The sequence below is a fragment of the Atractosteus spatula genome, chromosome 24, assembly GCF_055471065.1.
Source record: "Atractosteus spatula isolate fAtrSpa1 chromosome 24, fAtrSpa1.hap1, whole genome shotgun sequence".
In the NCBI taxonomy this organism is placed as follows: Eukaryota; Metazoa; Chordata; class Actinopteri; order Semionotiformes; family Lepisosteidae; genus Atractosteus; species Atractosteus spatula.
Window position 1 is genome coordinate 2,451,770 of NC_142729.1, and position 71,519 is coordinate 2,523,288.

The 71,519-nt window shown below is 42.1% G+C and overlaps 1 protein-coding gene, 1 long non-coding RNA gene and 1 gene segment (V, D, J or C); 2 read left to right on the forward strand and 1 right to left on the reverse strand.

The window, feature by feature from the left end:
- The first annotated feature begins 350 nt into the window (after nucleotides 1-350).
- Nucleotides 351-4,972, forward strand: LOC148815772 (uncharacterized). Its single transcript, XM_088904794.1, has 4 exons — nucleotides 351-1,826; nucleotides 2,180-2,232; nucleotides 2,498-2,572; nucleotides 4,403-4,972. The coding sequence occupies exons 1-4, from the start codon at nucleotides 1,670-1,672 to the stop codon at nucleotides 4,535-4,537; spliced, it is 420 nt and encodes a 139-aa protein (XP_088760920.1). The 5' UTR covers nucleotides 351-1,669; the 3' UTR covers nucleotides 4,538-4,972.
- A 16,952-nt stretch (nucleotides 4,973-21,924) lies between these two features.
- LOC148815773 (Ig kappa-b4 chain C region-like) lies at nucleotides 21,925-26,550 on the reverse strand. The segment is given in 2 exon segments: nucleotides 21,925-22,474; nucleotides 25,878-26,550. Coding segments are annotated over 2 exon segments (507 nt in total).
- Nucleotides 26,551-43,116: 16,566 nt separating this feature from the next.
- Nucleotides 43,117-43,944, forward strand: LOC148815774 (uncharacterized). The gene is made up of 2 exons (XR_016086052.1): nucleotides 43,117-43,208; nucleotides 43,299-43,944. It is a non-coding gene; the product is annotated as an uncharacterized LOC148815774 (long non-coding RNA).
- The last annotated feature ends 27,575 nt before the right edge of the window (nucleotides 43,945-71,519 follow it).

Here is a 71,519-nt window from a genome sequence, read left to right on the forward strand (position 1 = left end):
GAAACTACTGTTTGCTCACTATGAATTCAGCTTTCTTTGTGTCATTGCAGTTTATGAAATTGCAACGTGCTCAGTGCATTGCAGTGCTGCCCAATGCACTATACAATCCTTGATTTAAGTTTAACTACATATTCCTTTTAACTGCTTCCACACATTTCTAAACAATGTTAATGATGTGTCAACATAAACACCAAAGTCTCTAATAAGTAACTTCTTCAAGCTCACTGTTCATGTTAATTGCACACTGTACCTCATTACTTCTAATACTGGGTATCTGAGATCTAAGAGTTTCACTGTCTGTAAAAGTTACTGATGTGATTTTGCTCTTGTGTCTTTGTGCTACTGTGAAGCTTTAGCATTGTCTCTTCCCAGTCAGTCTCTCCTGCACTAGAGTGTCATGGTTTCACTTGTCACGTGTTTGGTCTACAGGGAGTAGTGCAAGTTGCTCTATATACACTGGTGGAGTAGCTGTGCTACAGTAGATTCAAGCAGTGATGTAAAAGAGATTACTCAACCCACCTGCTGTGGCTCATATGATCATATTTTCAGTAGCTATTTGATATACTGTAAGCAACTCGTGTCCAATTCTTGAAGAAAGCCAGGATATTATTCTTTATGGCATGGCAATAAATGCTTTTTCAAAGCCCCCACAACCTTAGATAGTGTCCCGGTATTTTTGGTATACTGTACATTTGTCCTTTTTTCTGTTTTGATTGAACACAGGACTGCCAAATCCTTGGGTATGTCTATGTCTCTCTATTATGTTTTTGTCACTGTTTCTATGGTTTCACATTGTTTGAAAATCAAATTTGTTTTCTTATTGTGTCAGAACCTAAATCACTGACAAAGATCAGGAAGAGCAACATGGATGCCTGTCAGCCACCTTTGCTAACATCAGCCCTGCCTGTTACCAAGTTCTCAAAATAATGTGCAAACATTACTATGAACTCCTGTGATTTGAGCATATTGAGAAGTAACGTCTGTATGTATTTGAATTAACAGAGTACTGAACAAGGAATCAAATGTAAAAATAAACACATATTTACAGAAACTCCAAACACACACATTGCATCAGTTAGAGACCACCAGCCAGTGTTTCCCAGTGGAGTTCAGGTACCAGCCTGAATTACTCCTATGTCCTGGCTGATCCTGTATCCCTGCCTGTCTGGATTTTCCTAGTTGCCTGTTTCCCTGATTTGGCTGTCCTGACCCCCTGGACTCCTATCAGGGAATCCATCATTTGCTCTAGTCTCCTCCACTGCTCCAGCCTACTGAGTCCTGCAGACTGTGGGTTTGGTGTGGCTGCTGCACGCTGTCAGCGCTCACACTCCTGTTCCCCTGGTGCTCACGTCACACTGGATTCATCCCACAGAGGGTGTGGCACTTCTGATCCCCCTGGTGTGTGAGCTGGCAGTGAGGTCTGCTGCTGTGTTAGACTCACAGTCCTACTGTGGTGCTCATACGAGCCTGGGGTCTGGCAGCTCAGTCCCATGCTCTGGAGTTCAATGGAGCTACCAGCCCTGGTGGTCCTCCCTGTTCTCACCCACCTCCAATCCAGCCTGTACCCATCCCTGTGTCCAGCACTCTGTCCAGGCTCCACTCCTGCTCTGTGTCTATCCCTGTGTCCAGTTTTCTCAGCCACCTCCACTCCTGACCTGTGTCCAGCTATATGTCTAGCCCGTACACCAGCCCTTTTTCCAGGATCCACTCCAGCCCTGTGTCCAGCTTCCACTCCAACCCTGTGTCCAGCCCTATGTCAGCCTTGTCTCCATCCTACTCGCCCACCTGCACCCTGTGTTCAGCTCTGTGTCCAGCCTGCAGTCCAGGTATGTTCCCTGCCAGCCCGCTCCTCACCCTTTGGACTCAGCCTGTCGGCTTCTCTACCTTCCTCTTGGACACCCCATTCAGCCCTGCCCTGTCTCTGATTCTCCTCCTGTATCCATCCCTGTGAATCAGAGTCCATGCTGGAGTGCACTGGCCACTACCCTGGGTCTGTAACGCCTCCTTTCCCACGTGCATCATCCTGGGTGACACAGCATAACACAGATACTTTTATTAACAGGTTAAATACTTGTAAAGATTTGCAAATTCTGCATCCAGTTATTTTAGAGACATCTACAGATAACTGGAATTACTGCTGATGCTACTCAACATAAAATGACTTTTTAATATATTTAAGCTAAAAGGAATCAGAAGAAAAGGGATGCTGATGGGGGACAAAATGACATGACAGTAAGTTCTCATTTTATATGTTTACTTCTTGATGGGATTCTCTTATCTTTAAAGGGCTTCTTCCCCTCTCTTTTCTTTTATATTGAAGATATTTTTATAATATTTCCTTATTGAATACATTTTACTCCTACAGTTTCAATTATTTGTATCTTTATGTTTTATGCTTTTTTCTAAATCCTATTGTATGTGCAAGTTTCAAGTGTTTTGGGTTATATCAGTATAAAAATGATTGTGTAAATAAATGATGATGATGATTATTCTGCAGCTCTGCACAGACCTGGAGAATGATATGACATATTCCTCAGTTAAGGTTCTGGAGAGAGCACAACGGCAGGAAGAAGTAAGCTCTTAGTTTTGTTGTCTTATTTTAATTTATTGATTACATAGCAATTTCTAATATGACTAACCATTGATCAAATACATACAGTTTTTTTAAACAAAATATTTTGTCTGTTACACTTTAATTTCCCAGCCACTGCCATCAGGGACAGATTTGGAAATTAACAGTTCCTGAGTTTTGTCCATCAGAGACTGTATTCCTCCAGATTTTGAATCCCACCAACTTTTTCTATAGAACAGAGCTACTAACAAGCATCAGCAACAAAATAAACTTTACTCTTTTCTTACTTAATCAGCTAAAAAAGGTTGTTTATCAGATTGTCCGAGATGATGCATGGAACACATGGAACCAAAGTTTAAAACACTTCTGTGCCCCTTCCTGTAATAATAATATATAAAAATAATTACGCTAATAGAGCACTTTTCTGGACACTCCACTCAAAGCAGTTTACAGGTCATGGGGATCCCCTCCACCACCAACAATGTGCAGCCCCACCTGGATGATGCAACGGCAGCCATAGTGTGTCAGTACACTCACCTCACACCAGCTCTCAGAGGGGAGGAGAGCAGAGTGATGAAGCCAGGTCATAGATGGGGGTTATTAGGAGGCCATGATTGGTAAAGGCCAATGGAAAATTACAGTGCAACAAGTTCAAAATGAACAAAATACTAAAGACTTTTTCCTTCAACAAAGATGCTGTTTCTTAAGTTTGATCCACTGATCAAATTCAAAATTCAAATTCAAAATGTATTTCTCAGTTGCTGTTAGAATGCAAACTTCCAGGTCACACTTCCTTCATAGAGAATGTGAAACTTAGAGAATTGTGGGAGCAACAGTGCTGTGTTCAGCAAAAGCTAATAACATTTCTACTTTTCTATCATAGGTAATAGTGACACCCCCTTTCTTTACATATTTTTTTTGTTTTTATTTCATGAAACCTGACATTAGCCAAACACTATTTGGCCTATATACACTGTTTAAATTACATTAAAAATAGATGCAACAAAAAACTTAAGAGCTGATCTATAACAAACCAGTGTTATGTTGATAGGTTCTCTGTAAAAACTCTACAAATGTGTTAAACTGTGTTTGGCTAATGATAGTCCTGGAATCAGTCTAAAATCTCAGCTGAGGAATCTTGGAATTATTCTGACCCAGACCTTGCATTTGATGCTCTTGATGGCAGTGTTGAAAAGATGCTTTCATCAGTGTATCATTGTGTATACTACACTTGTACACTTCTCCAAACTGGATACTGAAAAACTAACTTGATTATTGTAATTCACTTCTTTCTGGTGCTTGTGAACACGCTAGCAAATTGCAGGACTGAGCTGTTTGGATTCAAACTAAAACTAAAATACATGAGTATACTGTATATAATCTTAAACTGGCTCATAGGAGATTACTCAATAAGATTCAGAATACTGCTGCTCGCCTTTAAAAAATTGAGCTCCTGATTATATCAATTAACTATGTGGCACAGCGGAACAGAATTTTTCTTCTTCTTCTTAGTTAGTGCTCAGAGCGCTTCTAAATATAAACACTCTTACCTGCTTCTTTTCTTTCTCGCTCTGACAATATTCTCTTTATTTTTCTCTTGGCTTTACAGAGCGCGTTATTTTTCTTTTCTTTCACCTCCCACGCTAATTTCTCGTTAAAAAGTAACTGATTTCTCTTTCTGCTACAGATAGACAGTGACACAAACTGGTGTTTTCTGTGAAATCTCAGTTTAGTCTTTTCCTTGCCTATACAGTATGTTTTGGAGGATATATAAAAAGGAAGCTTTTGACCAGCACCCCTTCTAAGCAGAAAATCTTTTCTCTGTTGCAGATCATCCATGATGCTGACCCACATGTGACTTACAGCACCCTGTCATACCAGAAGAAACCAGCTTCACAGAGAAAACCTGCAGCTCTTTGTCAGCCTGAGTTTTTGGGCTTTGACAATTCTCTGTACTCATTATAATGAATAGACACTCCTTACAATAAATAGATAGAGGACCGTGTCCACAGGAGACAACTGACTTCACTGGATTAAAATATTAGTCTTTCTTACTGCAGAAGCTTAATAATAATCAAACATATATTTCCCAGCTATAGCAAGTGCTCGTAGACTGTTAAACTACAGCAAAACACATGGATCAAGATAGAATAAATTTAATAAAGATTACAGTTATGCATACAAAAAGGATTATTTTCATATCGGCAAAAGTTAAATTGTAGTGTAAGATATTGGAGATCACTTGCATTGTTATTTAGTAATAAAACGTGTAGGGTTAAAAGTGAATATACACATTTAGCTGACTCGATCTATGATGCCTAAATCATTTTAAGAGATTGTAAATGAAAAGTATACTCTATCTGCTGAAATGGTATATTTCAAATAAAAATGATCAGCAAACTGTTTTGGTGATCTCTACACTTCATTTTGCCCTGCAAAGAAGATTTATTGCTATCGTTATTTTATTGGATGTAATTTAATCCTACTTAATGAAACTGAAAATCCAGACTTTGTCAACAAAAAATATACGATATTATTTACTAACATTCAGTATACACTAAAGTTATCAGGTTGACTGAATAATCTTGTTTTCTGAAACAGCCCCCAGTATGAGGTTTCATTCCACTGCTAATTTCTTAATTTATTTAATTACAAAGAAGACAGGCATGAAAATAGAATGACTATGCTTATCTTGCTCTGTCACAACACACAGGACCAAGCCTGTGTTTCCAGTACTGACTGGCTACAAGTGTTGTTGAACCCAGGAAGACAATTTGCATAGAAGAGACTGTTTGCATTGGCAGCACATGCTTCAGTGCTCTGGGACTGTTTATAGCCCTGTGAGTTTAACACTTCATGACTGAGAGCTGCCCTTCATGGCAACAGAGCCCACAACAACAATGACTTTCATCACCATCATCATATGGACACTCCTCATCTGTGCTCAGGGTAGGAAGGGGTTGAAATGTTAAGTAAGAATTATATATGAAGTGAAAATGAATTATTTTGTTTAAAACAAGAAAACATTATATTTAGAAATAATACTTCAGGATCTAATCAATATTTTTCTTCCTCATGTGTAATTTGATTTTTCATTTTCAGAGTCCAGGGGACAGGTTACTGTAACTCAGACTCCAGGAGTGAAATCAATTCTTCCTGGACAGACAGTCACTGTGAGCTGTAAGACCAGTCCTGCAGTGAACATATATGATTCTAAGCACAGACTAACCTGGTACTAACAAAAAGCTGGTGAAATTCCTAAACTCCTCATCTATGCAGCAACTACCCAACAGACTCCAGGCTGAAGATGCAGCAGATTATTACTGTACAGGTTTACACTACCTCAACAGTAACTGGCTGTTCACACAATGTTACACACCCGTACAAAAACCTCCCTCAGCAGGACTGCACTGCTGCAGCTGGAACCTACTGCAGGTGCTGAGGGTGAAGGCAAAGACACAGGACACAGCCTGTGGAGGAGCTCAGCTGCGCACAAACGCTATGAATGACATTAAGTTAGTTGTATTTAATTTATATAACTTCATTTTAATTTATTTTTGTATTGTTAATGTTTATCTTGAAATTAAATCTTGTTTATGTAATCATTAATGTTCACTTCAATGTTTTCTTTTTAGTTGCAGAGAGGGGGAACCCAGAAATAAAAAGGTGTTTCATGCTGTAGACTTCACTTTTCATTCTACTATTGTAGAAATTGTTGACTTGGCTCTAACTCACCCAGCTATTCTGTTTGCTCACAGCACTAATTCCTCATTGATTCTTCTTTTCAATTACAACCTCTTCTGGCATGAGAGCTTTAACAAGGAGGATTTTAAAAACAAAACAAAACTAAACATTCTACTTAATATCTTTATCAATCATGGACACTGTGAGTTGTTAAAGTCAAGATTGAAACAAACTGTTAATAAAGAAAATCAATCCCTATTAAGCCTGAAAGTTATTATTCCTTTACAGGTGAGACACCAGGGGGCAGAGTGGTGTTGGGGACCCATGAAGTTGATGGGGCTTTAGAAAGTGATGCAATAAATCAGCAATAAGTGTAGATGAAATAAAGACAGGACAGTACACAAAACAAGCCAATTCACTCTGAGCTGTTTCAGTTCCCAATATCCCTGGAGTGAACAGCTTCAAAACAAAACATACTGATACAGTCCAAAATTTTTTCAAATCTCACTCAGTCTGTCTGCTGGCTCTCCTGATGTTACCTGCTGTTCAAGGCATTTCTGAAGAATCTTCCCTCTTCTCCCTGTCTGCAGATTACCAGCTCCTGGTGTCATACCCTCACCTCACTAACACCTGTAGTGATCACTGGACTGGTCAGGTGGAAAAGGTCAACAGGTCATGTCAGTTCCCAGAGCTACTGAGACTGGATCTGCTACTAGATCTCCATCTACACGTCCTGCCCTCTCCCACGGCCAAAGGCAATGGATTCACAGTCATTCCAAGGCCAATCCTCCCTCCATCTGAAGGAAAAAACTGGCAAGATTGGAGAAACCGGGAGCCTTCCAGCCTCGATCCAGGGAATTTCACCAGATGAGTCTCCTGCTCCACTCCTTCTTACAGCACAGGTCCAAGAGTGCAGCTCAGTCCCTTATCTCTGGTGTTGGGAACCAGGACAAGATTTCTATTGTGACGCTTTATACTAACTTCATGCCCAGCACCACTCAGAAAAAAAACAATATTTAAAGAAACACACAACATCAGTGTTATGTTCTTGTTAATTGCATTAAAAACAAATGTGTCACATTTATTGAAAATGGAATCCCATAAATTTGGCAGCCTAATATGCACTCTTCAGTCACAGAGTGAGGAAAAATATATATATATAATACCAAAAAAAAACACGATCAAGAAATGACCATTCATAATCGAGTATGTAATCTGTTTCTGAAGCGCAGAAAAGAAGACTGGGAGAAGCAATCTGAAAACTGAGGTTCACTCAAGTCATTGTAATAATGTATTATACGCATGATAATGTAATTTGCATTTCATTTGGTTTTGAGTCTGTCAGATCTATTTAACTAGTGAATGGTAGAGAAGCCTCTATTTCAAGCTAGACACGTAGACTAATGAAGATATTTTACTAGAAGTTAACAGATTCATATTTAATTTGAATTATACACATGCTGTGTGGCTTGCCTGGCTCATGAAAGAAAATGTACTGTGCAAAAGACTGTTCAGCGGTTATATGTAATCAACAATAAAACACATTGTTGTGCTTGCGGTTTCTCCTGTATTTCATAAAATGGGGAGGGGGTGTAAACCCAACCTGTATTTCTCCGGATTGCAGTCACTCTCCCACTGAGGGCAGCAGGTGCAGAGAGGGGCTTTTCAGAGCTCAAGTTTATTAAAACACACCTGTCAGCCCTGGCACAAGAGTATCTCAGTGGACTGTCCATCATGGGCATCAATCACACTGTGAGTCAACTACTACTGTGTGAAGTAATTGAAGTAATTGATGATGATCTCACTTCCCTTGTTATTGAGTGCACTTAATTCACTTAATTCTTATTTATTTACATATTTATTTGTACAATTCCTTTCTACAAAAGTTTCAATGCAGTTATTAATAAGTTCTATTTTGCTATTATTTTGAAGTAACAGAGATAATGTTTTTTGTAATGTATTGTTATTAATTACCTAATTATGTACTATCACTTTCAATGTTAAAATACGTTTGCTTTGTGAAATTAGTGCTTCTTGTTCTTGTTTTTTAACATATGTATTATATTTTATTTAAGGCTGGTTGACAAGGTTTTCTATTCAATTGTTGTAAATTGTAAAATACGTTTGGAATGGGAGCTGATAATAGTAGTGTATGTGCAAATCGTGATCTGGAAGGGCCCCGGTCAAAGATCCTGCCTAGGGCCCCCAGAAAGCCAGAGCTCTGCTTGCCAGGATAGGATCTGACTCCCCTGCAAACCTGTACTGGATAAAAGGTTATAGAACACATTGATGGATGTTAATAGTTATTACTTTGTCAACAATAAAATTCTTTAGTCACACCAATAGAGTAACTTGAATTGAAATTCAAGTGTTTTTTTTCTTTAAACCAAGAGAGTTGCATATGTGTCTGACTGATTTTTAACCCACGGAGCAGTGTTTACCTGGGTGTTTCTAGTATCAACCCAGACAGCACTTTGTGTGTGAGTGTTTCTAAAATAAACCCAAATAGCACTTTGTGTCTGAATGTTTCTAATGTAAACCCAGAGAGTAATGAGTGTTTCTAGTGTAAACACACTGGGTTTAAATTGTAATATTTAGACAGGACAGGCCACAGCAATGATCATCCTGAGGTCAGAAACACCATTTGACTTTAATGATGTTCGTCGATTTGAGATGTATTTTTTTAAATATTAGGGAGCTCTTTAATTGAAGTACTCCTGTATTACTGAGGGCAAGGAACAAGGTAGGGAAAAGCAAAGTTGAAGTATGATCCATGCAAAAAGACACATGTGAAGGAGTGAAAGGGATCACATACAGCATTTGTAATGTTTAGGTGAGGAGGTGACGTCAGGAGTGAGTGTGAATTACTGACAGCAGAGTCTGATTGAACTTTAGTGTTAATAATTAATAATAATAATTGCTTACACTTATATAGCACTTTTCTGCACACTCCACTCAAAGCACTTTACAGGTAATGAGGACTCCCCTCCACCACCACCAAAGTGCAGCCCCACCTGGATGATGCACCAGAACACTCACCACACATCAGCTGTCAGTGGGGAGAAGAACAGAGCAATGAAGCCCATTCATAGATGGGGATTATTAGGAAGCCATGATTGGTAAGGGTCAATGGGAAATTTGGCTAGGACACCAGGGTTACACCCCTACTCTTTTCAAGAAACCCTGGGATTTTTAATGACAACAGAGAGTCAGGACCTCAGTTTTACATCTCACCCAAAGGGCAGCACCTGTTTACGGTATAATGTCCCCCTCATTATACTGGGGAATTAGGACCCACATGGGCCACAGGGTGAGCACCTCTTGCTGGCCCCACTAACACCTCTTCCAGCAGCAGCCTTGGTTTTTCCCAGGAGGTCTCCCATCAAGGTACTGACCAGGCTCACACCTACTTAGCTTCAGTGGGCTGCCAGCTGGGATTTGCAGAGTGTTATGGCCTGTCTTGTTATCGCTCCTGAACATTCATTATAAAATCCATTAAAATAGAAGCTGTCTTAAATATTTCCATTAGATTAATTCATTTTCAGTAAAAACAAAACTTTTGTGTCACCAGAGAGCACTCTCCACAAGTGCATGAAAATAAGTGTTCAGTTCCCCATTCTCCAGCCCCATGTATTAAACACAAGTACTGTACTTCCTTGAACACAGTGTGGAATGTTTCTTGGGAACACACACAAATTACAGGGCATTTTGACAATTCTATCATTGGAAAAATTAATATAGACAACACCTGACCTGTGGGTAATAGCTCCATGGTCTTGAGAATGTAGATAAAAAACCTGATGTGTCTGAACACACAGAGCCAAGTGCTGCTCTCCACATTCCACTCCATTCCAGCTGTGTTGAGTGGAATAAGGGCTCAGCTGATTGTGTCTCATCCTCTGTTCCTCATAAAGCTGCTCTCTGTCTAGTCCTGCTGTCCTGGGAATGTTTATGCTAAACTGCTCATCTTGCTCTGACACAACACACGGCACGAAGCCTGTTTCCAGCATTGACTGACTGAACCCAGGAAGACAATTTGCATTGAAAATACACTTTGCATTGACAGCACATGCTTCAGTGGTCTGGGAGTGTTTATAGCCCTGTGAGTTTAACACTTCCAGACTGAGAGCTGCCCTTCATGGCAACAGAACCCACAGCAACAATGACTTTCATCACCATCTTCATCTGGACACTCCTCATATTTGCACAGGGTAGGAATGGGTTTATAAGCATTTTATTTTAAGTCAAAATAATTTGTGTAAACCATGAAATATTTTAAATAATAAATTACTCTATGAAATGTTTTAATTATTTTGTTTCATCATACACTGTTTGATGTTTTATTTTCAGAATCCAGTGGACAGGTTACTGTGACTCAGACTCCAGCAGTAAAGACTGTTCTCCCTGGACAGACAGTCACTGTGAGCTGTAAGACCAGTTCAGCTCCATTTAATAACAATGATCTAAACTGGTTCCAACAGAAACCTAGTGAAGCTCCAAAACTCCTGATTTATTGGGCAACTAACCATCTAACTGGGATCCCAGAGCGATTCAGTGGCAGTGGGTCTGGGACTGACTTCACTCTGACCATCACAGGAGTCCAGGCTGAAGATGCTGGAGATTATTACTGCCGAACTAAACACTCCATTGACAGTGCCCTTGTGTTCACACAGTGTTACACACTCGTACAAAAACCTCCCTCAGCAGCACTGCACAGTGACTGCACTGCTGCAGCTGGGACCTACTGCAGGTGCTGAGAGTGAAGACAAAGACACAGGACACAGGCTGTGGAGGAGCTGAGTTGCAAAGAGACACAATAAGCTTCATGTGTATTATTAAAAGATTACTATTTTATTTTACTTTATTGAAGTGAATAATTTTAATACAAACATTCAGTTAAATTTTATGACTCACGACTGTACTGCCAAGCACAGTTCAAACTGCATCAACAAGTTTGCCGATGACACAACAGTGGTGGGCATCATTAGCAACAACGATGAGTCAACATACAATTAGCCTTAAAAACATCTGTATTTATGATGTCTTTATTTGGAATATGAGCCCATGTATCCAGACAGTGTGACCCCTAATGCAGGGCTCCCCAACCCCAGTCCAGCAGGTTCATAGGTCACCCTTAGATCTCCAGTTTCTAAAGACCTCAGTTTCATTCTGATCAGATGATTATGAAGCAGGTGATTGTTGCTCCAATTCCTTTATACAGTTCACCATGTTGGAAAGTATACATTCACTCCACTATAGAAAGAGTACTTTTACTTGCATAATTAATGAAACATATACAGGTGTTTCCAGTGTTCCAGTAGGTGACCTGTAATAGTATCTAAATTGTCTAGGACCAAGGTAAGAGTTCGAGAGTAAAAGTTAATACATTTTAAGCAACCCGGGTAACATGACCATTCTTGAAAGCCTCCTTTTCCTGTTTTTTAAATTGTCCTCTGACCAATTGTCTTACATCAACCATTAGGGTGACTGAGGAGGGCAGGTTTTTCCCCAAAGGCTGCTGACAGGAGTCTTCATCTTCTTAATAAATGGTAAAGATCAGTTTATTCAACCTCAAGTAAATTTGCAGCATTCAGAGGAATCCTGGAACAAGCCAATACCAATTTTTCCAGACAGAACGACTTGGCTACACTTCACCTGGATCAGATTTAATTGTTTCTCTCACAGTCATAATGTCTGCTGCACAGCAATTGAAGGTCATATGATGTATCAGTCTGACCTTTCATTGCAGTACAGGCTGACACTGACCTGCAAATCTGCACTAGAGGGCACTATCTGAGAAGCTTTGACACAGACCTGAGTCTTTATGGTTGCATTATGAAGTTTTCTAATGTTAAGGCAAAGGATGACTCATGTGTTAATGTCTTTTTACCATACTAAGAATTAATTGTATCATCTTAGATTTTTATTAGTACTACATATATTGGACATTTTACAAACATTAACACCACACTGTTACGACCCCAAGTGTCTAGGGGTAAAGTGGTATAACATTTAGGATAATTTTTGGAAGCAGGTGGGTTCTGGTGAGGGACTAGGAAGCGTGATAAAAGGGTGGGTGCAAAAGTGATGATTTTAAGTTCAATAAGTGACTGGTAAGACACAATAACACAAAGGGTAAGGAACTAGACTGGTGCCAAACAAAAGAAAATAAACAAAATGGAGCTGGCTAGGAAAGTGAGGGAAAGCTAACCTGACTACAAAAGAAAACCCAAAACACATGGTCTTCAGCATCTTCAGCACCCTAGCTAACCTCCACTGACTACCCAAAACCATACAAGCCAAATGGCACTCACCTGTACTAAACTAGTGTTACTAATACAAAATCAACTTAGTGTGTAGAATGTACCCAACAACCTAAACTAACCTTATACGCAAAAGTTCACACAAAAACACAAGTGAACTAGGAATACAAATAAAGGAAAACGAGAGTAATCAACAGGAACAGAATACAAAAGAACACAAAGTTTGAACATATAACACGTTAGAGCAACGCAATGGCAAAACAAGGATAAACACACAAACTAAAGTACAAAGAGAAAAACAGAAACCAACAAAACAAAGCCAAAACTATACGAAAACACACACACAGCAAAACAACAAAGCCAAAGGAATAACCAAAAGCAAAATGAAGCAACACAGGACCAAAGTCAAACAAAAGGCCCCTCCTTCCTGAAAACCTCCATGTTATATACTGAATAAGATGAGTTCTGATTGGCTGAGAGCTGATTGATGATGATGTCATATGGAACAGTGGTGTAATGATGGACCAACAATCAAAGGTCAGCAGTGTGGAACATAACAACAAAAACACACTGGGACGTAACACACACTATATAGCCAATCTTGAGATAAGTAATGAATACCTTACAAACAAAAACAAGAAGCAAACGTTTTACCAATATATCATATAGCTTGGAAAGGAAAATTATAACAATAATAAACAGGATCTCTGTTACTTCAAATTTACAGTATGACAAATCATAACTTACAAATTACTGCACTGAAACGTCGTAGAAATTAATTTTAGAAATACAGTAAATATGAAAATAAGCAGAAAAAAATAAAAACAAGTGCACTCAATAATGAGGTGAGGGGAGGGAGGTGAGATCAGTAAGGTTGAGCAGGAGAGAAAGTGTTCTATAACTTAAAGCACCTAGGTTTTCTGAAGGCAAAATCATAAATTACATCTTCATACAATAGTAGTCGACCCACTGCGTGATTGATGCTCATTTTTTTATTTCAAACCATTACAACAAATACAGTTTGTAAGACAAGTAAAAGGTCAATTGTAATATTTCATTACATGTTAGTTGTAATTAAAGATCACAGTGTTTGATCATCACAGGTGATAAACCTATGTTAACTCATCTATTTCTTCCTTCATTTAAGACATAACCATGACAAGATTGTTCAAATACCAGAAAGAATTCCAATGAAAGCTGGGTGCTGTTTCACAGAGTAAGATTAGTCTATTATCCAGTCTGCTTGTGTAAATAAGTTGATAAAAGTTTTTGGTTTCATGAAGCATGATTGAATTCTATCCAGGTAAGTAACTATAGTAAAATACAGTACCTTCTATTCTTAACCTTCTCTGGGGCAGTTTGAATTAAACCTAAACTGACTCTGAGGTTAAAAGCTCGTCTCACAGACCAATCAGTGATCCAGCTGATCTGAGAGCTGAGTGAGAGTGGAGAGAAAGTTTAGAGATCACCCCTTACACTTGGCAGATAATTTTTCTTTGAAAGATACCATTTCAGCCAACTGGTATACTTTACATTCACAATCTGTCAAGTCCCTGCATTTTTAACACTGCTTTGTGCAGCTCAGTGTTAAAAGAAACTCAGACTATGTAAAAGGCTGAGATTCCTTGTGACTAGTTCAGTTTTTTACTGTGTGCTGTGCAATGAGGAAAGTGGTGTTTGCAAGAGAACAATTTTGAATGCATTCATAACATTTGAACATACCGATTAAAGAAAATGTCATGTTGCAAATTGAGGGGGCACCCTGGCAGGCTCAGGGCCCTAGGCAGTCACCTAGTCCACCTATACCCAGGGCCAGACCTGGCCTACTTGGACATTCCAAGCTTGGTGACCCAGAGAAAAATGATTCTGTATTTTCATGCATTATTACTCTAAATCCCAAGAAGTGTGTTGTGTTTGTGTTATAGAATGTATTTATCCACGTGTGTTGCTGGCAGTAAAGCTAAGATCTAAGTTACAGATCTGTACTTACATAATCAGCAAAATAATAGAGTGTTTTGTTATTGGTTAGAAATCATTTTCAGATATGTAGCACTGTAGATATTATCATCATCATCCAGCAGAGGGCAGTGCTCAACACAGTGTCTTCAACCTCTGCATGTAAACTCTTTTACTTTTTATAGAGCGTCTCTCCTCTGACCTGGATTGTAAAGAGGGAGGAGTGTGTTGGTTTCTCACTGAATTCACCTTGCCAGCCTGGGCAGCTGTGTTTTTTGCTGTGTCTGTTCTTCCTTTCTTCAGCAGCCGTTTTGATACAAGGACCAGAGTAGCTCGTTTTCAGTTATATCAGAATATGAGACTGCTTGATGCCATCAGTGCCTCTAGCTGTTCCACACTGTCCCAACTGAGTGCTTCTGCTTCTCCTCCAGTAACTCTTCTCACTCACACTCTTTCCTACAGTAACTCTGCTCACACACACTCCTCTCCTCCAGTAACTCTGCTCACACACACTCTTTCCTACAGTAACTCTGCTCACACACACTCTTCTGCTACAGTAACTCTTCTCACTCACACACACTCACATGTCCATGTCTCTTCAGTGATTTAACACAAACCAAGGCTATTTCCCTTTGAAGATTCAGGTTCTCTAGCCTGTATGCAATAACACAGTCTGATGTTCAGGTGTTTATATAGTATTCTGTGTCAATTGACTGATGAACAAGAAATGCCTTTGTGTGTTTTTACTTCCTGTCATTTTCTTTACCCAATTCAGGGCTGAGGAAGAGCTTATCCCAGCTGACAACAGGCGCAGGGCAGAATACATGCTTGGTGGGACACCAGCAAACACACACCAGGGCCAGTTTTCCCAGAAGCTAAGTCAGCTACCAGTATAGTAAAGGAATAAGTAAAGGTTGAAATCTTTACTTGTTCCTTTGCAGTCTACCCATGGTGACACAGCTGCCAACTACCAGTACAGTATGTCTTTGGACTGTGGGGGTAAAATGAAGCATCTGGAGAAAACCTATACAAACCTGAGGAGAACATTTAAACTTCACACAGATACCCACATCAGGTTCAGAATTGAACCCAGGGTCCCAGTCCTGTGAGTCAGCAATGCTGACCACTGTGTGACCCACTCAGAAATTTCACCCTACATATACAGTGGTGTGAAAAAGTGTTTGCCCCCTTCCCGATTTCTTATTTTTTTGCATGTTTGTCACACTGAAATGTTTCAGATCATCAAACAAATTGAAATATTAGACAAAGATAACACAAGTAAACACAAAATGCAGTTTTTAAATGAAGGTTTTTATTATTAAGGGAAAAAAAATCCAAATCTACATGGCCCTGTGTGAAAAAGTGATTGCCCCCCCTGTTAAAACATAAATCAACTGTTGTTTATCACATCTTTGGAAAGCTGAGTTCAATTTCTCTAGCCACACCCAGGCCTGATTACTGCCACACCTGTTCTCAATTAAGAAATCACTTAAATAGAACCTGCCTTACAAAGTGAAGTAGACCAAAAGATCCTCAAAAGCTAGACATCATGCTGCGATCCAAAGAAATTCAGGAACAAGTGAGAAACAGAGTAATTGAGATTTATCAGTCTGGAAAGGTTATAAAGCCATTTCTAAAGCTTTGGGACTCCAGCGAACCACAGTGAGAGCCATTATCCAAAAATAGCGAAAACATGGAACAGTGGTAAACCTTCCCAGGAGTGGCCGGCTGACCAAAATTACCCCAAGAGCGCAGTGACGACTCATCCAAGAGGTCACAAAAAAACCCCACAACAACATCCAAAGAACTACAGGCTTCACTTGCCTCAGTTAAGGTTAGTGTTCATGACTCCACCATAAGAAAGAGACTGGGCAAAAATGGCCTGCATGGCAGAGTTCCAAGACGAAAACCACTGCTGAGCAAAAAGAACATAAAGGCTCGTCTCAGTTTTGCCAAAAAACATCTTGATGATCCCCAAGACTTTTGGGAAAATACTCTGTGGACTGACGAGACAAAAGTTGAACTTTTTGGAAGGTGTGTGTCCCATTACATCTGGCGTAAAAGTAACACAGCATTTCAGAAAAGGAACATCATACCAACAGTAAAATATGGTGGTGGTAGTGTGATGGTCTGGGGCTGTTTTGCTGCTTCAGGACCTGGAAGACTTGCTGTGGTAAATGGAACCATGAATTCTGCTGTCTACCAAAAAATCCTGAAGGAGAATGTCCTGCCATCTGTTCGTGACCTCAAGCTGAAGCGCACTTGGGTTCTGCAGCAGGACAATGATCCAAAACACACCAGCAAGTCCACCTCTGAATGGCTTAAGAAAAACAAAATGAAGACTTTGGAGTGGCCTAGTCAAAGTCCTGACCTGAATCCGATTGAGATGTTGTGGCATGACCTTAAAAAAGCGGTTAAGGCTCGAAAACCCTCCAATGTGGCTGAATTACAGCAATTCTGCAAAGATGAGTGGGCCAAAATTCCTCCACAGCGCTGTAAAAGACTCATTGCCAGTTATCGCAAACGCTTGATTGCAGTTGTTGCTGCTAAGGGTGGCCCAACCAGTTATTAGGTTTAGGGGGCAATCACTTTTTCACACAGGGCCATGTAGGTTTGGATTTTTTTTCCCCCTTAATAATAAAAACCTTCATTTAAAAACTGCATTTTGTGTTTACTTGTGTTATCTTTGTCTAATATTTCAATTTGTTTGATGATCTGAAACATTTCAGTGTGACAAACATGCAAAAAAATAAGAAATCAGGAAGGGGGCAAACACTTTTTCACACCACTGTATGTATATATATACACACACACACATTACTAATGACTGAGCATGACAAATTGTCCAATTTCAGAAACGGTTCCATTTACAGACAGATATTATTGCTACTATACTATTATTACTGCTACAATACAGTTTATGGAATATTAGTAAATACATTAAAATGTAATCACTTATAACTGAGAAATGTATTTAACACCATTAAACAGGTCCTCACGGCACATTCACACATACTGTTCATCAATAAAATTAGTCACACCTCATAGGAGATGCTTAAACGACAGAGTTACTGAAATATGTAGTTAATATTTATAAGCCCTCAGTGACTCTTTATATAAAGTGTTACAGGGAGTTATGTTTAAAAAACCTGACCAGGTCCTCGATCTGCTCTCTTGCTTCCCTGATCTTGAACAGGTGCAGTTCTCTGACACCCCCACAGTATGACACCTCCCTCAACCAGCCCATTCTCCCCCATGCTAGGCAAATCAGCCTGGCTGCACTCAGCTCAGACTGTCCCCGGGGTATTTTTGGCTATGAAATCGCAAGATGTGGCGAGAAACTGAAGCTGTTGCTGGGAGGATTTGCATAGACAGGATGAGCCCTGCAGCTGGGCCAGGGCAGGACAGCCCAGATGGAGAAGAGTCTCCAGGGGCTCCTCTCCCTCTAACACTGCTGTCTACATCATAACACAAGGGCTGGGTTTAACTATCTTCTACCTGCTCTGAGAGTCTGTCTCTCACTCTCTGGCACCCAGAACAGCTGACAGGTCCCTTTTAAAGACTCTAGACAATTATTAATATTCATGTGCACTAATAATTCTATTGAAGCGTAACTCAACAAAGTCAAACTGTAATGAAGACTGAAAGAAACATTAAATCTACTTGATGGTTAGAAGCTTGATAATCCAGGGTCTTAGTGCTGACTCTTCAGCTCACTGTATATACTCTGTAGCTGATAGTTTGTGCTTTGTCCTGTTGTCATAGAGAAAATTGATAAGACTGAAGGTACTGATGATCTGTGTTCTAGGTCTTACCCAGACAAAATAAAATATTGCAAAGGAACAAGTAATAGGTTTATTCCATGCTGAAAAAAAGAAGAAAGAGAACACAACGTTTCGGCTCGTTGAGCTCACACCTGAAGAAGGCTCCACGGCCGAAACGTTGTGTTCTCTTTCTTCTTTTTTTCAGCATGGAATAAACCTATTACTTGTTCCTTTGCAGCCTACGCATGCTGACGCAGCTACCCACCTAAAATAAAATATTATCCACTTCAGGGCACAAAGCAAGGGCTTGATACTGTAGTTCCAAACGAATATCAATTAATTATCTGCTATTGTTATTGATAATTACCAATCCTATCATTATGTCACAAAAGAAGGAAACACCTCAAAGTGTTTGGCATTACAAAAATATTTAAACAATATCAAGCATGAATACATAAATGTTCAAAAACACAACATATACAATATAAAAGAATAACTATTAAAGGACGCCAAAGAGAAATGCAATAGGTTTAGACCTCAGGAGGACACTGCTGCTGGACCCTTGAACTAAAATCTTTCATTCAGATATCTCGTACACACCCCACAATATAAACATCTCTCAGTTGTCATTAAAAACAGAACTTGTCCTCAATTGACTCAATTTATTATTCATCTATTTTATTAAAAAAAAAAACATATTGCAGATGAAGTGAAAAAGTGGTCTTAGTTACTTTAAACAGTTAAATTGCACAGTCCAAACTAGGATAAATACTCCTGACAGACAGTCCTATAGCCTATAAAAATTCCCAGTCTGATCTATGAGTGTAAGTAGGAGTGTTTCTCAGGGACTAGAAAACTGTCTTCCTTGGAAAATCAGGTGATGGCAGATTATCAATCTCTCCATTTTTTAAACATTTTTACTCAATATAGGAGTGCAGAGGACACAGAACCTATCCCAGCAAGCAACAAGCACAAGGACATCCATTGCAGAACAGACAGACAAACATACACTCACACCAGGCCCAGTTTTCCCTGAAGCCAATTAACCTACCAGTATAGCTTCTGAGTGTAGGAGGAAACTAAGGCACCTGGTGGAAACTGAAACAAACATGGGAAGAACATACAGACCTCAATTGAGATAACCCACCAGGAATTGAACCCAGGGCCCGAGCTCTGCAAGACAGCAATGCTAACCACTGTGCCACTGTGCTGCCCTTTTGGAAGAACTACATTTTGATTTGGAACTTGTGGATCTGACTGATGTGATAAACAACCTACACCTGATTATTTGCCTTTTGCGATATTGTTTATCTTGAGTATTGCCACTTTCTGTCAGATGATCAGTCTCCTGTAAGATCATTTACAATTTGAAACAATAGTAAAGACAATGTGAAAAAACAAGCCATCAGGGAACACCCTTAAATGTACAGAACACTTGAGGGTAAAACTAGAAGGATATTTAACTCAACGTGTTACATGCAACTGATCCCTGGTGCTTGATTGCCAACCTCATGCCACAGGAAAGGCCTGTGCCAGTGAAGTGCACCCCCGTTCCCCAAAACAGAACAGATAGTGACCACTGTGGCCTTCACACGCATGATCATGCAGCTCATTAACATCTCAGGTGATGACAAGACGGTCATTACTGGGAGACTCAAGCTGGAGCAGAGGGTTCAGAGTGAGCAGAGAGGTGTTGCTCCATTAGACCCAGAAAATAATTTAACCCCCTGAGTCTCCAGTCTCTGCACAAAAAAAATATCAGTGAATCTACCAAAGAAGGATCTGCATCAGGCATCTCCAGCTCTATTCCTAGAAGACCTGAAGTCTTCAGCTTTTTTGATCCAACCTGGACAGTCAATTCAGCCAACTATATTCCGAGTTACACATGGAATTCTTCTTACTGTTTGTGTAACACCGCTGCACTATCCTGACAGAGCACAGTGGTCTCAGGATGGGGGGTGAATCAACATGAAGGCAGACACACTAGCAGGCTGTTGAGTGTAGGCAGGAAAATTAACAAACAGCAGACAGTGAAGTCCATAGCTGGAGTCCTAACAGGATATGAAACCTGAGACACAAGGCTTGATGCACAAAGGGAAATCTGGAAGCATAGTCAGGCAAAGCAAGCAAGTGTCATGAACAGTTCTTTCCGGGACCTATACAGACGACACGATCCAGAATTGTGAGGAAACGCTGGGGGAAAAAAGTCATGCAGGAGAGGGTATGGAGACAGGGGGCATGTCCAGGGGGTGCAGGTGTCCGGGGCGGGTGAGTCCAAGGTGAACAATCCATGAAGAAATCCAAAGGGGTAATCCAAGACAGAAGAGTAAGGCCAATGCCAGAAGATCCATCCAAGGGAATTAAAACCATGAACCGGGTCAGGACCGGCAGTGTGGGGGGGGGGGATCAGGAACAGGAGGTTAAAACCATGACAGAGCCAAATGCAGCAGGACCCAGGATCTCACAAAATGGGATTCAATGAGGAGCATCAGGTGAAGTCTGCATCTGGCTTTTAAGGAGGAACTGAAATAGGGAACAGGTGTGGGTGATGGGAGAGAATGAAGAAGGGCTTAAGGGGAGGAGTAGCGACCGTGACAGCAAGTTCATAGTGCAGGAGAGAATGCAAGCAAGAGCAATTCAAAATACTGGAAAACACAAGTGAAGCACAAAAAGATCCAGAGACATGGTGAAGAATATAATCAGTGAAAGGCAGAGAAGTCAAGATAAAGAAACTGATAAACAAAGCACTAAGAGTGAGCTGGGAGGCAATCTCAAGGCTGGTTTTTATAACCTGCTGGAACAAAGTTAGTGAATGATTCCATTACACACAGGTGAAATTGATCTTCAGCTTGATAGTGTTTTCACGGCAACAGGTTGATTGGCTGGTTGATTACAAACTCTATCAGTTGCTGTGGTGTTTCAGGTGTGTAATTTTGTGCTCCTACAGGAAAGAGTGTGACAGTTTCCTACTGCTGATAACACAGAACATTCATGTGACTTAAGGCACAGTTATCTATAAAACACCTCTGATGTTGGGGAGAAGTATTACAGTTCTGTTTTTATTTACATAATTAGAGCACCTGTGGAGCTGAATTCTGAGATGAAACACAAACCAGGAGATACCAGGTCCAGAGGCAGCACAGCACCATGAACAGAGCTGTCTGAGGCTTGCTGTAATACTTGTTTTCATCAGTAATCACTTCTGTAAAACATGAAAGAATACCAACCATCTAATTTTATTTTACAATTACTCCTTTATATTTTGGTTATTTTTTTCTTATTTAAGCTAAGCAGTGTGATGGGTAGCAGAGAATGATCTTTTTCTGGCAGGATTCCACACTTCTTTATAGAAAAGGGTGACAGGAGTATGGAATAAGCTACCCAGCCTGGATTCTTGCCGAATGGCCTCTTGTTTGTACAGTAGCTGTTTCTATGTTCGTATGGAATCTGGAACACCAAGCGCAGCAGCAGGGACCCGACTCTCAGAGAGCCAGCTGTGAGCCTGCAGTGAGCTCACTGTGAGGGTGTTCTTTATAATTCCTAACGTGCACTCACAGGTTGTTTTACACACCGTTAGCGTCTGCCGGTCTTGAACACTCAGCTATAAATAATTCACAATCAAATCAGAACAACATGCATTTGTGGGGTGCTTTATTTATAATAAAGATCAGGACGAATAATTTCATGATTCAAAAATTCTTTATTACTATTATTTTTCTCTCACTAACAGCACGTACAACAGGACTAAACAACACGCACACATGGACAGCGGATGACGGAGAAGCTAAGCGCGTCTAAAACGTTGCTAACAAATATGTCTGAGTACTGAGGGGCGCAATAAGGTTACAGTCACAGAGATAAAGCTAAAACAGAACACAGCCATCAGCAATGCGGCGTTGCCCTCTGTGTGGGCTACTCTGGGCAGTCGGATTTGTTCAGGGTCTTCTGGACAGTAGCCTGGGACCCCTGGCTGGCCTCGCAGGTCACGGAGTGCAGCGATTTCCAGTCGGCCTCGGACAGCGTCAGGGTGCTGCTCCAGCTGTAGGTGCCGTCGCTCTCCAGGATGCCGGGGGTCTTGGTGACGCTGCTGCTCTTGGAGCTTCCGTCGATCTTCCACTGCAGGCTCCAGTCGGACGGGAAGCCCTTGTTGGCCAGACACAGCAGCGTGGCGCTTCTCTTGGCGCTCAGCTCCACAGTCGAGGGCGGCAGGAGGGACAGAGACGGCAGAGCGTTACCTGGAGACGGAAACCGGTTGGAATGAGATCAGAGAGACTCACAGCCGCCTGGGAGAGACTCGCACAGACCCACAGGGAAAAAAAAAACCGAACTGTCGCAAAATAGACACTATTTCACTATTGACAGATAGCTGAAAAAGGAAAAGGAAGTTTTAAGTTCTACACGTTGTTTTAGGGCTTGAATAAGTGTTTCCGGACATTCAGGACTGAAGTCCTTCATGTAGTTGGAAATGTATCTAAAATTCATTAAATACACTGCACTTTGATAATGTCTGAAAGTATATTTACCTAAATGTGTTTTAACCATATCTCGCTTATTGAGGACTACAAACTAAAGCTGTATCCCTGCTGCCTCCTGTACTAAAAGCCCAACGTGGCGCCTCTCGCCTCCCGCTGAATAAAACTGACCCGTAACGAACTTTTCACCGTCTGCAGGACCCATCAGCATCGGCGGGTACTGAGGCTTTATAAGTACAAGACACGAAAAAAAATACCTGTGAAATTCGCGAGTGTATTCACCTGGAGAAGAAATAATTATGCCTACTTTCATATATAAAGTATTAATATATTAATGACATTTCTTGAAATCAAGCATTCTGGAAGATTAATATACTAACTACGATTGGTATATTTTCTTCTCCAAATGCAATTATTGTATGAACCCTACAGCACAGATTATTTAGCGAGACATAAAACCACGTAAAATATGATTATTCAATCATTTAAAAAAAAACAGATCCAGTTTCGTTTTGCCCCTAAATTGTAATAGAATCACTACATTGAACATTGAAAAAACACTGATCTACCCCAACACTTCGACTATCTGTACACATTGAACTATGATGTTTTTTTATGATTAAAAGAAAGATTTAAAAAGTTGACGGTAATAAACAGTAATTGAACAGCGATAACTCGAGTACATATACTGTATATCATGCATATTGTAACGCAACGGGGGCTCCGGCGGGCGCCCTTGCCGCATCTGGTCGGCCCCATCCCGACTGAGGCTCGAACCCGGGACTTCCGCGTCTCTCTGCAGCGACCCAGCACCGTGAGCTAAAGAGAGATCTCCCCACAGCCCAGTAGCTGTAGTCCTGCTATCACAGGGAAGGGCGGTGACGTCACCTGCTCTGGTACGCCGGCTCTTACACAGTACCTGTCGGCCGTAAGCGTTACACTCTCCCCCGCTTAAATCGCCGTCCCCGGCGAAGGGCTATCCCACCCCGCTTCTGACACCAATGTAACGCAACGGGGGCTCCGGCGGGCGCCCTTGCCGCATCTGGTCGGCCCCATCCCGACTGAGGCTCGAACCCGGGACTTCCGCGTCTCTCTGCAGCGACCTAGCCCCGTGAGCTAAAGAGAGATCTCTATCCAGCCCAGTAGCTGTAGTCCTGCTATCATAGGGAAGGGCGGTGACGTCACCTGCTCTGGTACGCCGGCTCTTACACAGTACCTGACGGCCGTAAGCGTTACACTCTCCCCCGCTTAAATCGCCGTCCCCGGCGAAGGGCTATCCCACCCCGCTTCTGACACCAATGTAACGCAACGGGGGCTCCGGCGGGCGCCCTTGCCGCATCTGGTCGGCCCCATCCCGTCTGAGGCTCGAACCCGGGACTTCCGCGTCTCTCTGCAGCGACCCAGCACCGTGAGCTAAAGAGAGATCTCCCCACAGCCCAGTAGCTGTAGTCCTGCTATCACAGGGAAGGGCGGTGACGTCACCTGCTCTGGTACGCCGGCTCTTACACAGTACCTGTCGGCCGTAAGCGTTACACTCTCCCCCGCTTAAATCGCCGTCCCCGGCGAAGGGCTATCCCACCCCGCTTCTGACACCAATGTAACGCAACGGGGGCTCAGGCGGGCGCCCTTGCCGCATCAGGTCGGCCCCACACTGTCCGGGGCTCGAACCCGGGACTTCCGCGTCTCTCTGCAGCGACCCAGCACCGTGAGCTAAAGAGAGATCTCCCCACAGCCCAGTAGCTGTAGTCCTGCTATCACAGGGAAGGGCGGTGACGTCACCTGCTCTGGTACGCCGGCTCTTACACAGTACCTGTCGGCCGTAAGCGTTACACTCTCCCCCGCTTAAATCGCCGTCCCCGGCGAAGGGCTATCCCACCCCGCTTCTGACACCAATGTAACGCAACGGGGGCTCCGGCGGGCGCCCTTGCCGCATCTGGTCGGCCCCATCCCGACTGAGGCTCGAACCCGGGACTTCCGCGTCTCTCTGCAGCGACCCAGCACCGTGAGCTAAAGAGAGATCTCCCCACAGCCCAGTAGCTGTAGTCCTGCTATCACAGGGAAGGGCGGTGACGTCACCTGCTCTGGTACGCCGGCTCTTACACAGTACCTGTCGGCCGTAAGCGTTACAATATGAATTCGGTTTTGAGAAGTCTGCAGTTCGGGTTCTGTCAGCCACCGGCGTGCAGCGCCTGCCAGCTCTTCTCCGCCTGAAATGGACCCGAGTCAGCGGCTACATTAAGGCATCACTGGTCTCACTTGGACCGGCGGAGTCTGAACCCAACAGAGTCTCAATCGGGTTCCAGACCATGGGAAGTGGAAACGTTCCGCTGTGCGCTTTTGACACCGACTCTGTATCTCCAATATCAGCAGGATTAATGCACATTTCACATTGTAGCCTACAATAGAAGCATTCATACTATAAAGCAAACATAATAAATGGACACTCAGGATTCACGAGATGAAGCCTGTGAAGTATCCCGCACTGTAGAGCAGCACCGCAGCAGCCCAGCTAGGCTGAGACTAACCGAGCTGACACCCCGCTCCCGAATCGCACTTCTCAACACAACACTGTAAAAATACAATCTCATAACTTGAGCATCAACGTTGCAATTTCTGTGACAAAAATCCCTCTGATTAACTGCTGCCATTTTTACGCTTCATGCTCGCTATGACCTGTTTTGTTGCCTCCAAAAGTTCTGGTTTAGAATTTAGAAATCTGTATTAGACAAAATCCTGTGGATTCTAATTGTTCATAATAAATTAAAAAAAACAAAAATCAGATCAACACTTTATGAAAATGTTGCGAGAAGACGGAAAGAGAGATAACTTACTTCCAACGCTCAGTCTGGTGCCGCCACCGAAAGTGTACCACAGTGCTTGAACCTGATTCAGCGCTCGTACAAAAACCTGCTCCCGGACCAGAGGCGCGTCTACAGCGTTTCTACAGGTTTATATCTTCCTTTATCTCGCCTGGAAACGCAAGGATCTTGACGTTTAAACTATTTTATATCCAGATCGTGGAAGGTGTTAAGTACAGGACATTAATAATCTCAACATTAAATATGATAATAAAAGCGCCCATGTTTCTCTAAGAGTCGCGCAGTCCTGCGGAGTTTGTCTGCGCGGAGAGCCCGGGAAGAAGACGGCAAGGCTGCGCTGTACTTACTGCCCACACTCAGTCTGGTCCCGCCGCCGAAAGTCCACCACAGTGATTGACTCTGATAGAGCGCCTGTACAAAAACCTGCTCAGCGCGCCTGGAGCTGGCTGCGGCGCTCACACTGGACACGCTATCTCCCCGAGCCCGATAAAACTGCCTTGTTGCGATTCTGGTTTTAGCGAACCGAATCATTGATACGTTTTTTAAATCTATTATCTGTCCATTTTTAGTACTATTTAGTTTATCCCCAGTGAGTCGCGACGAGCCCGGCAATCAGAAGGCGGAGGCGAGATCTCTCCCTGCACTGGACGCAGGAGTATTTTACCGCAAACATACAAAAAGGACGAGGCTGCATTTTTCCCATCAGCTTCATGAAGTGTGAACAAGAAAACATTAAACAACAATGCATGTCGGCGCAGTCGTATTTTTAGCTCACTGGCTGTGTATTAATACAAGCCTGTAATGCGCACTGGCAGTATGTTGTGCTCCTGTGCCTTCCTTTCCCCTAGTGCTATGATGTTAACATCACACCTACAGTCTCCTGCAGGGGGCAATCGGTCCCTATAACTAACGTAGTAGGAAACCAGCAGGTTGTTAAAGGTGGAACATAAGGATGAATTATTTTTTATCATTTACTGTCATCTTATACCACATTTTAAGAAGTGTAAAAGTCCCCTTTGCAGGAGGGATAAGATTCTGCGATCATGGCAGAGGTAAGGATGCAGCACTGACTGCTCATAGAAAACCTGAAATCCTGTCTCATGGGGATTCAGAGCTGCAGGAAAGATATCTCTGTGTATAAGCTGATTCTGTCACGAACACGGACTGAAAACCGTGTCAGATCTTGTAGAAGACCCTATGCGATGCGGTAAGAGCTGGAGAGAACAGGAGGCGTGGTAAAAGAGAACACACAGGGGTTTAATAGTGCACAAAATAATAGTGACAATCCGTGAGACAGTGTACAGGGAAGACAAAACGGCATCCAAATCCAAACGGGTCCAAAGGCAGGTCAAAGCACAGTCCGAGAGTCCATCAACAAGGAATCCATCCTGGGACGCGACAAAGTTAAAATCCCCGGGAGGGGGGAGCACATGGACAAACAAAACATGGAGGTCCAAGGGTGACGGGGCGAGATCCTCCAGACCCCAGGCTCAGGAAGCAGGAGGTGTCGGGGATGAGGCCTATGCCCTCAGGAGACGGACGTAGGGTTTCCTGGTGCTAGGCGGGCCTCGCGACATCTTACCCTAATGATTAGCCCCGAGGACTGGAGGAGCTGGTCTTAAATAATAACGATAAAAGGGTACACCTGGAGAGCTTAATCACACGGACAATAATGAGCAGTGGAGCACCCTCTAGGGAGGGATGTCGGGCGTGACAGATTCTTCAGGGTCATTGGGACAGTCTGTGGTAAAACACTGACAGACAGCTTCTGTATTCAGCACAGAGAGTAGAATTTAAACCCAGAATAGATCTTCAATGCACTAGTAATACCTGATGCAGAACAGTCCTCTGTTTTGCTCACTACACCTCAAAGTGATTTTATCCTTAGAAAGAGCTGGAAGAATAAGAATGGTCCTTGGTCTCTATGGATAAACCACCAGTCAGTCGGTTGCTATAGAGACAGGTTAAAGGAACTTAATCTCTTCAATCTAGAACAAGACAGACTTAAAGAAGGTTTGAACAATCTCAATCCTGACAGGGGCAGCTCAAAGGACACTTCAGACTCTGAAACTCATTGAGGATGGAAGATCACATTCCAAAAATAAAATGCTCCACCCAGGTGGTTCAGGTCCAAGGTCTGGTGTCTCCTTCAAGAAGCTTCTAGATAAAATTTGAGATTCACTCGTTTGAAAAGCCACATGAGCAAGATGGACCAAATGTCCTCCTCATGTTTACAACTGTTCTTTAATAATGTCATTTCCAATGCTTAACTTGGAATTAAGAAGTGGTTGTAAAACAGAAAATGAACCCATGAGCTGGGTGAAAGAGAGACGAGAACAGGAGACTTTGGACAGCACAGACAGACAGGGCCGAGCTCTGGTGAGCATACAGGCACGTGTGGTGCAGTACAGCCCTGGGACACCAGCAGAGACTGGTGCAGGCAGACAGTCCAGATCTGGGGTCAGAAGCAAGTGTTGCCTGAAGCCATAGAGACACAGTGAAGGCACTAAGGGGCAAATGGCCAATCCAGAATCACAGTTAAGACAAGCAGGCAAAGTTCAAGCATGAGTAATACACAGGTTGTTAGAACAAAAGGGAAATCCAGGTGTGATGTGCTCAGAACAAAGTAAGAATCAAACATCCAAGACACAGCACAAGGTATTAGAGAACTAGGAAGCTAAGGAACTCGAGATGAGGAATACAGGGAGGCTCTGAACAGATTCAATCACAGAGCTAAATTCTATACCAGACCATCATGTATTGTCTCAGCAGACCTTAATCATTCTGCACCACCTGGTGTGGATGTAAATTGCCTGCAGGTGAAACAGGTTTCCTATCATAAATCGTAACCGACACTGAGTGACAGGTGAGTTACCATGACAAATGCCTGCTCACTCAGCAGTCCCCCAGCAGAAGTGAGCCTGGATTATTTTACACTTTCAAAACCAAACTGACTTCCCAGTGGGACTGTGTCTTTCAGTTAGAGATATACTGGACAGTCTAAAGCTGAGATCTGACACTCTGCTCCTGAAGAGATACACTGTTGTCTGGTTTTCAATCTGATTATACCTGTTAAACTCCGACACAACAGGTACAATCAATTCACTTCAGGAGTACTTAAGGACTTAAGGTGATTTTCCAAAGACTTTTTTAAAAAAGGACTGATGTCTTCAAGAGGACCTTCAACACCTGGAAAGACCACAGTCCCAAATTCCAGGAGGATTCCTGCTTGATTTTGGAAAAGGGTTTAATAAAGACTCAGGCTTTTGTACAATAAACATTGATGTAGAGAGGGTAACTACCAAAACTAAACCACTGTTACAGGATATAACTATTATGCCTGCTGACCAACAGAAACTGTTCCCAATCACACTTAACTTAACACAGAACTGCAGCTCCTCATATTTCTTTATTGGGAGTCATTGATAAGGAGGATGGAGCTGTGCTGCTATATTTCATATGAGGAGAGATCTCAGGAGGCTGGATTGCATCACACTGGTTATGTTCTAAATCAACATCAACATGCTTATAAATGTATATTTAACTCTTACCAGACAATCATTCACACAAAGGATAAATGAGTAAGGTGGGTTTAAAGGCACAAAGTCTGAAATTACACAGTCTGAAAGACACAGATTACTTATTTTCTAAAAAAATATTCTGAATAAATGCTGGAACTTTGAGTCTATCAAAACTAAGAAGTTTTCCAGTATGGGACAGGGTTTCTCAATACGGCAGACTGACAAACTCTGAGCTTCTCTCCAGACATCTTCTGTTTGCTTCTAGTTATTCTTGTGCTTCTGACTCCCAGTGAAAGGTTTGTTTTCTTTATTATTCCAAATGTCCAGATTATTTTTTTTCTAAAAAAACAAAAGACAATTTCCTTTTATATACGGGTTTATTAAAGGTATTTACACTCTATATGACTTTATAAAATATTAGTTCACTGTAAATTCTTTGAAAAGCTGCTGTTTGAAAACGTTAACACAGGCTTCACAGGCTTGACTGGTGATAACAGACAGTTTCTGTTACTGTTCTGTTGGATTATCACTCGGAAGGAAGAGCTGCACCAGAATTATTTGCATAGAAAAGGCACTTTGCATTGGCGGCACATGCTTCAGTGGTCTGGGGGTGTTTATAGCCCTGTGAGTTTAACACTTTATGACTGAGAACTGCCCTTCATGGAAACAGAATCAACAGCAACAATGACTTTAATCACCATCTTCATCTGGGCACTCTTCATTTCTACTCAGGGTAGGAATGCATTTGATTTGAAATATTTAATGAACATGCTATTTAATTGAATAGTTTAAATTACTACGAGTAATAATTCTTTGATGTTTATAGGTCAAAAGATGTTACGTTCAAAGAAAAAAATAATTAAACAAAAACACATAATATTATATTTCCTGACATGTTTTTACAATTGTAACTATTTACTGTATGCTCTGTCTTATTTATACATTTCAGAAGCCGGAGGACAGGTTACTGTGACTCAGATTCCAGTGAAATCTATTGCTTCAGGACAGACAGTCACTGTGAACTGTAAGATCAGTCCTGCAGTGAACATATATAATTCTAAGTATGTACTAGCCTGGTACCAACAGAAAGTTAGAGAAACTCCTAAACTCCTGATTTATGCAGCAACTACCCATCAAACTGGGATCCCAGAGCGTTTCAGTGGCAGTGGATCTGGGACTGACTTCACTCTGACCATCTCAGGAGTCCAGGCTGAAGATGCAGCAGATTATTATTGTCAGAGTGAGCACAATCTCAGTGGTACCTATGTGTTCACACAGTCTTATACACCCATACAAAAACCTCCCTCAGCAGGACAAAGGCTGAACTGTTGAAGCTGGGACCTACTGCAGGTGCTGAGGGTAAAGGCAGATGTACAGCACACAGACTGTGGAGGATCTCAGCTGTACACAAGCACTGAGTTACAGTGACAAAGCAGAACTTTCTGCATTGACAGGGTTTCCTGTCAACGTAACTCTTAATAACTGAGTTGAATTCATCCCTCGAAACTGCATGATTAATTAGACATTTCTGTTGTGCTTCTGCACACAGTCCTTCATTTCCTAGCTGCAGGTCCATTTGTTCCAGAATAATTTAGTCAAGGCAAATCGTCTGACACAGTCAGAGGATAGCCAGCTTTCACTACTACAGAGTTAAATGGCAGTAATACAGACCTGGATCAATTCACACCCTGACAGAGCAAGGAAATCATCACAATAGCTGGTAGAAGAGGTAGAGATTGGGAGACAGTCTCTATGTGTAGTGGTACATCATCAGTGTGTTGTGATGCACAGAAATGAGCAGCGTCAGCAGAAACAGGGTGCAGATTGTAGATTGAAAGAGTACTTGAGCCAGTGGTACCAAAGCGAAGGCAAACAACAGAGGTGACAGTGGGCTCCTAGAGAGACACACTGGGAAGAACTCGGACTGCCTGTCAGCTTCACTGCTGAACGGTTGGCATCTAACACTTTAACCACATTGCTGAATCCTGAGCTCAGACCAATATTATCTAAACCAACCACAGATGTTCCCACTTGAGCTGATCAAGATCATTCTTTTCATTTAATTTAAGTTCAAGTTCACATGTATTTGTCATTCCAGCCATATACAAGTATACAGTGGAACAAAATATTGTTTCTCCTGGTGCAATTACAGACAGGACACTGACATAGACATTGTAGGCACAAGGAGATATTAAAAATATTTAATATCAGGACGTCAGCTAGCTGTTCTGCTGTTCTGCACATACCTAGTTGCATGCTCAAGGAATATTATCAGGTCCAGCAGCCTTACATGGATTAACTTTGGCTAGTGTCCTCTTTACATCAGCTGTGGACAGACAAAGCACCTGATCATTGGGAGGAAGTGTGGTTTTCCTCTCAGGCACAACATTCAGTGCTTCAAACCGTGCATAGAAGTTATTCAGCACATCTGGAAGGGAGGCATCACTGTCACTGGCATGTGGAGTAGTCCTGTAATCAGTAATGGCCTGGATGCCTTGCCACATGCACCGCATATCTGTAGTGTCCAGGAAGTGGCCATGGATTTTCTGTGCATAGGTTCATTTTGCCTCCTTGATGGCATGAGACAGGTTGGCCCTCGCAGTCCTGAGGGCTGCCTTATCGCCTGATCTGAATGCAGCATCACGGGTTCTTAGCAGTGCACGGACCTCTGCAGTCAGCCATGGCTTCTGGTTGGCCCTTGTGATGATAGATTTAGAAACAGTGACATCATCTATACACTTACTGATGTAGCCAGTCACAGATGCTGCATACTCCTCTAAATTAATGAGATGATCATAGGTATCAGCCTCCCTGAACATATTCCAGTCTGTGTGCTCAAATCAGTCCTGTAATGCTGAGATTGCTCCCTCTGGCCATACTCTGATTTGTTTCAGAACTGGTTTGGCACGTTTGAGCAGCGGTCTGTTTGCTGGAATAAGCATAACAGAGAGGTGGTCAGAGTAGCCCAGGTGGGGGCGGGGAACAGCCTTGTATGCATTGTGGATATTTTTGTTAACTAATTCCATAATGTTCTCCCCTCTGGTTGTAAAATTAACATATTGATTAAATTTAGGAAGAACTGTCTTCTGTCTGAAGTCGCCGGCAACAATGACAAAGCCATCTGGTGAGCAGTTTGCAGATCGCTGATGGCCCCGTAAAGGACTTGCAGCGCCTCTTTCGAGTCGGCGCTGCGTGGGATGTACACAGCCACAAAAAGAACAGTAGTAAATTCCCTTGGTAAACAGAAGGGCCGACACTTAACTGTTATTAATTTCACTGATGATGAGCAGTGACTGGAGACTACTGCAGCATTTTTGCACCATTATTTGTTTATATAAACACACACACCGCCTCCGAGAGACTTACCGGTCGCTGAAACTTTCCTGTCCGCATGGAAGGAAAACAATCCATCTAGCTAAATGGGCATATCCAAAATAAGGTCATTTAGCCATGTTTCAGTAAAAATAAAGGTGCAGCACTCCTCAGCACTCTTGCTGAGTAGCCAGTTGTAATCTAAAGTAATCCAGTTTGTTTTCCAGAAAACGTACATTGGAAAGTAAAATTGACGAGAGAGCCTGTCTGCTAGGATTAGCTTACATCTTGCCTCGTTTCTGTTTCCTTTCACACTGTTTCTGGCACTTCCTCTCTCGGACACCTGCAACAGGTTGCGGCACTGTCCCAGGACATGATGCTCTCAGTAAGCCAAGGCTACTTAGCTTCTCCGTCAGAATTCTTGGCAGATAATCCTTGCATTGTTTTCCAATTTCCAGCAGGGTCAGATGATCATAGACATTTGAAAAATTCAGACAAGAGACAACATTTAACAGTGGAACAACATTTAGCACCGTTTTTTCCAGACCCGGATCAGCTGCTGCGTCCATGCGTGTCGCCATCTTAAATTCCAAGATCTCAAGATCTTCCATTTAGCCGAAGATCAGTAGAGAGGGAGACTGTAGACCCATGTATGATGTGCAGGAGGTGTTAAATTTCACCAGGTGCAGCTCTCTGAAGGTTATTGTCCCACCCAGACCAAGCCTAGATCAGACTGTCCCTCCAAACTGAGCAGCCAGAGGCCTACAGCAGCTATGATAGGGCTGCATAGTTCAATGGCACACTGTGCCTTCTTTACAGTATGGTGTTCTCATTACTGTACTGTGGCATTATGACCTATTGGTCTAACTATCACCTCTTCCAGCAGCAACCTTAACTTTCCCAGGAGGTCTCCCATCCAGGTGCTGGCCAGGCTCACACCTTCTTAGCACCAACAAGTTGCCAGTTGTGAGTTGAAGGGTGATATAGCTGCTGGATACCTTTGAGTCAACAATATCACTCAACTGTGCTGGCTTTAATGTCAGAAACAAGAAGGAAACCATTCTGGAAATACTGAAACCATTACTGAAATAGAATTCAGCACAGTGTTACTGCAAAACATTCATGAGACTAAACTGGAATTTTTTGGTCAAAATAGAAAGTGTTACACCTGGCGCAACCCCAATAGAGTCCATCACTCAGTCAGCAGCAGCCCTACTGCCAAGCATGGTGGAGCAGCTTCAGGTTATAGTTCTGCTTCTCCTCAGAAGGAACTGGGAGACTTCACTAGGAGTGACAACACCCAAGATCAAAGCGTAATTAACTATTGTGGAGCGAATATTTGGCTTAACCCGCTTGGCTAAGAACCGACCTCCTTACCACAGGACGAGGAGGCCAGGACCCCCACGCAAGGTAACCAAGGAGTAGCTGCAGAGGTGGACTTGGGGTGGAGGTGGGGTGCAAAAGTCACACGCAAGGAAGAGAGATATCGCATTTGGTATTTATAGCGTTCGGTGGAGGAAGGATGAAGGGAGTGATTGCTAATTACCGACGGCTGGGAATGATTGAGAGTGGTTGTTGTCATCCCTCCCGAACTTTCATTAAATAAACTCCATTTGTCAAGAGTGAGGGGGCAATTAATGGAGCAAAGTAGCAGATATCAGAGTAAAACCTGCTTCACTCTGCTAAAGTTCTCATTTCTGAGATGAAAATTAAACTTTGAACAGGACAATAACCCAAATCAAAAGGCTAAATCAGCATTGGAGTGACTCAGGAATAAGAAAGAAAATGTCAATGAGTGACCAAGTCAGAGGACCAGAATTGAAAATTGCTGTTGATCAGAGCTTGAGTATGTTTGTAAAGAAGAACATATAAAGAAGAACAGACAGAAATTGCACCATCATGATGTGCACAGTTGGCAAAAACATGTCCAAAAAGAGTCACAGATGTACAGTAATTGCTTTTCATGTTGCTTCCACCAAATTTAGACTTTGTGGGAGAATACTTATGCAGTGGGTGTATTTTAGTTTTTGATTTTTTTTGCAGTTTATTCTTGAAATTTAACTTCATGTTTGTATTAAAATTATTCACTTTAATAAAGTAAAATAAAATAGTAATCTTTTAATAATACACATGAAGCTTATTGTGTCTCTTTGCAACTCAGCTTCTCCACCGACTGTGTCCTGTGTCTTTATCTTCACCCTCAGCACCTGCAGGAGGTCCCAGCTGCAGCAGTGCAGTTGCTGTGCAGTCCTGCTGAGGGAGGTTTTTGTACGGGTGTGTAACACTGTGTGTACAGACCACTAGTAGAATGAGCCAGACAATAATAATCTGCTGTATCTTCAGCCTGGACTCCTGTGTCAGAGTGCAGTCAGTCCCAAATCCACTGCCACTGAAACATTCTGGGATCCCAGTCTGACAGGTAGTTGCTGCATAGATCAGGAATTTATGAGTTTATGAGACGGCATTGGCTTCATCATGGCTTCCTGACCTACTGAGTCCAGGGCTCGGAGCGCCTGGCCTCATTACTGTTTTTATCCTCCTGGTTCTCTGTCCCTGTTCCTGTTCCAGATCCCGTTCTGGTTTTAATGTTGTCTGTCTCGGATTGGATCTCCTGGCTCCTGGACCCTGCACTTTGCCCCGGTTTCCCCTTTGGACTACCTTAGGTTCGCCTGCGCCACTCCCCCTAAGGACCAGATCACAGCTGTCATGCCCCCCTGTCTGTCATCCCGTCCTGCTCCTGCTGTGTTTCCCTTGAAGTCTTATTCCAGTCACTTCCGGATTATAGCGTCTGCATAGGGTCCAAAATACGCACTACTCGGGAGTCAGGACCAGCTCCCATGACAATTTGACGACTTTTAGAAACCAATCAAACATATTAATTTACAGTCTCAAGCAGGAATTACAAATACACAGAATACAGTTTATTGATACAGTGTAATCAATACATGCATAAAAAACAACAAGCGTAACAAAATACATCTGAGAAATGATCTGCTGTGATATGAATGACTGATTACAAGGGGATTATAAAGAAACGAGTTAATAATTTCAGAGTTAAAATATGCAGCGATTATAGCTCATAGGTTATATCAGTCTCGTAAGACTAAATCATATTCATATTCTCAGACACAAGTAAATATGCATTAACTATCATGAACTAAACATCAAATGTGTGTTTGGAATAATAGCACACCTCTTGAGAATTATGATGTGAATAATGAAATTTTACTTTGGTCTTTAAAAGCAGTTTGTGCACAGTTTTTCCTCTAGGGGTCTGCAAGGTAGTCAAAAGGGGAACTTAGGTCATTCCGTGCTATAGTTTTTGTTCAGAGTGTGCTTGGATATTCTGGATGTCGACAAAAAGAGTCTATCTGTCTAATTTTGTTGATTGTCGAAGATAACGTTGGGTTTACAAACAGAATATTTCTTCTGTTTCAGGAAGAATATCTTGGAATTCTGCACTTTACTGACACACTCTCTCAGCCTGGCTTCTCTGAGAAAAGTTTAAGACCTGACTCGGACTGCTTGCAGTCACATGGTTGAAAATTCAGTTTGCCAGTTTAGATGAAGAGATTGAGTCAGTGAGTTAACCAGCGGAAAATGACTTGAGTTATAGTTTTGTAGTATAGCATCACAAGTTGGTGATTGTCTGAGATGCCATCAGGTATACCGCTGGTGCCCACCTTACAGGTCACTCATTGGTGGATCTTCCTTTAGGTGATTGAACGTGCCCTGTGACTTTTAAGATCAGATCCAGATGTACCTATGGCTCTCAACTAGACATCCAGGCATTAGCAGTGTACATCCATCATGGGAGTTTAGATCACCTCTGTTGTAGAAAGGATCGTTATCCAGAAGACAAACTCACCTCTCTTACACTCCCACATGTGAAGACCACCAGGTCATTCTGTGGTTGAGATCACAAGAAGAGGTCTCTTTAGCTACATCCCTGTGTATTTACACGGGCAGGCACCAGGGTAAATGGTCAAGGCACACAAAGATTATTAGAAATCTTTAATAGCACCTTAATTCTAATTATAAAAGGGATAGTTTCGGTCCTGAAATCTGATTGGTTGACACGCTTTTGAGCCGTGCTATATTCTCTGATATACGCACACCCTGGAAGGAATTTTGACTTTTTACAGTGTGATAAATAAATATCAATACGCTGACTGATAAATAACGGTCAATCAAATCAATCCCATAGGCTTTTAAAGACTACATCTTAGCGTAGATAATAAAGCGTAGATAAAAAGCTTGGATCCTCAGGTATCTGATCTTCTTCTGTCTTTGTTGAGCTATTGAGGATCCTTATGATATTTTGTGCTCTCGTTGAATGATAGTGTCCGTTAGTTGAAATCATTTTCATTCTTAGAAATTATGATATGCATGGGAGATTATGTATGTTATAATAGACATATGTTACGTACCAGTGTGTGTTCTGTGTGTGTTTTTTCTGTTATGTCCACACTTCTGATCCTTGATTGTTCTCCCTTCCCCATTGACCAACCATCACACCACTGTTTCAATATGATGTCATCATCAATCAGCCCTCAGCCAATCAGAACTCATTATATTCACTATATAACATGGAGGCTTTCAGGAAGAAAAGGCTTTTCGTTTGACTTCGGTCCCGTTTGGTTTTGGTTATCGCTTCGCTTCGCTTCGCTTCGCTTCTGGTTATTGCTTCGGCTTTGTTTGTTGGTTTGTTTTGCTTTGTGTGTGTGTATTTTCGTATAGCTTCGGCTTTGTTGTTTTGTTGTTTTTTTTGTTAGTTTCTTTGTACTTTCATTTGTTTGTGTGTTCATCCTTGTTTTGCCATTACCTTGCCCCAGTATTACATGTTCAACTTTTGTGTTCTTTTGTACCCTGCTCCTGTTGATTACTCTTGTTTTCCCTTATTTGTATTCCTGGTTCACTTGTGTTTTTGTGTGAACTTTTGTGTATAAGGTTAGTTTAGGTTGTTGGGGTACACTTTACACACTTAGTTGATTTTGTATTAGTACACTAGTTTAGTACGGGTGAGTGCCATTTGTCTTGTATGGTTTTGGGTAGTCAGTGCAGGTTAGCTAGGGTGTTGAAGACGCCGAAGACCGTGTGTTTCGGGTTTTCTTTTGTAGTCAGATTAGCTTTCCCTCACTGTCCTAGCCAGCTCCATTTTGTTTGTTATTTTCTTTTTTTTGGCACCACTCTAGTTCCTTACCCTTGTTATCACGCTTCCTAGTCCCTCACCAAAACCCCCCTGCTTCCAAAAGAATTATCCTAAATGTTATACCCCTTTTCCCCTAGACACTTGGGCTCGTAACAATATAAAAACAAGAGTTTGCTACAGCGTTATTGGAAACCCAATTTTAATGACAAAGCACTGGAGTGATATCCTGGCGGTAGGCACTAAAACCAGCACAAGTGGGAGCACTCCCACAGCGAGAAATAAAATGCTTGACAAACTAGGGATTGGACAGTTTTTCAATGTTTGTCAATCAATGGAAATGTTCAAATAAATGTGCTAAAGAAATAAACAAAAAACAAGTTATTTATTCCTTTATCATATTGGCTAGCTAATGTCCTCTCTTTGCTAGTTAATGTTACTTATTGCTGTGTTTCTGCGTTGCGTAGTGTTGTGTCATACAAATGACATAGTTCAGGTGTCTGTGAAGCAGAAGTCTCTTTATTTCATATGCATATGGAAGTCCGGCTTGCCACCACCGGACTTAAAAATAAGTAGCTAAAGATGATCTTTTATACCTTAAAACAAACAAGTTACTACAACACTTTCTGAACAAATGATAAGACAGCAACACATGCCAATTAATTATATCTAAGTTGCAGACTAGACAACAGTTAGTTCTTTTCATGTTCTGGGTGTACAGCCAGCTTACCAAATACATGCCCTTTATCTTACTGACCAAGGACAGGCAGCAGCTTTTTATATTTGTGTGCAAAGCTAACTTCAAGCCACTAGACTGCATAGTTTGCAAAAATACAAAAACAAAAAATGATATTATTACCTCACTTCCCAGGTGTCTCCCTAATCTCTTCAGTAGCAATGAGGGACTATATTCTAAGGCAGAGGAACGTAAAAAGCTTAATGTTTGTGTTAAATATTTTTTTTAAAATTAAAATTCATTTTATACAGCAATCACATATTTGGGGACCGTTTTATAAAAGTAACAAGGTATTCGAGGTCTGTGCTATATCGTGGATATAGTCGCAGTTAAAATGTTTCTGGTGTTGTAACAGACAAATAAGTTCTGGATCCCGAGATGAAGTTTAAACAGATGAGTTTTATTGCATGCAAGAAACAATAAGACTGAAGTATTGTTCGAAATACAGGTACAAAACTTCCAGTTTATATAGCACTTTTCAGCTGCTTCTAACGTAGTTTGTTTCCATGGTAATGGGGAGAGGTCACGGTGTTCGGACAGTTCCCAGACTTTGACCACTCTTAATGGTCAGTTTTAGGTTTCCTTCGTTGGGGGGGATTCCTAGCTGGCATCTGGAATCCTTATCAGTTACCCCCTTTCCTGCCATAACTTAAAGCCTGGAATGTCTTGTGTCACAAGAAGTCCAGTCCTTGTGCAGAAAGAAATCAGTTAACCCCTTCTTCACATCTTATACCTTTCTTAACCGGTATAGCATGGCCTCACATGCCTTATTGCTTAAGTGAAAAAATCGGCCTTGTCATTACAAGGGTATAATTTGCAAGGTGCGGCAGAAGAATAAGAAAGACTAATTTGAGGAAATAGTGTTTGTGAGGTCAGGTGGCCACAAACTGTTGTTTCCATCATAATCACCACAGCCTATGGATCATGTGGTGTCAGTGAAGGGATGGAGGTCTCTGGGAGACAGAGGTAGTCATTGTAGTAAAAGGTGGTGCCATTCCATGACTGCAGGAACAGGAGCCAGGTGGTGTCCAGGTTGATCTGATGGTGCAATGTTAAAAAAATAAGGTCAAGTATTTGAGCAAATTGAAGATGAGATTGAAGAATGGAGAGTAGATCACCAAGGAGGGATAAACAAGAAATCATCATCCATCATGGTCACATTCAAAGGATTTAGGCAGTGCCAGGGTGATTCCCTGAACAGGACAAGAATAACATTATACTTTTCTGAACACTTAATTAATCTCCTTGAAACATCAATTTCTGGGTTACCAAGCCATGGCGCTTGTATTGGGGGTGGATGTTGGACATCCCTGTTTCAAACCATGGTTTGATTTTTCCCTAAACCCTCCCTGCCCAATTTTCAAATCTTCACCTCTGGGTGCCAGTGGAGCTTCACTTTCTACTTTCTTGTCTCGAGAAGATGAATCGATGGGACAAACAAGTTCCTGCTCCCTATTTACTTTTCTGAGTTTCATGAAGCAATAAACAAGCAACTTATTTTTTTAAATTTAGATTTTCCCAAATTTACTTTTTTTCAAATTTTATTCTGATTTTATTCTGTCTTTTCAAGACACAGATGTTCAATGCTTATTGCCATGTACCTGACCTGAATCATCTCTGAGGGTTTGTTGGGGTGCAGACTGTGGGATAGAAAGAACCCAGAAACAAAAGGATGTTTTGTAAAGTGAATCTCACCTTTCATTTAATTCAATTCATTCATCAATTAAATTTTTTGAGCAACTGTTGTCTAACTGCCCCAGAGCTGGTTCTCATATTTGTCACCACATGACACAGTATGGCTACAGTAGTGCTCATAGAACCACAAATATTTTTAAAATCCCTCCAAACATACACAACAGGATCAATAAGAAGGACTTTGAGAATAAAATAACACCAAAGGCCCAGGGTGAACACAATGTATTCACACTCATACTTTTCCATGATAATCATGGATAATTGCTAAATCCTTAGCTTTACACCCACTGCTTAGTCATTAATATGATCTCTTTAATGTAAAGGACTATGCTATGAGACTGATTAACTCGTCCAAAATATGCATGTATTGGAATTATAGCTGGTGATCATACTGTATACCCCTTACAGTACAGGGGGTTAAAAGTCAATGATTAGCAAGGGTTAGGGTAAGATACACTATTAATCTTCATAGTATTAATATTTTTAAGTTTATTTGATTATCACAGTGTGAGGAACATTTCCAGCACCTGTTTGTACATGTTTGTACAAGTAAATACACAGCACCAGTGCTACAGTGCCTGTAATCCCACTCTAAGCACAGCTGTAACATTGACTGAAGATGAGGATTAAGAAGAGTTTCTACTACTGCTACCACTACTCCAGATATTCCCTGATCTATAAAACATATTTTAGTAAAAGATGCCAAAATTAATTGATATAATTACACACATCATTCTTAAATATATGATGGTTTATCAGAGCACATAACACATTGTAACTGTGCATTTCTACATTTCAACCTCTGCTATAAAAAATTACTTCAATAAAAAGTTGGGTTCAATTTTTGTTTTAATGCCTGTAGTGCATTTAACCTTTAAAACTCAACAGATATTAGTAATCCTGCTATATCTTAGCAAGGCAGTTTCAACCAGTCTCTCCAGTCTCTACTCCATTCCAGCTATGTTGAGTGGAATAAGGGCTCGGCTGATTGTGTCTCATCCTCTGTTCCTTGTAAAGCTGCTCTCTGTCTAGTCCTGCTGTCCTGGGAGTGTTCATGCTAAACTGTTCATGCTGGCGCTGAAACCTGATTGTTGGAGAAGTGAGCTTCCACTTACTCCCCAGGGGGAACCTGGATACAAAGACAAAGTGAGAACAGAAGGAGGAGAAGGAGGGAGGTGGAAACTTTAGATCTCAGGGTCTAAATGTTTGAGGTTTAAATAGAGACACAATTGAGGAAGAGGACTGACCCCTTCAACTGTCGGTTATCTAGAAGAACAGAAAACTGTCTGAGAGGACAGGGGTGTCACAGTAAGGTGAACCCTATGGGCGAGGAATGTTTCCTGCCTCGTGTACGACTACGCCACCTAGCAATACAAACGGGGTGCTAGGGCTCCTCTACATTACCACAGGTTCTGTTTATCTCCCAGAATCACCAATGCACACACAGACCAGCGACAAGCATTTGTATTGTATAAATGCCCTTTTATTTTCTACATACATCAACACAATCTACTTATTCTAAGAAGCATAAAAAAGGAACATCCACAACAATGAGAAAATAGTTCAAAGGGGCGCAATGAAATCCAGAGGGACAGCAGTCTTTTCTTCTGTAAAGTACTGAAGGGAGGCCACTACCACATTTCTTCTTAATATCGGTGAAAGTCGTTGATGGCCTGGAGACAAACAACCACTTTAAGGAGAGGGGTATCACCCAGTTCAATTTCCCTGTCTCCATTCAGGTTACACTAGAAATCCTCTCACGAGCTGTACTCTATTTCCACTCAGTTTGTATCCGTCAGCTGGGCCAGGTTCTTTGTCCTTTGCCTTCAGGTATTAAAAAGTCTCTGTACAGTACCTCTGTTACAATGTCAATGTCTCCCGTAGTTGTCGATTCCTGGATTAATAGGTCCTTGCCTCCATGGTCTCGCACTCTGCAGCTTCCCCGGAGCTGCCTGTGTCGTCTCCAGGGTCCAGTGGGAGTTCGAGACCCCTCTGTCCTGTCTCCGGTGTTTTTATCCCTCTGCTTAGCCAATCCCTTTCAGGGGATTTTCCACAGTTCCTGGCAGAATCGGGTTTGCCCAGTATTTTTCCAGGAGGGTGCCGAGCTAGGTGTCATGGGACCTTATCAGTTCATTGTTCACTCTCCGGCTCTCTCTCCTCCTCCCTTTGTCTGGCTAAACTGGCACTGCGACTCCTCACACCTCCAAGTCTCGATACCTAATTGTTCCTGCTAGGCGGTATTCATTGGGACGACTGCAGTTGCCCCACTGTTTGAGAGGCAACATTGACACCACCCTGGAAATCAACATAACCTAATCACCCAGCCTTTTACTGCTTCAATGGCCCACATCCTGCATCACTAATCAACATAGCCCAATCAATCCCCACCCTTTGACTGCCTTAATGGCCCACATCCTGCGACACACACTCCCCATGAACATTAAAATAAGTTTTCAGTGTCTCTCCAGCCCCATAGATAAAACACGTCTTTCCTTCAACACTGTGAAGAATGTCCCATGGGACCACAAACATATAACAAGGTATTTTGTCATATCTGAACTGAACATATTGTCTCTCTTGTATTGCCCCAAAAGTATTAAGAGTGTTTAAATCAGAGCAGTTAGTATTTGTGCTGCATCTGAACAACTAGAGCCAAGTGCAGTTTTAACCAGATTCTCTGCACTCCACCCCATTCCAGCTATGTTGGGTGGAATAAGAACACAGCTGATCAGCTGATTTGTGACAGTGTAAACTTATATAAAATGTGGGTTGTATTGTTCTTAATATGTGCATTTGCATGCTTCAATCTCTGTAAAATATAGTTTTAGTTCAACTATTGGTGGTACTGTATCTGAACACACAAAACCAAGTACTGCTTTAATCAGACTCTCCACACTCCACTCCATTCAAGTTGGACTCAGCTGATTGTGTATCATCCTTTGCTCCTTATAAAGCTGCTCTCTATCTAGTCCTGCTGTCCTGGGAGTGTTCATGCTAAACTGCACATCTTGCTCTGTCACATCACACAGCACTAAGCCTGAGTTTTTAGCACTAAGTGGCTACAAGTGCTGCTGAACACAGGAAGACGATTTGCATAGAAGGGAAACTTTGCATTGGCACCACATGCTTCAGTGCTCTGTGAGTGTTTATAGCTCTGTGAGTTTAACACTTCATGACTGAGACCTGCCCTTCATGGAAACAGAATCCACAGCAACTATGACTTTCATCACCGTCTTCACCTGGACACTCCTCATCTGGGCTCCGGGTAGGAATTACTTTATATTTATATTAAAAGTCCAAACATTAGGAAGATTTCATCCTTTTTTTCACCTCATGTTTTGATTTTCATTCTCAGAATCCAGTGGGCAGGTTACTGTGACTCAGACTCCAGCAGTGAAATCTACTGCGCCAGGACAGACAGTCACTGTGAGCTGTAAGACCAGTCCTGCGGTGTATGGTAACAATTGGTTAAACTGGTACCAGCAGAAAGCTGGAGAAGCTCCTAAACTCCTAATCTATGGAGCAGCTACCCGTCAGAGTGGGATCCCAGAGCATTTCAGTGGCAGTGGATCTGGGACTGACTTCACTCTGACCATCACAGGAGTCCAGGTTGAAGATGCAGCAGATTACTACTGTATGGGTCATCACAACCTCAACACTCATACAAAAACCTCTCTCAGCAGGACTGCACAGTGACTCCACTGCTACAGCTGGGACCTACTGCAGGTGCTGAGGGTGAAGGCAGAAACACAGAACACCACTTGTGAAGGAGCTCAACTGCACACAAAAATATTTTAAATCTCACATAATTGTCTGGATTCAGTGTTTTAAATTTGTGTTTGTGCCAATTTGTGCCATTTCTTAGAAGTGTGATAGAAAGGGTTTTTGACCAATTTGCTGATAATTTACTGAATTCAATTTACTGAGTTTTACTGAAAATGCAGAGATTATGTGCTAAAATAGGTTGTACACACACCAATAATAAATATATTGTTTTTTCTGTAGTTATGAATCAATTTTTCATACTGTATGTAGCACTGTAAATGTTATAAACATCTTCATCTGTAAGGGGGCAGTGCCCAACAATATATTGTCTGACAGTGTCTTGCAAATTCTGCCTGCAAACTCTTTAAATTCCTGTTACTTCAGTGACTTATCTCTGGCCTGGATAGCAGAAATGGAACAGAGTGCTATTCGCTCTCCAAAGTTACCTTGCCAGTCTGGGTAGCTGCATGTATTGCTGTGTCTGTGTTGCCATTCTGTCCTGATAGTTAGAGAATGGAGAAGCACATTTTCAGATGTATCAGAATACCAGACTGCCTGGTGACATCAGGTCTACAGCTCTTCCACATAATCTCAGCTCAGTACTGCTGCCTCTCCTACGGTTCCTCTGCTCACTCATACTCCTCTCCTATAGTAACTCTGCTCAAACACAATCTTCTCCTACAGAAACTCTGTTCACACACACTCTTCTCCTACAGTAACTCTGCTCACTCACAGTCTTAAGTCCTTGTCTGTTCAGTGCTTAAACACAAATCAGCACAGTTTCCCTTGTAGGATTTGTGAAGTACTTTACTGAGTACATCGTAGGGGAGCTGGAGAGTATATTGGCAAGATAAACCCTGGACAGGACAAAAATCCATCACATGGCAGAAACATAGAGATGCTTCCAAGTTAATCTCAGCGTGGTTAAACCTTTTGATTTGAGTATGATAAATAGTAATATAGAAATCATGTGAATAATAATAAACACCAGCATCCAGGAATGAAAAATATATTTTATTCTGAGGAGAATTTATGGTGTGTACATTTAATCTGCCAGCACCACTAATCAGATTAATCTTCAAAACCAAACTGCACACTTTTTCAAACAGTCAAGCCAGCAGGACAGATGAAACTTGTTTTCAGCAGAGCTCACTTCAACACTGAAGTCCCAAAAACAAAAGGACAGAAGATGCAAAGTCATTTTTTACAGCTCAATTTCACATGAAAACTCTGAAAACTAGAAAACCTCAGAAACAATATTTTCCAAATGGTGCTTCTCCCCAGTTGAATAGGTTTTCTATAAAATGCCAATGGTAGTTAAATTTCCCTTCTAAAACATTTGAAATTGTACCTATGTGTAAACAATATTCAGGTGTTGGAAAAATATTAAGACTGTGGCTACGCTTTGCAAGTTTCTGATTGAAATTAATTCTGCAGTCCATGAGAATATCTGGGGATATCTGAACTATCGCTGCACCTGCTTGTGCTCTACTTTCTTACCACCAACTATGACTACTTGGGTTTGACCTCGATCTGCCAGTCATTTTATTAGCGCAAGATTATGAGAGTCAGGTTGACTTTATTTCTGACTCTCCGCTAAAATAACAGTTTAGCGTACTTCCGGTTAATAAACTGAGAAGCAGTGTAATTCAAGAGGACCTGTCTACCTGCTGATCGAGTGCTTCTTCACTTTACTGCAGCATATTTTTGTGAGACTGGATTTGCATGTTAAACTGCAATGAAAACAAAACACACGAACAGACTTGATACTGCACCTGCTATGAGGATCCAGCTCTCCAGCAAGGTTCCTTATATTATCCCCTTGCAGGGGATTATACTTTTGGACACTGTCAAAGTATATTTAAATTCATCCAGAAACCAATTCACCTACCAGAAACCAATTAACCTAGCAGCTTATCTTTGGACAGTAGTTGGAAACAGGAGAACCCGTTTCCACTGAAACAGAGGAAACCCACGCAAACACATGAGAAAATCTAAACTCCATGCAGACAGCACCCGAGGAATTGAACCCAGAGCCCCAGTACCGTGAGGCAGTTAACAATTGTGCCACCCACTCATAGACTTGACAAAATATGAATTACCTATGACTGAGAATGACAAATGGTCAAATTTCAGAATAGGTGCCAATTATAGACAGATACAGTATCGCTGCTGCTGCACAATTATTATTGGTGCAATATAGTTAGTCTGCACTATTAAATATATCAAATATATCACTTATAACTCAGAAATGTAATTAGTACCTTTACCACTGTTATACAGGGGCAGTTCAAGTGTTCAACACTAATACATTAGTAAAACTTACTCACAGAGAAGATTAAAGCAACGAGCTGCTGAAGTATCTAGTTTATATTTAGTCCTCAGTAATTTTTCATATAAAGTGTTACTGATGTTCTGTTTAAAACAGCCTGACCAGACCCATGACCTGCTCTCTTGCTTTCCTGCACTTGAACAGATGCAGCTCTCCAATACCCCTGCAGTGTGACCTCCCTCCACCAGCCCACTCTCCCCCACACTAGGCAAATCGGCCCGGTTACACTCAGCTCAGACTGTCCCCGGGGTATTTTTGCCTATGAAATCTCAAGATGTGGCGAGAAACTGAACCTGATGCTGAGAGGGGAGATCAACTTCTTTTTGGAGAAACTGGGGAAAGCCATGGATTTCCCCAAACTCAGAGACTCAGACTGGCTCTGCGACTTTTCATTTGCTGTGGACATTTTCCCTCACTTGAATAACGTAAAACTGCAAGGAAAAGGTGTCTTTGTTCCAGAACTGTACTTGAATGTGAATGCATTCAGAGCTAAGCTCACCTTGTTCTCAAAACATATGATCAGCCGCTCGTTCACACATTTCCCCACTCTTGGGATACTAGACATGTCACACGCTGAAGCACTAAGGTATAACAAGTACCTCAAAGACTTGCATGGAGAATTTTCCCGTCGATTTGCTGACTTTTATAAAATTGAGACGTCTCTAACTTTGGTGTCATGTCCTCTGACTTTCAACTATGAGACGGCAGCACAAGAATTGCAACTGGAACTTATCGATCTGCAGTGTGACATAACTCTGAAGGAAAAGTTTCATTCTGTAAAGCTGGATGAATTCTATGCATCACTGAATGAGGCCAAGTTTCCCCATATTCGACAAGCAGCACAAAAGATACTGGTGTTTTTCAGGTCTACGTACGCGTGTGAGCAAACATTCAGCTTGATGAACATCAACAAATCACATCACAGATCACGGCTTAGTGACCACCACTTGAGCAGTGTATTACGGATTGCCACAACACAGCTATCAATGGATTTTGATGCTCTCGCAAAAAGAGGTTCAGGTTCAAGTTCAAGTTTATCGTCATTATACTCATATACAGGTACTGTATATGGTATAATGAAATGCTATTTAGCTAGCTCTCAGATGGTAAGAAGTACAAAAAAAACAACAACAAAACAATTGTATAAGAAAAGAAAGACAGAGACAACAGGCAATGTGCAAAACAACAACAGGTAACAGGTAATATGCAAAACAACATCAGATGTGCAAAATCATACATCAACAGAATGAAATAAAGGATAGAAAATTATGGGGAGTGAGCTTCTTGACACCTACGAGATAGAGGTAGATTTCAATGTGTGTTTGAGTTTTGGTAAGAGGGAAGGCACTGTGAGGTTCAGATCGTAGGTGAGAGAGGCTGGGAGTTTAATAGTTTGATAGAGATTAATAATATCTCTGAGTCTGGTAGTCTGGGCCCGAATGCTCCAGTACCGTTTTCCATATGGTAGAGGGTCATATAGTCTGTAGTTGGGGTATGTGGGTCTTTGATGATGCTTAGAGCTTTCCTCAAGCACCGTCTTTCATAAATGTCCTGGATGGATGGAAGAGCAACCCCAGTGTTGGACTGGACAGTTTTCACCACCCGCTGTAGGGCTTTGCAGTCAGCAATACTACAGTTGCCACACCACACTGTGATGCAACTAATAAGCCTATGTTGGATTTTAAACTTCCATAGGGCATAGGCTATCTGTAACAGCAGCCTGAAGTGGCCCGCTATACAGTTTCGAAATTTAAAGTTTTCCCACCCCTTTTCTAGTGTGAGTTTTATGAAGAACCACAACTTAATATTTTGCATTTTTCCACACAATGTCCAATGTAAATAATTTTCACTTCATGTTGCGGCATTACCTTGTCTTTGAAATGAATTAATCTCAAACAGTTATTGACCTTACCTAGTGTGTGCTGTACTCTTGGGGTGAAGACTGCCTGACAGAAGCATCCCAAAATTAAAAGGGTGTTTTAGACAGTGAACTACATCTTTATGTTTGTTTCTATAGCCAACTCTAGTCTTGTCTCTAACTCACTAAGTGAATGCTTTTTCTCATGGCTGTCCAAAAGATGACATAGAGTACATCATTCCTTATCCTTATAGCTACCTGGTGGCATAGTTTGGCTACACTTTTGCTCTGAGTGCTGATTCCTCACTCTTATACAGTTATTTTTACAGTTATACAGTAAGTACTTTCTATATGCACAAGAGCTTCAAAAAGAAGGGTTTTGAAAATAAAACAAAACAAAGTCTCTTAAGTATTTTTATGAATCACAGAGACTGACATATTGTCAATTCAATTCAATTGTTTTCTGACACTGAAATACAAACTGCTAATAAAGGAGGCTACAGTAGTCAGTTTGAGGGCTGAAAGTTATTAATCTTTTACAGATGAGACAGCAGTGGGGTTGAGTGGTGCTGGGGAATTCATGGAGTTGATGAGGCTTCAGTAAGCAGCACAAAGTCAGCAGTATCTTTAGAGGAAAGAAAATAAATTCATTTTATTAAATGGAAGCAAAAAACTGGCAAGAGTGGAGAGACTAGGAGCCTTTCAGCCTCAATCCTGGGTATTTCACCAGTAGATTCTAAGACTTCTGCTCCACTCCTTCTCACTGCACAGGTCCAAGACAACAGCTCAGTCCCTTATCTCTGGTTTTGGGAACCAGGATAAAATTTCTGCCCCATATTCTGGTGCTGAGACTCAGGGCCCCCACCCTCTCTCTAGAACAGGGGACATTGGCACCAGCTTCCCCTCTCTCCTAACTCATAGAACACAAATACCAGTAACACTACTTGGAAAACAAGGCATCTCAAATGTTCTATACAGTAACTCAGACCGCTAACCCTGTAACCAAAAACCCTATGCGATACACTGATGGGCTAACAAGAGAGATATGCTGCATGCTAAATAAAATAATATAATTAGGCGCAAAACCTCCCTTCCACTAGCTTTAATCAAAAGCCCTCAGCCATGCCTCTACCTGATGGCTTTAAACATAAAATGTTTAAGGGCACAATCCTCTAGATGGAAATAGCCTCTGGAGTGTTGGGGTCTGGTAATGCCTATGACCTGGTGCCTAAAAGCAAATGGAAATCTAAATCCCTAAAAAATCTAAAAATGCATGACCAGATTAGGAGAGAAAGCCTTTAGTTGGAGGATACTAAAATAAAGGAAACCAGTATTTCCTAAAATAACAGGACAACAACAGGACGCTCTCTATAATGCGGTTCAAGTTATGTAGCCAAAATCTGGTCTCAAGGATTGATCAGAACAGGGGACACTGGCGCCAGCTGCCCCTCTCCCTGGCCAGTCAAGTTTCTTCAAAATACATTCCCCCTTACTTACAGTACTTCAGAACACGTAATGGAGGTATAGTGGAGGTTTTAGTGTTATATCTTGAAAGGATTTGAACATGATGTTGAAAGGATATGAACAAAATGGTTTTCCTCATGTTTTGGATTGGAATTAAAGCCAGTGTTCATGTAGCTCTAATAAGGGGTTGGGAATCTGGGATCTGGGAGAGTTAAAATAAGAAATACCTATAAACTTCTGCTTTTATCAGTTATGTTTACAGTTCATATGGAATAATTAGATCACTGTAAGGGGAATTTTCAGCTCATCTTCACACTTAAGACTGATGAAAGCCTATGCTTCTACCTATTGTAAGGCCTCATACTAACTTCGTGTCCAACCAACCAGTAAGAATATTTGAGGTAAATACACAACACCAGTGATACTTTCTCTTTAATTGAAAAAAACAAAAGGAGTCATATTTATTGAAGCTGGAGGTGGAAGTGTTGCTCACAACAGTAGCGAAACGCTACTGCAAACTCAAATATCCGAAATATTCTATAATGACTTTAAACTTCAACAAAAGAATCCAGCATGAAGCTCTTTAATCCAATACATTGTCATTCATGTTTTAATGGGAGAAGCTGGAACTTGTAAAGTGTAGGAAAGGGCCAGTAGGACTGTGCTAGGAGCCCAGAGTGTGGATCATGGTCCTTATGGGTTTGCTGGCTTGGAAGTCTTCAAGGCCTGAAAACACAAACACTGCTGATTGGCTGAGAGACGCAGCCTCACAAGTGGGAGTTCGGCCCTTAGAAGACTGAGAGAGGAGGAGGTTAGTGAGATGATTGACCAGGTTGAAAAGCAGAGGAGCTACTCAGGACAGTGAGGCCAGGGGTCACCCACTGTCAATGCCTCTCTGGAAGGGGTCATGGTGGCACTGAAACCTGATGTTGGAGAAGTGAGCTTCACTTACCCCTCAGTTGGGAACCTGGATACAAAGACAAAGAGAGAATAGAAAGAGGAGAAGGAGGGAGGTGGAAACTTTAGATCTGAGGGTCTGAATGTTTGAGGTTTTAATACAGACACAATTGAGAAAGAGGACTGACCCCTTCAACTGTCGGTTATCTAGAAGAACAGAAGACTGTTGTGCAAACAGAGAGCACACTCCCCATGAACATTAAAATAAGTTTCAGTGTCTCTCCAGCCCCATAGATAAAACACATGTCTTTCCTTCAACACTGTGAGGAATGTCTCATGGGAACACAAACATATAACAAGGTATTTTGTCAGATCTTAACTGTATTAAGAGTGTTAAAGTTAGTGCAGTTAGTCATTGTACTGCATCTGAACAAACAGAGCCAAATGCAGTTTTAACCAGATTCTCTGCACTCCACCCCATTCCAGCTATGTTGGGTGAAATAAGAACACAGCTGATCAGCAGATCTGTGACAGTGTAAACTTATATAAAATTTGGGTTGCATGACTGTTCTTAATATGTGCATTTGCATGCTTCAGTCTCTGTAAAATATGGTTTTAGTTCAACTAGTGATCCTGCTGTATCTGAACACACAAAGCCAAGTACTGCTTTAACCAGACTCTCCACACTCCACTCCATTCAAGTTGGACTGATTGTGTATCATCCTTTGCTCCTTATAAAACTGCTCTCTGTCTAGTCCTGCTGTCCTGGGAGTGTTCATGCTAAACTGCACATCTTGCTCTGTCACATCACACAGCACTAAGCCTGAGTTTCTAGCACTAACTGGCTACAAGTGCTGCTGAACACAGGAAGATGATTTGCATAGAAGCGAAACTTTGCATTGGCAGCACATGCTTGAGTGCTCTGGGAGTGTTTATAGCCTTGTGAGTTTAACACTTCATGACTGAGACCTGCCCTTCATGGAAACAGAATCCACAGCAACTATGACTTTCATCACCATCTTCATCTGGACACTCCTCATCTGGGCTCAGGGTAGGAATTACTTTATATTTACATTAAAAGTCCAAATGTTAGGAAGATTTCAACATTTTTTTCACCTCATGTTTTGATTTTTCATTTTCAGAATCCAGTGGACAGGTTACTGTGACTCAGACTCCAGTGGTGAAATCTACTGCTCCAGGACAGATAGTCGCTGTGAGCTGTAAGACCAGTCCTGCAGTGTATAATAACAACTACCTCAACTGGTACCAACAGAAAGCTGGAGAAGCTCCTAAACTCCTAATCTATGGAGCAACTACCCGTCAGACTGGGATCCCAGAGCGTTTCAGTGGCAGTGGATCTGGGACTGACTTCACTCTGACCATCACAGGAGTCCAGGCTGAAGATGCAGCAGATTATTACTGTCAGAGTGCTCACAGTGGTGGTGTGTTTACACAGTGTTACACACCCGTACAAAAACCTCCCTCAGCAGGACTGCACATGTGCTGAGGGTGAAGGCAAAGACACAGGACACAGCCTGTAAAGGAGCTCAACTGCACACAAACAGACTTTAAATCTCACATTATTGTTTGGATTCAACTTGTGTTGCCATTTCTTAGAAGTGTGATTGAAAGGGTTTTTGACCAATTTACTGAACTCGATTTACTGAATTTTACTGAAAATGCCAAGATAAGACACTAAAAGTTGCCTTTAGTAGCAGAATCCTCTTTAAAAACCCAAAGTGCACACATTTCTAGGTCACCTACTCTGCACTTTGACAGTTTTGATATTTACAGTTGTTAAGCACAAAATGTAATACAGTATTTATTATTGTCACGACCACTAACCGGCCCAGACCAGCTCCTAAGAGGTCTAATCAGTTCCAGCAGCAGGGTGATAATTACAAATGCCGCCGCACGTGTTAATTTCTCATCAGACGCCTTACCATGCGGCAGGCTGCATTATTTAAGCCTCCCTTACCCGCATATCACTGCTCGGTATTGAGTTCACTTCGTGTTGCTCTACCTAGCGTTTCTTTCCCTTTTGCCTTACTGGATTTTCTGACTTCACCTTTTGCCTTCGGACTTCAGTTCTCGTCTCGCCCCTTGGATTGTTTGCTACCTGTGACTATTTTCGGAATTGACCCTGCTGCTCTTGTTTCGACCACGAAACTGTCTCTCGTTCTGGATTGTTCGCCACCAGTGCCTTTACCGGATCTTGACCTACCTTACGCCTTAGGACTATGGTTCAGCTCCTGGATTTGCTCTGTTCGCTTACTCACCTCCCAAGGTCTCCTGCATCTGCATCTATTCAGATGCAGATGAGACAGCGTGACCCCTAATGCCCCAACCCCACTCCAGCAGGTTTTATTGGTCACGCTTAGGTCACCAGTTTCTAAAGACCTCAGTTTCATTCTGATCAGGTGATCATTAAACAGGTGATTATTGCTCTAAGTAATTTATAGATAATTTAGAAAACAATCTGCTTACTTTAAAAAAAATATCTGACTATCTTATGCCATCTGGTCAGGTGACTAAGGACAACAGGTGTTTTCCCTCAGGCCTGTTGGGATTAAGTTCAGACAAGAGTCTTCATCTCCCAAAGAAATAGTTTTGATCAGCCTCAATAAATTTGAAGAATTCAGACTAATACACTGACAAGTGTTGATACTTTGCCTTGACAAAATGGTTTGACTACACCAATATCTAATTTAATCGTATCTCTCTCAATTGTAATGAAGTCTTAGTGCTATTGAAAGTCACGTCAGTTCAGTCTGATGGCCTTTCCTCAACTACAGACTGACACTGATCTGCAGTCTGCGCTAGAGGGTGCTGTCTTGAAGCTTTTGGACAGACCTGAGTCTGCACAATGGCATCAATATGAACCTCTCAAAAGTTTAATTCATGTGTCAATGCTTTTCTTGATATTAAGATTTAAGTTTATTGTTTCAGATTTTATTAATGCTGCATCAGCCAGACATTTTACAATTATAAATAGATATCACTCTTAGACCTTATTTATACTCAATCTGGGGTATTTTGTAAGTTATCATTACACAACAGGGATATTAGTAATAATGTTTCCACCAAAATAAAATGGTTTTCTGAGATTTAAATTTTTACAAACTTCAGTACAATCAAAAAACAGTCACTAGTCCATCCCCACTCCACCCTGAGGCCTAAACGCTGTGCCTGCTGGGATGTTCAAATCCAGGTGACCCAGGGCAAAGATGATCTTGCTGTTTCTAAATTCCTGACGGCACACTGAAGTGACAGAAATTCAACTATTTTCATGCGCAACTGCTCTCTGAATCCTAAGAGCAAATATAGACCAGGGTGAGAGAAATTGTTAGACTCTGTCTAGAGTCTAGAGTCGGTGGGATGTGAGTGGTTATTGGGGTTTTGTATAGATGTTTATAAGTGTCTATGATGTGTCTGTGGATTTTGAGGCGTGTCTGTGTTGTGGAATGTCTTTCTCCTCTTTTTTCATTGGTAGTAAAGAAATAAGTTGTACATACACCAACAATAAATATATTGTTTTGTCTTTAGTTATAAATCAGTTTTTCATACTGTATGCAGCACTGTAAATGGTACACACATCTTTATCCATAAGGGGGCAGTGCCCAACACCATATTGCCTGACAGTGTCTTGCAAACTCTGCCTTCAGACTCTTTTAATTCCTGTTACTTGAGTGACTCCTCTGTATTCCCTCTCCAAAGTTACCTTGCTAGTCTGGGTAGCTGCATGTATTGCTGTGTCTGTGTTGCCATTCTGTCCTGATAGTCAGAGAATGGAGAAGCTCATCTTCAGATGTATCAGAATACCAGACTGCCTGGTGACATCAGCTATTCAGCTCTTCCAGATAATCTCAGCTCAGTACTCCTACCTCTCCTACAGTAACTCTGCTCACACACACTCTTCTCCTACAGTAACTCTGCTCACTCACACTCTTCTGCTACAGTAAATCTGCTCGCACACATTCTTCTCTTACAGTAACTCTGCTCACTCACACTCTTCTCCTACAGTAACTCTGCTCACTCACACTCTTCTGCTACAGTAAATCTGCTCATTCACACTCTCAATTCCTTGTGTGTTCAGTGCTTTAACACAAATCAGCACAGTTTCCCTTGTAGGATTTGTATGTTTTCCACACAATTCCATCCATGTACTTTACTCAGTACATTGCAGGGGAGCTGGAGACTATATTGGCAAGATACACCCCGGACAGGACAAAAGTCCATCACAAGGCACAAACACAGAGATGCACATTATGTGATCATTAATGTGAGCTCATCAGCAGCTCATGTGTCCAAGTGAATCTCAGCGTGGGTAAACCTTTTGATTAGTGTATGATAAATAGTAATATAGAAATCATGCGAATCATAATAAACACCAACATCCAGGAATAAAAAATATATTTTGTTCTGGGGAGAGCTTATGCTGCGCACATTTTATCTGCCAGCACCACTAATCAGATTAATCTTCAAAACCAAACTGCACACTTTTTCAAACTGACAAGCCAGCAGGACAGATTGAACTTGTTTTGAGCAGAGCTCACTTCAACACTGAAACAAGCCCCAAAAACAAAAGGACAAAAGATACAAGTCATTTTTTACAGCTCTATTTCACATGTTCTCTATAGGAACAGGGTGTGTCTCTGAAAACTATAAAACATGCAGGCTTGCTCACAAAACTTCACAAAAAATATTTTCCAAATGGTGCTTCTCCCCAGTTGAATAGGTTTTCTATAAAATGCCAATACTAGTGAAAGTTCCTTTCTAAAACATCTGAAATTGTACCTATGTGTAAACAGTATTCAGGTGTTTGAAAAGTATTTAGATTGTGGCTACGCTTTGTGAGTTTCTGATTGAAATTAATTCTGCAGTCCTTGAGAATATCTGGGGTTATCTGAACTATCGCTGCCCCTACTTGAGCTCTACTTTCTTACCACCAACTACGACACTGCTTGGGTTTGACCTCCATCTGCCAGTCATTTTATGAGCTCAAGATTATGAGAGTCAGGTTGACTTTATTTCTGACTCTCCGCTGAAATAACAGTTTAACGTACTTCCGGTTAATAATCTGAGAAGCAGTGTAATTCAAGAGGACCTGTCTAAGGAGACACCTGCTGATCGAGTGTTTCTGCACTTTACTGCAACATATTTTTGTGAGACTGGATTTGCGTGTTAAACTGTAATGAAAACAAAACACATGAACAGACTTGATACTGCACCTGCTATGAGGATCCAGCTCTCCAGCAAGGTTCCTCATATTAAGCAATTTTGTGAGTAAACAATACAAAAACATGCATATTATATATAATTTATAATCCCCACAATTCCAAAGAATTGATTGTTTTTAAAAAGACAGACTCATGTTTTAGTCACAGAGCAAAATGGAGGGTTTTTCAGCACCAGGTGTTGAGGGCTGTATAGATGTTAAGTTAATCTGATGGGCCAGAAACACCTCTGTGTTGGTGTAGCTTCATGCCTTATCCTACATACAGTATTTCCTTCACTGATCAAAGACCCCCTTAACACAGACACCAGACAATAAGCACACATTCATGGGTAACATGAGGGTTGCTGACAGGTTTGACTGGACCTGTGATTGAGAGGCGCTGGTTGAGAACAGAACAGTGCATCAGGACGCCTGGCCCTCTGTGAAGAAGCCCCTTGGCATTAGGCTCTGCTCACATAACTGACTGTTGGGATGCTTCCAGTCCCCTGGGGAGAAGAGTAATGAGCCACTTGCAGGGGATTATACAGTTGGACACTGTCAAAGTAGATTTAAATTCAACCAGAAACCAATTTAGATAAGATAAGATAGCCTAGCAGCTTATCTTTGGACAGTAGAAGGAAACAGGAGCACCCGTTTCCCCTGAAACAGAGGAAACCCACACAAACTCATGAGAAAATCTAAACTCCATTCAGACAGCACCCCAGGAATTGAACCCAGAGCCTCAGTACCGTGAGGCAGTTAACAATTGTGCAACCCACACATAGACTTGGCAAAATATGAATTACCTACTGTATGACTGAGAATGACAAATGGTCAAATTTCAGAATAGGTGCCAGTTATAGACAGATACAGTATTGCTGCTGCTGCACAATTATTATTGGTGCAATATAGTTAGTGTGCACTATTAAATATATCAAATATATCGAACACTTATAACTCAGAAATGTAATTAGTTCCTTAACCACTGTTATACAGGGGAAGTTCAATTGTACAGCACTAATACATTAGTAAAACTTACTCACAAAGAAGATTAAAGCAACGAGCTGATGAAGTATCAAGTTGTAGCAGCGAGGCTTATTAATAAGGCAGAATTAAGTGTTTCTGAGCTTTCCCAAATTAGGCCCCATTTCTCTGTTCATCTCTGTGGTGCAGCCACAGAGAAACCATTCATGCAGGCTGATTTAGGATGTTTTCTTTTGATAAGGTTTCCTAGGACAGCTCCCAAAGGGGGATGCACTTAGCTGAGCCTGGCTATCATGATCAATGGTCATCCATTGGCGCCTATCTGTCTAGGGAGTGCCAGTTGGACATCTGGACTGCATTACTAAGTGTCAGGAGTAAGTGACTCATATCTCACCTTGATCAACCAATCAGGGACTGGTAGGGCCGAGTAACCCACGCGGGACTCTGATGCCCATGGAACTTTCAGCCAATCAATGAGCTGAAGTTCCTCCAGGTAAAAACAGGCAACACAGAGAGCCTGTGAGATTCAGTAAGATTCAGTAAGATTCAGAAGATTCAGTGGACTATTCTAAAGGGAATTCAAAGGAGAATTCCAGGGCAGGACGGCCCAGGAGCAGAAGGCTCCCAAGGGCAGGACATTCTCGCAGCGCGCCTCCTGACCATCCTGAGACTCAGCCCGGACAACCACGGAACGGCCAGTGTGTCCGAGTGCCAGAACTTTCCTTTGTTCTAAGAGTCTAGAGTGGAGGTTGCCAGAGAATAACCAGAGGATCCACCCGAGGTTAGCACCAGCAGCAAGCCTCGTGAACAGGTCGGAACTGTGGACAGCTGAATCACTATTCAGAACTAGCGCTTCATCAGGAACGAACCGGTCCTCTTCCTGACTTGCTGGGACCCACAGTCATCTTTTCTCCTGTGCACAAACTGTGCTAGTTAAAGCCAACACTAACTAGCTGGTCAGTGAGCATCTGCAGCGCACCGTCGCAAGCCGCACAGCACAGCCTGGCACACAGCCAGAGAGCGCGGATTGGACAGCAACAGCCTGCAACTGTTTCTTTGAGCCCGCAGGAGATCTGAATCCCCAGAGATTGGATGAGTATTCAACTTCAATGCATTACAGCTCGAGAATTCAATTGTTATCCCAACCAGCTGATATCAATTTAATTCCTAAGAGTTATGTACTTGTTTTGAGTATCTAATGTAGAAGTTATAACCAAGTTCATTTATGAAACGGTCTTAATGAATGATATACTGAACGTATGTCCTCTTGATATGTGTAACACTTCGTAACTGACTGAATATATATCTTTTGTATTCTGATAACCCTCTCGATAAGATCTGTTAGGTTTATTTGCATATTTTATGTATTAATAAATGTATCCTCGTGTATTAGTACCTGTGTGTGTGCGTTGTTTGAGTTATGTCACATGGTTGGATTCTAAAGCCATCGCAAGAATCAACTTTGTGATTTACTGCTACAATTAATAATTGTCTCAGTAAATGCCCAAACCCTACAGAACTGGTGCCTTCAGAGAGCCACTACATTTACATTTTGGCTATGGCAACGTTACATTTTGGCGTCCCTGGGCCGGCTATGATTACATTTTGGCGTCCCTGGGTGGGCGTGGCAAGACTGAAATGAATCAACCAAGCGGAATAATTCATATAAAACGCCGCGGGTTTCATACACGATAATACAGTGTGTGCTGAAAGCCGAAAGCAAAAAAAAGTTCCCCTTGCTCTTTAAGCAGTGCTTGATTGTTTTGTGATCTTTTGCAATCTACCAGGTTGATTGCATACTTGATATTGTGGTTTTCTGTGTTAAAACTGTGATTTCATACTTAAAAGTAATACTCTTTAAGTTTAACGATGGTTGCTAAAAGGCCTGAATTCGAGTCGCTATTAAGCACTCTCTCTAGCAGCGACAAGTCTGACCACGATCTCTTCCATATCTCCGTCAGCGGAGAAGCTAGAAGAATAAATCTCCATTCTCTGAGAGAGCTAGCGAAGGACATAGAGAGATTTGACCCTGCAGTGTCAGAGAATAATATCGAGAGTTATATTCAAGACCTCAGGTATACCCTGCAGTACCTGCCAAACGCCACAGAACAGGAGAAAGTGTTTCTGGTCAGGAAAACTACCAGCAGAGCTGTACATGAGTGGATGGCTAGGCAGATGAAAGAAGTCTGTAATGACTTTGAAGAGCTGTGTCAAGCACTTATCCAAGAATACAGTACGTTTATTGACCCGACTGCCGCGATAGCCGCCGCTCTTAACATTAAGCACGAGAGAGCAGAGTCCCCTCGCGAATATTACGAGAGACTTAGACGAACTTATTTTGCAGGGCGAAATGATGAGGGTTGCGAAGAGAACACACATTTCAAGGGTTTATTCATTGCCAATCTCCACCCGTCAGTCAGAAAGATGATCTTAATGCATACAGATGCAAAGACCATGAAAATGACTGATATTAGGAGATTCGCGCAGAAAGCCTGGGAGTATGATGTCCAAAGTCGCTCTGAGCAAAAAGCGGCTAAAGCGACTGTGTTCGCCATCAGAGCCAGCAGGGTTAACTCCCTCCTGCTCGAAAGAGCACAGGCACCTGAGCTGGCTAAGCCCCGTTCCAAAGCATGCACACAGGACCGCACCCAGCGTCCTAAGTGCCATGAGAACACAGGGGGAGGGAAAGGGCTAAATAAAGCTGAACAAAAGGATTCAGTAGCCACCCGCCTGGCCAGGCTTGAACAAGCTTTATTAGGACAGGGACAACCGCTCCCCAAGGCTGCCGGAAGCGTGAATGAGCTGATACTCTCCACTGGAGGAGGCGGAGACCCGCCCCCTCTCCCTCCCTCAGTCTATCTGATTGAGCGGAAGGGTTCCTGCCTGGATGAGGCCAGCCACTCCCAAGCGAGTGCTGACTCCACCCCTGAAGTCACAGAGCAGGCAGTAAAACACAGAGGAAAAGCAGGAAGCTTTTACCTCAAGGCTGCCATGGGAGATGTCTTACCCAGTGAGACACTGATTGACACTGAGGTTGAAAGGTGTTTGATGTCACACGGCAAGCTCAAACGGGTAGAAAAAGAAAAGGGTATGCGACTCAGAGTGGAAACTTTGGTGGATCTCCAGAAAGGCAAAGTGTGGAAACAGGTCAAGGCTCCTAAGCCTTCTGTACAGAAGGAAAGGGGGGCCAAGAGGCAGATTGTGCTCACACAGTGCCCACCGAACACAGAAGCCCATGCGAAGATTCCTTCTGTTCCCTCTGGACAAGAAATAAAAATATTTTCTTGTTCCCCGAATATACAGGGAAGTCGTGCCCTGGCCAAGGTCCCAACAGCCTCCATGCCACAGGAGCGGTGCTCCGAGGAGCCGCCTGATCCACCAGGTAAAGCACACACCTTTTACATCCCTAAAGAGGAGCAGATCTCCCCACCTGGCGATGAAAAGGAGCTTTCCCTGTGCACCCTGGCACCCAAGAGGGGTCAGGACCACCACCCTGCAGTGGTGGAAGGGATCCAGATGGCAGGAGAGCAGGTTGGTGATGTAGCCCTCACCCTTAGCCCTGAGAGGTCCTCTATCAGTGAGGATCTGCTTGAGCAGCTGTCACGGGGCCACCGCCAGGTGGCCCTGGTGCAACATTCACAGGTTAGACAGGAGGTCCAGCTGGACGCTGAGACTACTGCGCTGTGGACACACCTGATCCCAGATGCCGATTCCCTCTGCTGTGACCCAGGGAACCTGCAGTCAGGTAACATTATTTCTCACAACTACCAGGTAGTGACTGAGACTGACCTGATTGTTCCTGCCTCAGCGGCAGGGTTGCCAACACACCCAGTCCCCCAGAAGGGACAGGGAATGAAAGCCGAGCCGGTTTTCTTACAGCCACCAGCTCAGTCTGTCAGTCTGAGTCTGACCAACAGTGGTTCAGCCAGACTGGAGCTGGATGGTCAAGTCACCCACCTGCCAGTGCAGGACATCGCAAAGAGGGGTGTCAAAATCCCCGCCTGCACTGACATGGGCCTGGTGGGTGATAGTAAGTTCAAAGACAATGAACTAGCTATCCCAGTGCTGGGGCAGCTCCCTGAACCCCTAGCGAGGGAAGGGGGGAGCGAGCAGGTGTCCTATACCTTCCCCCAGCGAACTATTGTAAACATGCCGATAGAGGGATTCCTCAATCAGGAAGTGTGCAGTGTGGACCTGAACAGTGAGAATGGGATAACAATCCCAGATCACTCAGGTGCTCCAGATGACTACTCAGCCAAGGGTCAGGCATGCTCCACCGCTGCACCGCCCCCTGCAGGTTTCCTAGAGCACAGGCATGAACAAATCGAAAAAGCAGATGCCCTGGAAATGGAGGAGCAGCATCAGCCGCTGCGTCAGATCTCCCCAGATTTCCAGGATGTTGGTGCCCAGGATGCCACATGGCATACTGAGAAAGACACCATGTACATGCTGCGCCAGCTTAGAAAGGCGACAGTCACTCAGAAAGAGATGATTGGGATCAGCCACCCGAAAAGACTTTTGGGAGGACTGATTACTGCCGCCACTGTTGTGCATTTGCTATTTCTGGTAGGTTTGTTTGCTACTGGCACTCTCACCCTGACTGCCCCAAGAAGGCAGGTGTCAGAGATGCCAGAGGGTAGTGACAGACTGTATCGACAGCAGCAAAAGTTTGAAAGCTTAGGGAAAACCCTACAGGCAATTTCCTATGCAACAGGGTTAAACCTTATTCCCCAACCAGTGGACATGATTGTTGGTGTTATACAGTGGGTATATGCTTGTGTGCAACAGGCCAGAATGTTGACACAGGACCTGTTAAGGGAGTTTAGTGCCACTGTAGCCAGTCTAACCACGGCACAAATCCCAACCCACTTGATTCCACTCTTCTCAGTAGAGGAGTATATGACATTAACCCCATCGCTCATAGCTCACCCAGAAGGCAATCCAAGATTGAATTCGGTTCCAAATCTTGAGATGGGTATGGCTACCAAAGCTATCCATTGGCTGTGTCTAACTTATACACCATTGAAGGGTGTAAAGCTACTAATGAGCAGAGGGAGGTTAATGAACCCCATGAAGAGCAGGTGGGAAGTAAATGGCTGGTCGGCACACCACGTTTAACTGACACTGTGACTTGTGACAGGCATGATGCAGCTACCTAATAAAACAGTTCCTTTAAGTTCCTGAGGAGGCCATAGTACAGCATGGTAACTTAACACTGTACGGTCTGGAACCAGACAATATAAGACCAAACTTGAGGTCATGGATGCCTTCAGGTGCCACACTATTGAATTGGATAGAAATCCAAGAAACAGTAAGCCCTGAAGAGGTACAGGTAGTTAGTTTGCTTTAATGGAACAAACCTCCAAACCACCCTAGCAGATACCCAACACAGGTGTTGTGGTTTATCGGGGGGCTGGGAACAGGAACTGGTGTTATTGTAACACTGCTGCCGGGTAGCTGGATCATGACTGACAGTGTACTCTGAATGATGTACTCTCACATCAAGATGTACTCTGGGTAGCATGAATGAGTCAAAGGTAGCATGTCAAAAGAAAGGAAGTGACTTCTCCCCAAATATCTACTACAGAGGTATCAGATATTGACAGTGAACTTCCTGATGTGTAATTCCTAGACCGAGATAATGTCTCCTACCGTGTTTATACATACTCCAGATGTTATTCATCCTGGTTGTATCCAATGCTGGTTCCGGTATGAATTCTCGAGGAGTAATGTGGACATTTAAGGTTAATGTTCTAATGACAAGGGACATCACTTAACTCTGTTTTGTTTTGAAGGCAACAACGCCTCAGGACCTCGTGACCTTCAAAAAGGGGGGATATGTAGCAGCGAGGCTTATTAATAAGGCAGAATTAAGTGTTTCTGAGCTTTCCCAAATTAGGCCCCATTTCTCTGTTCATCTCTGTGGTGCAGCCACAGAGAAACCATTCATGCAGGCTGATTTAGGATGTTTTCTTTTGATAAGGTTTCCTAGGACAGCTCCCAAAGGGGGATGCACTTAGCTGAGCCTGGCTATCATGATCAATGGTCATCCATTGGCGCCTATCTGTCTAGGGAGTGCCAGTTGGACATCTGGACTGCATTACTAAGTGTCAGGAGTAAGTGACTCATATCTCACCTTGATCAACCAATCAGGGACTGGTAGGGCCGAGTAACCCACGTGGGACTCTGATGCCCATGGAACTTTCAGCCAATCAATGAGCTGAAGTTCCTCCAGGTAAAAACAGGCAACACAGAGAGCCTGTGAGATTCAGTAAGATTCAGTAAGATTCAGAAGATTCAGTGGACTATTCTAAAGGGAATTCAAAGGAGAATTCCAGGGCAGGACGGCCCAGGAGCAGAAGGCTCCCAAGGGCAGGACATTCTCGCAGCGCGCCTCCTGACCATCCTGAGACTCAGCCCGGACAACCACGGAACGGCCAGTGTGTCCGAGTGCCAGAACTTTCCTTTGTTCTAAGAGTCTAGAGCGGAGGTTGCCAGAGAATAACCAGAGGATCCACCCGAGGTTAGCACCAGCAGCAAGCCTCGTGAACAAGTCGGAACTGTGGACAGCTGAATCACTATTCAGAACTAGCGCTTCATCAGGAACGAACCGGTCCTCTTCCTGACTTGCTGGGACCCACAGTCATCTTTTCTCCTGTGCACAAACTGTGCTAGTTAAAGCCAACACTAACTAGCTGGTCAGTGAGCATCTGCAGCGCACCGTCGCAAGCCGCACAGCACAGCCTGGCACACAGCCAGAGAGCGCGGATTGGACAGCAACAGCCTGCAACTGTTTCTTTGAGCCCGCAGGAGATCTGAATCCCCAGAGATTGGATGAGTATTCAACTTCAATACATTACAGCTCGAGAATTCAATTGTTATCCCAACCAGGTGATATCAATTTAATTCCTAAGAGTTATATACTTGTTTTGAGTATCTAATGTAGAAGTTATAACCAAGTTCATTTATGAAACGGTCTTAATGAATGATATACTGAACGTATGTCCTCTTGATATGTGTAACACTTCGTAACTGAATGAATATATATCTTTTGTATTCTGATAACCCTCTCAATAAGATCTGTTAGTTTTATATGCATATTTTATGTATTAATAAATGTATCCTCGTGTATTAGTACCTGTGTGTGTGCGTTGTTTGAGTTATGTCGCATGGTTGGATTCTAAAGCCATCGCAAGAATCAACTTTGTGATTTACTGCTACAATTAATAATTGTCTCAGTAAATGCCCAAACCCTACAGAACTGGTGCCTTCAGAGAGCCACTACATTTACATTTTGGCTATGGCAACGTTACATTTTGGCGTCCCTGGGCCGGCTATGATTACAAAGTTAATATTCATAAGTCCTCCGTAATTTTTCATATAAAGTGTTACTGATGTTCTGTTTAAAACATCCTGACCAGACCCATGACCTGCTCTCTTGCTTTCCTGCCCATGAACAGATGCAGCTCTCCGACACCCCTGCAGTGTGAAACCTCCCTCCAGCAGCTCACTGTCCCCCACGCTAGGCATATCAGCCCAGATGCACTTAACTCAGACTGCCCCTGGAGTATTTTTGCCTTTGAAATCTCAAGATGTGGTGAGAAACTGAAGCTGCTGCTGGAAAAATTAACATAGTCTTCACAGGCTTGACTGATGACAGCAGAGTCACTTTTACTGTTCTGTTGGAATATCACTCAGAAGGAAGAGCTACACCAGAATTATTTCTGTGCAACTCTTATCTCTCCTTGAGAGAGAGGTTCACAGTTCTTCTGGCATTTGAGGAGCCACAAGGAACAACAAATGCCCCATCAATCAAAGATGCAGGGATGCAGACTTACTTATTAGCAACAAATGAGCACATATACCCTGATGATAGATAGTATGGCTTACATGATCATAGAGTAAGTTAAGACATTTTGTTTTGCTATATATGAACACACGGAGATAAGTGCTGCTTTAACCAAACTCTCCACACTCTGCTGTCTTGAGTGAAATAAGGGCTCAGCTGATTGTGTCTCATCCTCTGCTCCTTATAAAGCTGCATTCTGTCTGGTCCTGGTGTCCTTGGAGTGTTGATGCTAAACTGCTCATGTTGCTCTGTCAGAACACACAGCACCAAGCCTGTGTTTCCAGTACTGACTGGCTACAAGTGCTGCTGAACCCAGGAAGACAATTTGCATACTGGAGACACTTTGCATTGGCAGCACATGCTTCAGTGCTCTGGGAAAGTTTATAGCCCTGTAGGTTTAACATTTCCAGACTGAGAGCTGCACTTCATGGCAACAGAACCCACAGCAACAATGACTTTCTTCACCATCTTTATCTGGATACTCCTCATCACTGTTCAGGGTAGGAATGGGTTTGTAAATTTTTATAAATTTTAAAATATGTACATATCATGTGAATAAAAAATCAAGATTTATGTTAATTTAGTTAAAGAGAAAAACTAAAAAAGTATCATAATGGATATCTTATTAATATATTCTGTTTTTACATGTCTATCATATAATGTATTACTGATTTACAGAATAAATTGGTATTTTCAATTCTTTCCCATTTTCCCATTCATTTTCAGAATCCAGTGGACAGATTTCTGTGACCCAGACTCCTACAATATCTACTGCTCCAGGACAGACAGTCACTGTGAGCTGTAAGACCAGTCCAGCAGTGTATAATAACAACTACCTCCACTGGTACCAACAGAAAGCTGGAGAAGCTCCTAAGCTCCTGATCTATTATGCAACTACCTGTCAGACTGGGATCCCAGAACGTTTCAGTGGCAGTGGATCTGGGACTGACTTCACTCTGACCATCGCAGGAGTCCAGGCTGAAGATGCAGCAGATTATTACTGTCAGGGTCAACACTACCCAAACAGTAAATGGGTGTTCACACAGTGTTACACACTCGTACAAAAACCTCTCTCAGCAGGACTGCACAGCAACTGCACTGCTGCAGCTGGGACCTACTGCAGGTGCTAAGGGTGAGGGCAGTGACACAAGACACAGCCTCTGGAGGAGCTCAGCTGAACACAAACACACTGAACTTCAATAATTAAACAAAGCATAAACTTCTTCTGACACTGAAGTAAAAGATGATGAAAACCAAATTATCTGCTATACTGTATCTCTAATGAATAAACCTTTACAGGTTAAAAATTAGAAGTAAACACTTTAGCTATATCTTTTACGTATCACATTTCTTTCAATAATCACTTATCCAATTCAAGGTCATGGAGGCCCATAGCCTATTCTGGGATGGAACTGACAGAAAGTGGGATACACCAGGCCATTACAGGTTACACAGACACACAGACATACAGTACAGACACACTCACATCAGGGCTAATTTTCCCAGAAGCCAATTAACCTACCACATGAACACAAGGAGAACATACTGTACAAACTTTAGGTAGAACCCAAGGTCTGGAATGGAACCCAGGGCCCCAGCATTGTGAGGTAGTTGTCACAAACGTCATCCCTCTTCCAGAGGGCGCTCCTACCTTTTTCATTGTGTTCCCCAGCCTTATTTATCCCAGCTGTTTCCTGTTTCCCTATTTAAGCCTGGCATCTCCGTAGTTCTGGGCTCAGCTTTGGAAGATGGATGTCTGAAGGCCCGCCTTTCCACCGGGCTCAGGAGCAGTCTGAGAGCAAGGCCTTATCCCCAGACGTCCTGAGCTACTGAGTCCGGGACTCGGAGCGCCTTGTTCCATTATAGTTTTAACCTCTCGTGTTCCTGGTCCCAGTTCCCTGTTCCTGTTTTTAGTCGCCTTTATCTCAATTGGATCTCCCAGCACCTGGACCTTGCACTGCGCCCTGATTTCCCCCATTGGACCTCTTTTCCACCATGCACAGTCTTCACTGCCCCCCAGTAGGAGTGCTAACCTCTGCGCCGCTGTTCCTTCTAAATGTTTATATATTTATAAAAAAACTAAATTTTAGTATTTATCAGTTTCATGTGAATATGCTGTTAGTGGCAGGTTTGACCGGTGTGGAAAATACAGGAGTCAGGAGCTCACAGACACATTACAGGTGCTGCTATGAGTCCTGTTCCTGTCACTGAGCTAATTTAATCCCATCTGTTATACAGTCTCATAAGGAGCAATTCATGTAACAAATACAACAAAGTAACAATGCAAATATTTATTCTTTTTGATTTTAACTGACCATTAACTGTTGAGGATTTAAATAACACTTTCATTTAAGATTTTTAAGTTTACTAACTACACTGGAATTAATCCTTAACTGGACAGTGGGTCTCTTAAACAGAGACCAGCTGTTAAATATAACAGTAGAAAATCCCTAATGCACATATTAAATGGACTGTTAGTCCCACTGTAGCAATTAGCAAGTAGCCATTTTAGCAAGTAGCAATTTTATGGTGTTTCCTTCCTGACCCCAGTGACAGTAGGCTAGTGTAGAGATTTCCAGTCCTGTTTGGTACTGAGCTGAGCTCCTATGATTCTGTAGATCCTTCAGTCATGATCTCCTGCCCTGCGTAATAATTTCATCAACACTCCTGCCTGACCCACAGCTCTGTGTTTAGAGAGTCAGAATGGCAGGAGAAGTGTTATGACAGTAAATTTGCCATCAGTCTAGAGTGATTCTGTAATATTAATAATCTCCTTTTTTCATATTCTGATTCAGACTTCAGTAGGTCGCTTTCTCTTGCTTATGGACTGTGGAGATTGAAACATTTTTTTCAATTTTAATGTCTGTGACTAGTAAATCTCACTCTGTGTGCTGAGTTTTCCCTTCTGAGTGCTAACAGCTATTTGACACCCTATGTTTTGTCCCAGGTCTTGTAATTCTGTTTTCCCAAGGACACAGCTGCACAGTCCCTGTACATTTGTGTGCTGTGCTCCCAGTGTCCTGGTGTGACCAGTAACCTTCCCGGGCAAGACCATGTGCAGGAACCTCACTGAACCTCACAGATTCTTAATTCCTCACACTCACATGTCATGAGCTCTGGTGTATCTACTGTCCTCAATACTTGCTCCAAGAACTCCAACTTATTTTCTAAATACACAGTGGTTGTCTTCTAAAATGTCTTTATTTTGAAATGATTCTTCTACTACAGCTCTGTAACACAACTGAGACAGATTGGGCTTTAGTTTCCTAGTTTAGTTCTGTCCGTCTTTCTGTGTTAATGTTGTTGATTTGTACAGTGCAAGGAGCTAAGGCAAGGGGAGGGGGGAGGGTATTTCCATTCACTTTTTGAAAGTTCACATCTGTCACAAATTGCACATGCTTGCGGCATGCAAGCGCTCCCACATTTCAACGAGCTCTACTCTCCCTAAACGCCCATGCTCCAATTAACTCATCACTACTTAAACCCTCACTTGTCTTCCTTTCCTCGTTCACGATTGAGGTTTCCTCCCTGAGTTCCGTACTTGTACGTTTCCAGCCCTTTCCTTAAGATATCTCCTCTCCCGGCATTTTGACTCTTCGCTCTCGTCCTCGACTATGACTTCGCCTCCCGTTTTGGTACTGTACATCGCCTCCTCGGAACCTTCCTGACTTTTGACCTCCTAGCTTTTGTCCAAGACAACGTTTTCGTCCCTCGATTTGACACTGAACCACAGTTACCAGAATAGCCACACACAGGGTCCTACCTTCTGTTGCCTAGTGCTACGTGAAAACATCTCAGAAGAAAAACATTTGCAGTTCAGAATCTGGAACAATGGGGAGAAACTCAGCTATTTTTTTTAGTTGTACAGTATGTTATATACACACTTTGTGTGGTTTAGTTGTGTGTTATTTTTAATAAATACTTGTTTATCTTACTTTGTCTCCGAGTCATTACTCTGAATCCAGAGCTGTGTCAGAGAATGTACTGGCCTCGCTGAATGTAGCTGCTTTCCAGCTGTCCACCCAACTGATGGATGGTTACTCATCCAAGTAACTCTCATAGAAAGCACACTGCTATTTAATTCAAAGAGTTTATTTGCATAGAAAGTGTGAAAAAATATTGCCAGAATGCAGATATATAAGGACTGCCACACTTGTGCACTAACCTTATGTTACAACACAGCTTCCTCCTACAATTCTATATCACTTACTGTGAACTCAGAAAGTTGTCTACAGAATTACATATAACAAATAACAAAAACTACTACTAGAAGGGGCCATAACAATATAAAAACATAGTAATGCTGTGAATGCATGGAAAAACAGTGTATGCTCCACTATTTTTATTGCTTTTTTTCTAAAACATTGTTCATACTTTATGATTGATTTTTTTTAAATGTAGCCTTTTCGTCCTGCTACATTAAAATTGTGTTTCCAGAATGCATTTAATCAAGCAACTGCTGAGTGAGAGCTGACATTTTTTTGTCTTTAGATGTTGCTGACATTTACTGTACATTATCCCACGCTTAGAAATTGGAACATGTTCTGAATAAAATATGAAGTTTCAAAACTTGTATACATGTTTTGTTTTATTTCAAATCATGGGGCACAATGTGAATTATCTGAAACTTGTTGCCGGGCACCTGAAGTCGCTGCAGTCAATTATCTTGAAGGTTTTCTGTATTCCTGCATCCTGAGAGTTATTTTCCCCACAATATTATTAAAAAAAGAATTAAACTTAATCTCACTTTTTCTTTTTTTTCCAATTTTGTTTTTTTGTCTTATACACCTGTATATACCTACCAAATAGCCTTGTTTATGAGAAAATATATTTCATAGCCTGCAGCCTGACTAATGTAAATCTTTTTCTTTGGAAGAATGAAATGATTTTTAATCATGAATCAACATGTCAGCTGTGCTGTGGAACCTGACACTTTTTCACATCTGAACACAAGTTTCAGCACTTGATGAAGCAGTGCCTTATCCAGACCCCTTCTCTATCAGAGCTGGCATCTGCTGAATCCACACTCTCAGTTTTATTCTGTCTAGACCAGCCTCACAGCTGTGACTTTGGATGCAGAATCATTCACAAATCGTTCTTCAGCACATTGCAACATATCAGGAAGTTCCCTCTGAATAACAAAATGGACTAAAACGAGCAGGATGGAATTAAAGGCTGTGCTTGAAGGCATTTACTTACAAGGTCAACATTGAGGAAGGTCTGGGAGAAATTTCTATTCCAAATACAGTAAACCCTTGGTTGAAAAGACAAGTACAGACGAAAGAGTGTTCATTATTGGAGAATATATACTGTATGATGTTTTTTCAGCCCAGAAATACACTACTATGTGAAAATATATACAGTACATGTACTATGTTCTGTAATGCTTTCTGGATCTTTTGACATATTTTTCTTTTAATACTTTAACTGCAATCAACATAGTCAATGAAAAATTGTATACCTTTTTATCATGAATATACAAGCTCTTTCTTTGTGTCTGAACAAAAGCTGGAAGAGAGGAGGAGCCAGAGATGTAAAGTAAAGTAAAGATGTAAAGTAAATATGTAAGTAAAGTAATTAAAATACTGTACATGAGTGCTCACCAAATTCAAATATTTTCTTACATCCTGAGATACTCCATTGGGTTACATGAATAACTTTCACATTACATTTACTGTATCTGTGATTCTTTACCAGGCATCGTCTCTGGCTTTTGCAGAGGCTACAGTATTGTTCCTCTGCTTTTGAACAGATTTGTCCTCCTCATAGTTTTTGGTAAGGAACCATAATTCATGGTCACTGAAATAAGACGCATGTAACTTATTTTCTTTTGCCAGGTTTTACTTGTGTCGATGAGGAATGATTGTGGTCTCCCGCTGTCTGCTCCCACCATAACAGGACCACTGTAAAATATACAGTGCAGTTCAGCCCATTGAATGAAAATGTAGCCAACCAAAAAGAGTGGGAGCAGACAAAGGCTAGGGAGGAATCATCAATGCAATAAAGAATGTATTCCTCTTCTGGTAATTGGAGGTTTTTCCCAACATTTCTTTTTGTGTGAATCAACTAGTATACTGTAAGTGAGGCTTTTCCTCAATGTTGCAGAATGTCTCAAGCCAGATAAATATGTGACCTAAATATTACTTTAGGACACAATTTACCTAAGTAAAATTAGAAAACAAATCAGTGCAGATCCCCAACACTCCTGTTCAAATTAACCTGCAACACAGATGAATGGAAAAAAAATGTAATCACTTTACTACACACTATGTTTAAGATCAATAATAGTTCATTGCTCAAATTTATGTTATGTCATGTTAGTCCTGCTGATGTGTCACCATGCATCGCAGATCATCTGATAACATAGGAAACAGAGCGATGAGAGAAACTGTCCATTATCAACTCCTAAGTCTAGTTTTAACACCCAATACAAGCACACATATTTAAACCTTCTTATGATGGAAATGATTGATAATATTAGCATTATTGTATATTTTGTGTAATCGATATTCATATATATATACTAGTATACTGATGGAAAAAAACACAACATTTTCTGGAAAAAGAATACTATAGTTATAACTTATGTACTTTCACAAAAAGTAGTCAATTTGTTTTAAGCCCTCTGACCAGCAATACAGCTTGTGCAGTGAGGCATTGCAACTTGCCAATCACACAAAAGGTCGTTAGGTGCACTTTTACTCAATGAGGTCCAGGTGGAACAATGCCTGATCAGGCCACCTTTAAAAAGGCCTTAATTCAAACCTTAGGTCACTGCCAGAAAAAGGCCACACTTTGTCAGTTTTCTGTGCACTCCATAATGCCTAGAATGTCACCTGAAGCAAGGGAGAGGGCCATTGGCAAGCATCAGGCAGGCATGTCATGTGCCAGCATTGCCAGACACTGGAGTAAGCCACTCCACTGTGTCCCAACTGCAGAGAAGGTTTCAGCAGACTGGCAGGACAGATGACCGTCCAAGATCCGGTCGCCGTCGAGTGACCACACCAAAGCAGGACCAACACACCAGACTGGCCCATCTGAGAGATCGTTTCAGATCTGCCACCCGTACTGCTGCTGAAAGTGCTGGTAGATACAAAGCCCGCATCAGTGATAGGACAATGAGACTCCATGCTGCCGGCCTTAAAGCAAGGTGACCTGTCAGAGGCCATCTGCTCACACCTACTAGACGTCACACCCGACTGGCGTGGG

Excerpts from the sequence above, each read along its gene's own strand:
- LOC148815772 (XM_088904794.1), top strand. The coding sequence starts at position 1,670 with ATGTCTAGCCCGTACACCAGCCCTTTTTCCAGGATCCACTCCAGCCCT. Across the intron at positions 1,827-2,179 it reads GTGTCCAGCCTGCAGTCCAG|CTAAAAGGAATCAGAAGAAA; the intron begins GTATGTTCCCTG and ends AATATATTTAAG. Across the intron at positions 2,573-4,402 it reads GAGCACAACGGCAGGAAGAA|ATCATCCATGATGCTGACCC; the intron begins GTAAGCTCTTAG and ends TCTCTGTTGCAG.